Genomic DNA, 72,089 nt, shown 5'->3' with positions numbered 1-72,089 from the left:
ATGTAAAAGAAATGAATGACCAGAATTTATGTAAATTTGACACGTATTCGATTATATGATCATCCACAAAAGGCTATTTAAAGTATATATAAGACAAGACCATTGGAACAAGTAAACTTTTAATCATATTAAGAAGGGTCAATTTAGTATGCATATAACAAATCAATCAGTAGTAACAAATATATAGAGACACAAGCATATTAAGGTTAAAATGAAATTATCACATAAATAGGTAAATATTAGTTTAAAGTAATTACTACCAAAATCATACCATCACTGTATGCATGTTGAAGAATTAACATGTCTAATATCAAACATACTAATCAATTAAAATTATAGAATACCAAAGGAATTTTCAGAAGTATCTAAAATCTTTTAATTCTGGTGTAACACAAATTTGGTATAATGTTTAGAAGAAATGCAAAAATAACATAACTCAAAGATATAGTGCTATGAAATGAAAAGGGCGATGGAGGGATGCGTCCCTTAAAATCTTACATTCTTTTAAGTTCAAGATTCCTTAATTCAAGAAAATCACTACACAAAGTAATGATAAGAACCTTTAACATCATAAAGTGTAATTCATTCTTTGCAACACAAATGCTCGTCGATCACCCCATAAACAAAGTAGAATGGCGAGTCGTACAACATACAACAAAATGAAAAGGCAAGTCGTGCTAATAACGTGTTATGTGATAATATATGTAGAAAGGAAGTTAAGAGAGATAGAGAGAGAGATATCATATATTATTCATAGATACATCTGATTACACAAATGACTTTTATATAGGATTACAAGTGTTAGTTATAAGTAAAGCCAAAGGGTCTAGCTACTGAAAATGCAAATGTCTAGTTAGTGAAAAGTTAAAGGACATCCTCATAAATATATTATTTATCACATATTTAGATTTATAAATTAAAAGATTAGTCTTAATGTGATAAGTTACACACACATATATATACATTTATGTAACTCGATTTTTATTGGAGGTTAACAAGGATTGTTGTTGGAAGTATATGCCTGGGACATCATAATAAAGATGTTTTAGTCACTTTATTGTACTTGAGCGTTTCTAAATTATAAGCGAATTTCTGAGTTCAAGAAGAGACTGTGTCTATGTAAAAAAAATATTAAAATTTATGAAAATTTTTTGATGAAATTTACAAATTTTAAGATCAAATATTAGTATATCATTTCATTTTATTGAACATGTTATATCTGCCTTATAACAAGTCCATTTGTTGACTTTTTAAGAAAAATGCTTATTTGTCTCCAGGAGAGTGAAGTCCAAATATGTAGCAAAGTGTCTAATATGGGATGAATGTTAGAAGATTACGAGTATTTTTCTTCCCAACATCTTTAATTCATACTCCCTCCATTCTCTTTATATGTCATTTTCAAAAATTCACATATATTAAGAAATATTCCCTCCATCCCAAATTAGATGAGTTTTTTGGGGGAAAAATTTATCCCAAAATAGTTGAGCTTCTCTCTTTTCAATGCATATTTATCAACCATGTTCCATCCTTACCATCTCTTATTTATTATTCCAATGTATCACTAGCTAACATACAATAAGAACTCAACACAATAAATATGGGCAAAGATGAAAAAATAAACAACCATTTAATACTCTTTAATATGTGTGAAATGAGCAAAAGGCTCATTTAAATTGGGATGGAGGGAGTAGTTATTTAAATTAATTTTTTATTTGAATACCCCTAGCTAATGTATTGAAAATGGTAAATTTAATAAGAGTAGTGCTATGTACCCCAAATTCCGTTCCAAATTTTTTTCTCAAATGACGTGGAAGACATTTGACTTATTTAAATTAGGTGGTTAATGTGCATATAGAGGGTTCCATTATTAGTATGAGTTGTACCAATCATACATTGCAAACGAGATTTGGAAAAAAAAAATTGAGAACAAATTTTAGATATTTAGAATTTTTCATTTAACTAAGATTTAAACAAGTCAAGTTTTGAAAATATAAATCTCAAAAATAGATTTGAAAATTTGTCATTAAATTTGTTTTGAAAATATATATTGTTAGGCCGAATAAACTCACTATATAAGATAATATAGTGAACACAATCCAAGACAAACACAAGTATAAGAGAATAAATCAATAAACTCTTATTCACAAATCTCAGTAGCTTACAAATAATCTCTTAGTGATTTATATCTTATCACTAAGAGCTGCTAGGTTACACGAATGATATTCAATCGATAACTCATCTAGAGTAAACCCTAAGCTGTGTTTATATACACAGTTACATGATATCTACTGATTGATTTATGATTATCTGCTTCCTAAAATAATCTAATCAGTAGCTATCCTTCTGCTGTCCTGATCTGCACAATCTCTCTTGATCTTTATCTTCCTTATTTAGTCAGATATGCTCCTGAAAATCAGCCGCTCGTAAACTCTGATCATCGCTTAAACTCTGATCCAGCTGTCAGTCGTTAAACTCTGATTTCCAGCTAAACTCTGATATTTGCTTCTGCACACTAAACAAGTTAGATACCTGTGACATCATCAAATATGTAACAATCTCCCCCAACTTGTGCATTAGACAGAATGAACAAGTTCTATATATTTACTGATGATGTCAAAAACAATCAAGGACAAATGCATGAAGTAACTAATCTGCATAAATAAATTAACACTTACAGAGTAGGCAGAACTAATTACAACTTACAGAACATAGCAGAACTAATTATCCAATCAGTCTATATCCATAGCTCTCCTTAACAAACTTGGTAATCAGATCTTCTTCAATTTGTTTCAGAGTTTGTATCATTTGAGCTTTGACAGTCTTTAATTCTTCATCTTCATCTCCTGTCTGGTATATAGCTGATCTCAAGGCATTAGCCTTGCTTCTCTTCATTGCTTCTCCAAGCTGAATGACTCTAGGCCTGTCTGCTTCATTATTATAACCCAAGATTCTGGTGTCTGCAATAGTCTCCATCACAGAACTATTCTTTTCCATGCTAATTTCAGAACCATCATCTTGAGCTATTTGTGGAATATATTCATCATCAGACTTTATTCCATAGAATCTTCTCTTTTCACTAATTGTTTTCTTCATCAGATCTGACCACCTCTGAGTTGCTTCATTCTTGATCTCCAACATATAGTGAAAATGTTCCAGCTCTCTCAGAGATTTCAGCAATAAATCAGCTTCTGATATTCTATACACTCTGCCAGATTCTAGAAATATAGCAATCTTTTCTTTATCTTCTTGCCCATCATGAGTGTCCATCAGAATCTGTACTGACTCAACTTTGTCAAGATCCTTCTGTGTAACAGCTTCTCCTACTTTTTCAGTCAGAGGATAAGGATCTCTGAAAGTAGTTGCTGAGCCTGTTTGAATCTTTTCTTTTCTGTGACCAAGACCAGTTGTGTCATAAGCTTCTTTCCCTCTGGTACCATGAGTTCTTACTCTGGTGAGCATTGGGCTTTCCTTGTATAAATTTGTACCAAGACTCCCATATAAACTCTTTTTCTTCTGATCATCTTGAGTCTTCTCAGAATTTAACTTCAACCAAGAAGCTTTAGTATCTTCAATCTTTTCTTCAGTTATTGGAGCTTTAACTTGAGCATTGTCAGAGGTTAAAGTTGTCTCAGGAATTGATTTGGATTCACCTTTTCTTCTTCTGACCAATCCAACTTCCTTTTCTTCTGGTTGCTCAGATACATTTGCCATTACATGCACACTCTTGCTCAGTTTGACCATCCTCTTTGTATGATTCTCTGGTGCTAATGTAATTACTGATTTCTTTGGCATAGTAGGAACTGAAGGAACTATATCAACTGGTTTCTTACCTTTGTCTTTTGAGTCAGACCCAGGCAGAGTTTGAGTTTGAGATCTGGTTCTTGGTCTATTGATGTCAGTGTAATTCACCTCACTGATTACTATTCCCTTTTGTTTTGGAATCTTCTGTTTCTGAGAGGAATCAGCAATCTGTCTTTGCTCATCAGATTTTGTTTTGCTGATCTTCTTCTTCTCAGCAGCCAATCTTTCTTCTTCAAGTCTGATGGCCTCAATATCTACTCCTGGATTTTCTTTTTCAAAGATTTTTCTTGCCATGGCTTCATCAATTGCTTGCAAGGAAGGAGATTTATAGAAGAGAGTGGTTTCTTTGCCTCTGAAGTTCAGAGTTTGACAAAATTTCTGAGACTCAGAGTCTCCAGCTTCAATCAGCTTTTCAGCTTCAGCAACCAATTTTTCTTTCTTCTTTTCCACTTCAGAGTTCACAAGATCTATCTCTTTAGATATAGCATCTGAATCTCTGACTGCTTTGCTTATGCTCTGAGCTTGAGTTACAACAGTCAATTCCATAGATTTGTGTTTTTGAGACTCTCTGGGTGGTCTCTCAGAGCTTACTGCTTCTCTACTGTTCTTCTTTGTTTCTTTACTCTGCAGCAGCTTCAGCTTTTGTTGTTTGTTCATTTCCCCTTTTTCTTCCTCATCATCATCTGGCTTTTTTCTTTTTAATTGCTGATCAGGTTTGCATTTGTCTTTGGATGTTTTCTCCCCCTTTTTGACATCAGCAGAGGTGAGAACCTGTACCAGCTGTGCCACAGAAGCACTCAAATCTGCCAGAGTATAATTCATTGAAGCCTGAGTAGCTTCAATAGAGGTAAGTCTATCTTCAACAGAAGGTGATGTGGTTCTGCACATCCTGTGATTATAAGACAAGTGGCAAATTTTCCTTCTAGCAGGCTCAGAAAATGGAATTGGAGAGCTTGGAACTGCAGGAGCTATAAAAGGAGTGGATTCCCTAACTGGTGACAGTGCCTTAACTGGAGAATCAACCCTTTCTGGTGTAGTTTCTCTGACTGGCTCAGAGATTATGGGGGTTGATGTGACTTCTGTGCCTTCATCATCATCAATGTCTGCAAGAAAAAAACTCAGAGTATGTGACTCTAGAGCTTCAGTAGCTGCCTCAGAGTTTTCTGCCATTGGAATCTCCTGAGCAGGAGCTGCAACAATATCATCAGGTTGAACCAGAGAATATTGAATTAGCTGGAGGACCATTTCTATTTGTGCATCCTCTGATTGACCAGGTGCATCAGAGGGTTTTTCTGATATATCAGTATCAGCTGCGATTTTCTCTTCAACAGACTTGGTTCCTTCTGTCTGATCATTGTGATCAGAGGTTGACTCTGACATTTGTTGGTCAGCTGCAGCAGTATCAAGTGGCATTGCAGAAATAGGTTCAATCAAAAGTGGCTCTGCAGATTGATCAGAGAATGGAATCAAAGATTGTTCAGGATCCTCTGACTGTGGTGGTTCCACAGTCAGATCAGTAATAGAGGTTGGCTGTATTTTCTTTCTCAGTCTCTTTGCTGGTGGAGGAGGAGGAATGTCTTCTTCTGATTCAGAATCTGAAATTTTCTGTAGGAATCTTCTTTTTCTGGGAGGAGGAGAGGGTTTAGTTGGGGATTTGGTGGATCTGAGTATCCTTTTTGGTGAAGATTTTTCAACTGGTCCTTTTTGAGAAGAACCAGAGGTTGGTTTGGGATCAGAACTTGCTATTGGGTCATGAGCAGGAGATGGAGGCTGTGGGATATTCTCATCAGAGAATAAGGCTTCATACTTGTCTGGTAAAGCAATCTTCAGTTTATCCTGTACTGTCACAGGAATAACAAATACAGGTACAGTATTCTTCTTACTATCCTTCTTAATCAGATCAGTAAAAGCTCTTTTGGTGATCTTAAATGGGAGTTCATTTCCATTTTCAGGAAGGGGCACATCAGGGAAGCAGTAAGAAAATATGAGCTGACAAAATCTTGAATAATAGACAATATTCATATTTTCTTTTCTCCTGTCACCAATAAATCTCAATATAGATGTGGCAATATCAAATTTGAGATTGTGGATTAGAAAATACCAAATCTGCTGACTGAAGATGGGAATGGCATCAAAGTTGCTGCATTTGTTACCAAAAGCTCTGGTTATGCAGTCATAGAAGAAGCTCCACTCCTTGCAGAGGTGTGGACGCTTAAGTTCCCCCATTTTGTCTGTGCTTGCAGAATACCCAAGAAAGATCATCATGTCACGCAAGGTCTGAGTGGGTACTGAAGCATCATATTTCTTTTCTTCAGGAAGATGAAGAGCCTTCCTAATGGTTGTTGGTGAGATAGCATACTCTTGGCCTTCATAATTGCAGGTGAGAGATGGAGAACCATTTTCACCTCCATCATCGTAATTTGCTGATCTCCAGAGGGTGAGAACTTGAGAAGGAGAGATTAGCTCTGGCTGAGTCAGAGCATACATCAGCTCACTGTGAGCCAAGAAATCTTGAATAAGATGAAACTCCTTGGGTGCTTCATCGTTATCCAGAATGGCTGAGTAGTTGTTGGTGACAAACTTTGCTCCATTGAACTCGAAGGCAGTAGTCGACATGATTTCTGAAAAGAAAATGAGAGTTTGAGGTTATGCAGGTATGTTGTTTGACAAAATGTTTGAGAGAAAATGAGAAGAGGGTTTGAGAGAGAGAGAGTAAAAATCGTGTGTGAAAAGTGAAGAGTTAAAAATTCAAAATCGATATATATACGAGTGTATATACGAAAATCTGATTTCTGTGTTAGTGGGGCACGTGGCAGGTTCTGAACGGTAAAGAAAATGGTAGTGGAGCAGTAATAATGAGTGGCGTGTGAATCTGAACAAATGTGCACCATTTACCAATAAAACACAAATAATTACCGTGTTTTTCTCCACTCAGGAATACAAATGGATTTTCTACCGTTTGATAATTAAATCTAATATTATCTTGACCAAAATATTTATTTTAACTCGGACTTCGATCAGAAGCTGACCATTGACCAGAGTTTAAATAAATGACTTATAAAATGACAAATCAAAGAGTGATCATAGAATTTTGTAATGATGAGAGATAAATATTCAAGGTCTAAATGACACTTGCTCCTCAGAGTTTGCAAAAATTTATTGAACTCTAGTCAAAAATTACTCGAAGCCAAGAAAAAATTGTTAATCACAGAAGTGGAGTGAGGTGTGTGTTAACATGAATATTCTAATGTCACAGAGATTGTCAAATTTCTTAAATAATATTAGAAAGAATCAGATAATAAGAAAATGTTTTAATCATCTCATAAGCCGAGTTTCTCACAAATGGATCAGAGTATACCATTTCTTCTCTTTTGAACAACATTTGTCTTTTGAAAGGGAACTTCTCATGGTAAGTGAGTCATAACCTTTATCAGACTTTTGTTTGCTCAGAGTATTTCTCCAGTAATCAGAGAATGTGAAAAGTCCCCAAAAATTAACTTAATTTTCGATGCATTTGCTTAATACCAGCAGTGCACTTGGATCTTTCCTTTCACAAATTTTCTAAGATCTCAAAGGAGTACCTGAGATAATTTCTTTTGTTTTTCTTTTCTTTTGATTTTCTTTTCTGAGAAGAAATATCTTGAAGATCCATAACTGAGGTTTATTAACTCTTAGCTCACAAGAGGAGGAAAGCAGATTCTTTTCTGAGTACATATCTAATATTTAAGAAGTAAGACAGTCTAGGAAACAAAATTAACTCATGTGTTGTGTGTTAAGAATTTCCACAACTGTAATATCACAAAATTCAGACTTTAGAGAGGCTTATGACTAAATTCAGTTAAGTGCAACATATTCTTCACAGGAAGTATCTTTCACCATGAAAAATTCAAGTTCGTCAGAGTTTGTCGGGTCAGAGTTTAAGTATCAGAGTTTATCAAATCAGAGTATATTCACCAGAGTTTAGATCAGAGAATAACAGATACAGTTGGAGATCATGTTTATAAAAACAAATACTAACAGATATAGTATCATGCAATGTATCAGAGTTTAGAGAGGACCAGAGATCATCCCTAATTCGTTTACAAGCCTTGTGAATGTTGCTTCAGCCAGAGGTTTGGTGAAGACATCTGCCAACTGCTGATCTGTTGGAACAAAGTGAAGCTCTACTGTTCCTTCCATCACATGTTCTCTGATAAAATGATACCTTATGCTGATATGCTTGGTCATGGAGTGCTGTACTGGATTTCCTGTCATAGCAATAGCACTTTGGTTATCACAATAAATAGGAATTTGAGTCAGAGTTAACCCATAATCCAGTAGTTGATTCTTCATCCATAAAATCTGAGCACAGCAGCTTCCTGCAGCAATATACTCTGCTTCTGCAGTGGATGTGGAGATAGATTTTTGTTTCTTACTGAACCAAGAAACTAATCTTCCTCCTAGAAATTGACAGCTCCCACTTGTACTTTTTCTGTCTATTTTGCATCCTGCAAAATCTGCATCAGAGTAACCAATCAGTGTAAAGTCTGATTCTCTGGGATACCAGAGTCCCATCTCAACTGTTCCTTTGAGATATTTGAAAATCCTTTTGACTGCTATAAGATGTGGTTCTCTTGGATCTGCTTGAAATCTTGCACAGAGACATGTTGCAAACATGATATCAGGTCTACTAGCAGTCAGATATAGAAGTGAGCCTATCATACCTCTATAGTTAGTAATTTCTACTGGTGAACCAGTATCTTTATCTAACTTAGTGGCAGTTGCCATTGGAGTGGTAGCAGCTGAGCTATCCTGCATGCCAAATTTCTTTAGCAGGTTCCTGGTATATTTAGACTAATTAATGAAAATACCCTCATCAGTCTGTTTGACTTGAAGTCCCAAAAAATAGCTCATTTCTCCCATCATGCTCATCTGATATCTGGACTGCATAAGCTTTGAGAATCTCTCACAGAGTTTAGAATTAGTAGACCCAAAAATAATATCATCTACATAGACTTGAACTAATAGCAGATCATTGCCATGGTTGAGATAAAATAGAGTTTTATCAATTGTACCTCTGTTGAAACCACTGTCCAAAAGATATTGAGCCAGAGTTTCATACCATGCTCTTGGTGCTTGCTTTAGTCCATACAGTGCTTTATCCAATCTGTAGACATGATCTGGAAATTTTGTGTCCACAAACCCTGGAGGTTGTTCAACATATACCTCTTCTTCCAGCTCCCCATTGAGAAAAGCACTCTTTACATCCATCTGAAACACTTTGAATTTCTTGTGTGCTGCATAAGCCAAGAAAATTCTGATTGCTTCCAATCTGGCAACCGGGGCAAAGGTCTCATCATAGTCAATTCCTTCTTGTTGAGAATATCCCTTAGCTACCAGTCTGGCTTTATTTCTTGTAATTACACCATCACTGTCTGTTTTGTTCCTAAAAACCCACTTAGTACCAACAATTGATCTGTTCTTTGGTCTTGGTACAAGTGTCCAGACTTTATTTCTCTCAAATTCATTTAACTCCTCCTGCATTGCTGTTACCCAGTCTGCATCCTTTAAAGCTTCTTCCACTTTCTTTGGTTCTGTCTGAGATAAAAATGAATGGAATAAACACTCATTTGCTGTTGCAGTCCTGGTTTGTACTCCAGCATCTGGATCCCCAATAATCAGATCTGGTGTATGAGACTTTGTCCATTTTCTTTCATGTGGCAGTTGATTCCTGGAACTAGATCCTCCCCCATAATCCATGCCAGTATCATTGTGGTTCTCTGATTCCTCTCCCCCATTATTCATGCTATCTCCATGAGCATTCTGAGTTTCTGATGCTCCCCCTGAAGATGTGTTCTCCTGATTCTCTGATGCAGAGTGATCAGAGTTTGAGGAATCAGAATCAGAGTTTGTGTTTTCTGCCGTGTCTTCAACATTTTCATCCAGATTTTCATCTTGAAAGTGCTCCCCCTCAACATGTGCTTGAGGTTGGTGAGTAGAAGTGACATGCTCTGATATTGTCTCAGAGTCAGAGTTTATGGAATCAGAGAATGCATCTTCATCTTCAAATCTCAGTTGCTCATGATCTTCAAAATCTTCCATTCCAGTGATTTTCTTATCATCAAAGGACACATGAATAGATTCCATGATTACCCTTGTTCTCAGATTGTAAACTCTGAAAGCTTTTGTTGATAAAGGATAACCAACAAAAATTCCTTCATCAGCTTTTAAATCAAATTTGGTTAGCTGTTCAGGATGATTTTTCAGAACAAAACATTTACATCCAAAGATATGGAAGTATTTGAGATTTGGTTTTCTGCCTTTAACCATTTCAAATGGAGTTTTCCCATGTTTGTTAATCAGAGTTGCATTCTGTGTGAAACAGGCAGACTGCACAGCCTCAGCCCAGAAGTAGGTTGGTAACTTTGCTTCCTCCAACATGGTTCTAGCAGCTTCAATCAGAGTTCTGTTCTTTCTTTCAACAACACCATTTTGTTGAGGTGTTCCAGGTGCTGAAAATTCCTGTTTAATGCCATTTGCTTTACAGAACTCCTCCATTTTAAAATTCTTGAACTCAGTGCCATTATCACTTCTGATGATCTTTACTGCATCTTTAGAGATTTTGTTCAACTGTCTGACATGCTCAGTCAATAAAGATGGTGTCTCATCCTTGCTGTGTAGAAAATATACCCATGTATATCTGGTAAATTCATCAACAATAACCAGAGTATATCTCTTCTTTGCAATGGACATTATATTTACTGGTCCAAAAAGATCAACATGCAGCAGATGATATGGCTCAAGAATTGAGGACTCAGTTTTACTTTTGAAGGAAGACTTCCTCTGTTTTGCTTTCTGACAGGAATCACAGAGTCCATCTGGAGTAAAAACTGATTTTGGAAGTCCTTTCACAAGATCTTTCTTCACAAGCTCATTTATATTATTGAAGTTCAGGTGAGATAATTTCTTGTGCCAGTTCCAGCTTTCTTCAATACTGGCTCTGCCAAGTAGACAGATTGCAGAGCTTTCAGAGTTTAAAGATAGCTTAGCTTCATAGATGTTTCCATGTCTGTATCCTTTCAGAACAATTTTTCCAGTTCTTTTGCTAATGACCTCACAGTGTTCTTCTAGGAAATTGACATGATATCCTCTGTCACAGATTTGACTTATGCTCAGCAGATTGTGCTTAAGTCCTGAGACAAGAGCTACAGATTGAATGATGACATTTCCAAGATTGATATTGCCATATCCCAAAGTTTTCCCTATGTTGCCATCTCCATAAGAAACATTTGGGCCAGCCTTCTCCACAAAGTCTGATAGCAGGGCTTTATTTCCTGTCATATGTCCTGAGCATCCACTGTCCAGAACTAGGATGTTTTTCCTGTTGCCCTGCAATCACATACACAACTAATGATTAGTTTTAAGGACCCAGACTTGCTTGGATCCTTTGTTCTTGTTAAGTTTGTTAACACTAGCAGCGGAAGATTTATCAGAGTTTATATCAGAGTTTGTGCTAACAGACTTTTTAACTGATGCTGAACTAGGAGAATCAATCTTTTTCCTCAAAGAAGGTTTTAATTCATAATAATCATAATATAAACTATGGTATTCCTTACAAGTGTAAATGGAATGCCATAAACTACCACAATGAAAACAAGGATTCTCTGGTCTAAATCTAGTATTCCTAGTCTTAACTTCTGATTTTGGAGACATAGCATTTATGTCCTTATTTTTCCTGCAAAAAGAAGCAAGATGATTAGGATTACCACAATTATGACAAGTTTTCCTAGGAGCATTTGGAACAGGCAAGTAATTGTTGCTTTTGTTTATTCCAACCTTTCCATTCCTATTTTTCCTAGGTTCCTTAATCCTGTTTTCTTTCTTAACCTCCTTGAGTTTATGCTTAAGCTGTTTCTGAGTCATCAAACCAATATTAACCTGTTTAGGTGTATTAGTCTTTGATTTGTTCTGTGTCTTTGATTCTGCAACAAATCTTACTGCAACTACCTTAGGTTTTTCAATTTTAATGGTTTCTTGTTTATATGACTCAACTTCATTTTTATCAGAGTAACCTAACCCTTTCTTCCAGTTTCCACTTTCTAATATATTCTGAGTAGTCTTACCTGAGTTAGTCCAAGTTCTGATTATCTCTCTTTCCTTAACAAGTTCTGTTTCAAGAGAAGCATTTTTCTTTAAGAGTTCATTTTTAATAAAGATAGAGTCATCTCTTTCCTTCTGAACTTCTAGCATCAGAACTAGTTCCTTTTCAAGATAATCATTCCTTTTCTTGACATCTAAGTTCTCAGATTTTAGTCTTTCATTTTCTAAAGTCTGATCTCTATAACTAACATGCAGAGTTTTAAGAAACAATCTTAACTCAGTTATATCTTCAGTATCAAAGGCAAGAGTGGAATGAGGTACCTTAGTTTCAACAGTCTCAGTGTTGTTGTCCATGTTAGCCATCAAGGCATAGTTGACTTCATCCTCTGATTCTGATGTGTCTGCCCAGCTTCCTTTCTTTGTGATAAAGGCCTGTTCCTTTTCTTTCTTAGCTTTCTTGCACTCAGTTGCAAAGTGACCTTTCTCTCCACAATTGAAGCCGGTGTACTTAGACTTATCAGATTTTCCAGATTTTTCTTCTTTGCCTTCATTCTTTTTGAAGACCTTTCTGTCAGAGTTTCTGTCTTTGGTTGAGAACTTCTTTCCTTTGTTGAAGTTCTTGTAAGCCATCTTCTTGAAGCTTTTTACCATTAGTGCTGCCAGCTGCATCATCTCAGTATCATTGTCATCAGAGTCTGAAGGCATATCAGAGTCTGAGTCAACATCAGAGTTTGATGACTCAGTATCAGACTTTTTGACATGAGCTTTTCCCTTGCTTTTCACAGTTGATTCTTCTTGAACTTTTAGAGCAACTGGTTTGGGTTTCCCACCATGTCGTTTGCTCCTTTGTTCCATTTCAAGTTCATGAGTTTTCAACCTTCCAAAAATTTCATCCAGAGACATCTCTTCAAGATCATGATTGTCTCTTATAGTGGTTACTTTCAAATCCCACTTTTCAGGAAGAGCAAGCAGAAATTTGAGATTTGAATCTTCCAAATCATATTCTTTGTCCACAAGAGACAAGTCATTCAGCAGCTTGACAAACCTATCATAAAGATCAGTCAGTGATTCACCAGACTTGGAATCAAAGTGTTCATACTCTTGAGTAAGTATGGTTCTTCTGTTCTTTTTGATGGCTTTGGTTCCTTGACATCTGACTTCCAAAGCATCCCATATCTCCTTTGCAGTTTTGCATCCAATTACTCTATTGGACATAGCATTGTCCAGAGCACTATGCAACAGATGCTTCACCTTTGCATCTTTACTGATAGATGAGATGTCCTCTGGAGTATAGTCCTTCTTCTCTTTAGGAATCATCTTCTGGGGTTCATCTCCCACTGCAACAGAGAGCTTTGTTGGCATGTGTGGACCATCATAAATTCTATCCAGATATTCTGGATCTGTTGATTCCAGAAACATGATCATTCTTACTTTCCAGACAGAATATTCAGATGCCCTGAGGACCGGAACCCTAAGAGACTCATATCTACTGTTTTGTGATTTCTCAGACATGATTGTGTGATTAAGATCTCACTGTAGGTATATCAACAAACCTCGCTCTGATACCACTTGTTAGGCCGAATAAACTCACTATATAAGATAATATAGTGAACACAATCCAAGACAAACACAAGTATAAGAGAATAAATCAATAAACTCTTATTCACAAATCTCAGTAGCTTACAAATAATCTCTTAGTGATTTATATCTTATCACTAAGAGCTGCTAGGTTACACGAATGATATTCAATCGATAACTCATCTAGAGTAAACCCTAAGCTGTGTTTATATACACAGTTACATGATATCTACTGATTGATTTATGATTATCTGCTTCCTAAAATAATCTAATCAGTAGCTATCCTTCTGCTGTCCTGATCTGCACAATCTCTCTTGATCTTTATCTTCCTTATTTAGTCAGATATGCTCCTGAAAATCAGCCGCTCGTAAACTCTGATCATCGCTTAAACTCTGATCCAGCTTTCAGTCGTTAAACTCTGATTTCCAGCTAAACTCTGATATTTGCTTCTGCACACTAAACAAGTTAGATACCTGTGACATCATCAAATATGTAACATATATATTATATAGATATGTAGATAAGGACAAAATTTATTTTAAAAATAAACAAAAAGGACAGCATGAGTCATATTTTTACGAACAAGTTGTTCGCGCCTTGAATTGAAGCATAAAACTTGAAATAGTAAATTTGCATAATCACCATGTTCCTAGTGTTCTGTCGATCAGTATATAACAAATGCAGCTCGATAATATATACCTAAAACAAATTCCAAAAAAAAATGTATCTCAATGTCAAGAATTGTATTATGTTGTAAAATCGTACAATATACTATACCGCAAACTCAAGAAATAGAGTGCCTCTGTTAGGAAGATAAGTTGTACACTGTCTAGACTGATAAAAGAAATTGTAAATGAGTAGTGTGTTTGAATTATAAAGTCGTTATCTCTCCTCATTTGATGTGTTTATATTATTTCTTTTAAAGGTTAAATCTCAAAGTGCTCACTGAACTGAAGGGCTGGTATCAATTTAGTCATCAAATTTAACGGGGTATTGTTTGAATCACTAAAATCAAAATAAATATCAAATAGATACTTCAAAATATGCTCGATAACTAAAAATTATTTTTATGAAGTTATATACATTTTTCTTGAATGCTACTATGATCAAATGAAAAGTCATGAACTCGAGTATTATACTTCATCCATCCCAATTTAGATGAGCCTTTTACTAATTTCACACACATTAAGTAAAAATTAAATGCTTGGTCTTTTCTCCATCTCTGTCTATATTTATTGCGTTGAATTTCTATAATATTAGCTAGTTGTCACATTGGAAATGCTAAATAAGAAAGGGTAAGAGTGGAAGATTGTTGATAAATTTGTTTTGAAAAGAGAGAAGCTCAACTATTTTGGGATAAAAATATTTCTCAAAAGGGTCATCTAATTTTGGATGGAGGGAGTAGATAATATAGTGAGATTTTTAAAATTTTATCTACTAATTATTTTTATTTAAATAAAATAATAACTACAAAATTAAAAATAAAATAGTATTTAAATTTAAAATAATCTTACTATATTATCTAAAATACTAGAGTTCATGACTTTTCATTTGATCATAGCAGAATTCAAGAAAAATGTATACAACTTCAAAAAATTAATTTTTAGTTCTCGAGCACTTTTTTGAGTTATTAATTTGATATTTATTTTGATTTTAGTGATTGAAACGATACCCGTTAAGTTTGATGACTAATATGATACCAGCCTTTCACTTCAGTGAGTACTTTGAAAAAGTGCTTTTTCTTTGACGATTATCTTTAACGATTTTGGATTGTTGGCTAAATTGGACTTCTAAGATGTTATGTAAAATTTTCTAATTCTATAAGACATTTGATTTCAATCATACTGACTATATTATTTAACTATATTTTTAAAATTTGTATATTATTTTAAATATAATATAATTTTATTTTAATATGATAAGAAATAAGGTGAAATCTTGCTTACATGTCTATGTCGTACAGATTATCGAAATATAACCAACATCATGAGGTTGGTTTAATTTATAGACAATAACAATTTCCAATGAAATTGAATTTTTCTACACAAATATTTATAATTTTTATTATTAATATATAATGATTATTTTTAATTAAGAATTTTACGAAGTTGGAGTAGCTCTCAAAAAACCAGACCAGATGAGTATATGCAAATACGAGTTTGTATTTGATGATCTTTATCACTTCAAGCTTTAGAGCATATAAGCATAAGTTTATATTTGAGTGTTTCTCATTTCTTTCTTATATGTTTATATAATATGTTGAGAAAAATAATCTTGAAGATTCTTGAAAATTATTTCTCTTAACTAACATATATTTTATTGATGATATATAAATTTAAAATTACAAATTATTAAACCGATAAATTTTTGACGCAAAATATCATGTGGGATTTAAATTTAAAATAATAATCAAAATCCTAGGATGATAATAGTTTTTAAAAAATATCTAGGATGATAAGAAATTATTTACAAATCAAAGAGAAAAATACAAGTACTTAGTGTTGGGTTCCGTCCCGAATTCTTAAATACGTTAAAAATCCTAAGTTGATAATGTATTTTATTTAAGGTAATTGAGATAATCCTATTTTGGTAGAAATGTTGATTATGAAAGGTATCTATTTAAAATTAGAAAATATGGCAATGATCATAAATAAGATATTAAGTAAATTATAAATAAATATTTGTGATGCCTACGAATATAGTTATTTGTATGAGTTTTATGTTTTACAAAAGTTAAAGAGTTGTGTGAGAGATACAAAAGAGAAGGATTTTGTAATCAAGTTAATGTATTTGTATACAAGAGTGTCAACCCAAATTCCACATCGTAATAATAAAGAAGATTTGTCTTGAATATAACCGGCTAAATAACTTTATTAGTATGAGGCCTTTTGGGAAGAGTTTAAAAACAAATCCGTGCGGATTTCGTCATGGTCCAGAGCGAACAATATCATACCAATGTGGAGTTAATGGGTGTTGTGTGACCGAAAAAGTAGCATTAGAGCCGATGGTTAAGAAGTTGATTCTTGGATTGCGTACTGTAGTTATAAACAAGTGACATTAGAGCTGATGGTTAAGAAGCTGATCCTAAGATTACAGGCCATAGTTGTGTGATACGGGAGACTCTTCATAACTATGATTGGAGTTCCGGGGCGGCTTGTGTCTAATGTCATCCTGACTAAGGTGGTCGGGCGGCTTGTGCCGCAAAATAAGCAACATAAATGAGTAATGACGGTATAAGGATCACAAGATTAGAGATTATTGGTTCGAAGGGAGATTGTTAAATGAGTGTGAACTACATTATAAAGTAGTCGAACAACTGTATTAATATGAGACCGTCTGTGACAACCAAAAATAAATCAATACGAGTGATAAGGATTGGAAAAATTATTTTAATTGCCCAATCCAAGAAGGCCCGGGTGGTTATCTAGTTACCAGAAATCTAGCATCGGCCCATTAGAGGCCCGAATCTCACATATGGAATACTAGGAGAAACCGAATTAGGTTGGGACCCAATTAAGGGTCCAGCTACGAATTTAAATCCTGTAATGCGACTAACTCTCGTGGATAAACGTCCAACAACCCGAGATAAACGTCAACACTCGAAGATAAGAGTTCTGTCTTATCTCTTGCTCCCAAGCATACTTCGATAATAAGTCTGGTACACGGAATCATACTTCCACCCGACTTCTGACTCCGAAGTGCCAATATAAAGGGCTCAACCCCTCCAAACTAGAACTACGTTTTGGACTTGATTCTTCCCCAAGCAGAAGAAACGTAGGCATCTCGCACCGAGACTAGTCCAAAGCACGAATCGCTCACACCCCTCGTTTTTAGATCCACAACATTTGGCGCCGTCAGTGGGAAAAAGACGACAACCATGACGAACCCAAGAATATGTTCAGAAGTACATGTTCCACTCAGCCAGACGACCACCGGAGTCCCGACCGGAACGTTCCCCATCATCGCCTCCATCCCACTCGGGACTACCGCTGCTCAAACCACCGCTGCCCTGATTTTTGGCACGCTGCCCCCAAAGACTCAGGTTATTGCAACCGTTACCGACAACGGCACCGATTACTCAATTGTCATGACCACTACTCGTGGAGGTACGGGTAATGATGGCGTACACATAACTGATTACGACTCCTCCGACTCGGAGCAGGAACATGATACCCCTCCTCGAAAGAGAAGAGATACCGACCATACTCGAAACCGCCGAAGCCGCTTCAGGAAAGACAATAATGAACCCCGGGGGCCGACGAACCAAACTTATGAGGAACGAATCCGCGCCTACGAAGAGGAAATTGCACGATTAAAGAGAGACCAGGCAAGGTTGCCGCCCCTAGAACCGTGGGATGAAAACCCTCGTCGGTCAAGCATGAATCAGATCCACTTGTTGCCAGCTGGCGATCCTGATAACCCCGTTCCACCCTTTACCGAAAAAATTATGGGTGCAAGAATCTCCAGAAAATTCAAGCTCCCAACCATCAAAGCCTATGATGGCACGGGTGATCCTGTTAACCACGTCCGGACCTTTATGAACGCTCTATTGCTCCAACCAGTCACGGAGGCAATTAAGTGCCGTGCTTTTCCTGAGACCTTGAGCGGGATGGCGCAACACTGGTATAGTCGCTTACCTCCAAATTCTATTTCTTGTTTTGCTGACTTGAGCAAGGCCATCATAGGGCAATTTGTTGGAAGCAAAACACACTCCAAAAGCTCCGCCTCGTTAATGAATTTACACCAGGCTAAGAACGAATCGCTCCAAGAGTATATGAATCATTTTACCAAGGAAGCCTTAAAGGTCCCAGACCTAGATCCAAAGGTAGCTATGATTGCACTCCAACAAGGTACTACCGATGACAACTTCCGTCGATCTTTAGCCAAGAGGGCCCCTGATAATATGAATGATTTTCAAGAGAGAGCCGGGAAGTATATTAAGGCGGAGGAAAGCTTGAGAAAATCTCAGAACAATCAGGGACTGAGTACTAACTTCAAGAAGCGCGGGAGTGACACCAAGTATAACGCTGAGAATAAATACTCCAAGAAGGACGACGGTGAAAAGTCACCTGCTAAAAAGAAACTAGGGCCGAGGTTCACTGAGTATGCTAAGCTTAATGCCCCGAGGAGTCAAATCCTGATGGAGATTGAGAAGGATGAAAGTGTTAGATGGCTGAAGTCTATAAGAACCGACTCGAAGAAACGGAACAAAGATTTATATTGTCGATTCCATAAAGACACCGGACATAAGACCGATGATTGCCGGCAGTTGAAGGATGAAATTGAGTTCTTGATCCAAAGAGGCAAGTTGTCCAAATTTACCAGAGATGGAGACAAGAATCATAGGGATAATGACAATCGTGGAAGAGACAACGACGATAAAAGAACTTAGCCTCGAGGGCCTGTGATTAATGTAATCTTCGGAGGACCTACAGCTGCTGGTACTTCCAGCTGTAATTCGAGGAAGGCTTATGCAAGAGAAGTAATGAGTATAGTTGGAGAACCCCCGAAGCGGGAAAAAATTGATTATGCTATGGCATTCGATAATGTTGACCTTGAGAAGGTGAAGTTCCCCCGTGATGATCCTTTAGTAATTACACCAGTGATTGGAAACTCGTCTGTAAAAAGAGTACTCGTTGATAGTGGAGCCTCGGTGGATATATGTTCTATGATGCATATGAGAAGATGGGTTACGCTGATTCTCAACTAACACCCTCTGATATTCCTATATATGGTTTCAATAATGCGGAAACGAAGATCGAAGGCATGATCCAAGTCCCAGTAACCATGGGCACCGAGCCTAGACAGGCCACATGTATATTGAACTTCCTGGTTGTTAAAGCCTCATCAACCTATAATGCCATCCTTGGGAGGACTGGGATACACGCTTTTAAAGAAATTTCATCCACTTATCACTTGAAGATCAAGTTCCCAACTAGGAATGGAGTGGGAGAAGAAGTAGGAGATCAGAAGATGGCCCGAAGCTGTTATGTCGGAGCATTGAAATCCGGAGGAGCTAGGGGGCAAGTGTTACCCATAGAAGATCTTGATGTCCGAGAAGAAGAAGAAGAAAGGAGAGGCAAGCCTGCCGAGGATTTAGTTCCCATCCCCCTGTACACTGAAGAGCCTGAAAAAGTTACATATGTCGGAGCATTACTCCAAGAAGAATTGAAGAACAAACTTGTGAAGTTCTTGAGGAACAATCGTGATGTTTTTGCTTGGACAGCAGCCGATATGCCAGGTATCGATCCCTTATTTATGACCAATAAGTTGAATATAAACCTCTAGTGGAAATCCATTAAGTAGAAGAAAAGGAACTTCGCCCATGAAAGGCAGGAAGCCATTAAACAGGAGGTTGATAAGTTGTTGGAAGCAGGTTTTATTGAAAAAATTCAATTTTCAGAGTGGTTAGCCAACCCTGTCATGGTCAAGAAATCTAATGAAAAGTGGAGGATGTGTGTGGACTTCACTGACTTGAATGATGCTTACCCAAAGGATTGTTTCCCTCTTCCAAGGATAGACACGCTAATAGATGTCACTGCTGGTCATGAGATGCTGAGCTTCATGGATGGCTTCAGTGGATATAATCAGATCCGGATGGACAAGGATGACGTACCCAAAGTATCATTCGTTACTGACTTCGGTGTATTCTGTTATTTAGTTATGGCGTTTGGACTTAAGAATGCAGGAGCCACGTACCAACGTCTGGCAAATAAGATGTTCAAGCATCTATAGGTAAGACTATGGAAGTGTATGTAGATGATATGTTGGTGAAGAGCTTGAATAAAGCGGATCACCTAGAACATTTGAAAGGGGCTATTGAAGTCCTGAGATCGGATAAGATGATGTTAAACCCAGCCAAGTCTGCCTTTGGGGTTGGCTCCGGGAAGTTTCTGGGTCTAATGGTCTCCAAACGAGGTATTGAGGCCAACCCCGATAAGATAAAAGTTATCCTAGATATGGAACCACCCAAAAGTGTAAGGGACGTTCAGAAGTTGACAGGAAGGATTGCAGCCCTCGGAAGGTTTGTATCTAAGTCAGGAGATAAGTGTATACCCTTCTTCAAAGCATTAAAGGTCAAAAATTTTGAATGGACGGATGAGAGCGAGGTGGCCTTTGAAGAATTGAAAAAAATATATGGTAGAGCCACCTCTTTTATCAAAACCAGTAGAAGGTGAGATCTTATATGTGTACTTATCCGTATCCGAGCAAGCATTGAATGCTGTACTCGTTCGAGAGGAATTAAAAAATCAGAAACCAGTATATTATGTGAGCAAGGTTTTACATGGAGTAGAGCTCAATTACTCGGTGATCGAAAAGTTTGCTTTGGCCATGATTACAGCCTCGAGAAAGTTAAGACCTTACTTTCAGTCTCATAACATAGAAGTCTTGACAGACCAACCTCTTCGTAATGTTATCCATAGCCCGAAGGCTAGCGGAAGATTAATCAAGTGGTCAATTGAGCTCGGGGAATTTTATATTCGATACAAGCCACGAACGGCGATTAAGGCTCAAGCTTTACCTGACTTCCTCGTTTAATGTACTATTAGCAACCAGGAAGTCGGGGGGCAGGAGGACAAGGTGGAAGAACCTACTAAGGAGGAGAAACCTAAAGAATATTGGCTACTATTTTTTGACGGGGCTTCAAAAACAAAAGGTAGTGGTGCAGGACTAGTGCTCCAAAGCCCTGATGGCTTTACTGTGGAATACGCTATCAAGCCAGACTTCCCGACTACTAACAACGAAGCTGAGTATGAAGCGCTGATTGCTGGACGTGGTTTGGCTAGAACCTTGAGGGTGAAAAACTTGAAGGTCCGCGGTGACTCGAAACTTGTAGTCTTCCAAGTGAATGGTGAGTTTAAAGCTCGTGAAGACACTATGTTGAAATATCTAAGGATTGTAAAGACTCAAATGGTACTATTCGAGGAATGTATAGTAGAGTATGTGCCAAGAGAAGAGAACACTAAGGCTGATGCCTTGTCACAATTTGCATCCTCTGATGATGAGGTTTGCTCAGGAAGCGTTTACTATCAGGTTATGAGAACCCCAAGTATCGAAGCAAAGTTAGTTGCTCCAATCGACACAGGGGCCACCTGGATGGATGAGATTAAGTTGTATCTGGAAAACGGTCACCTGCCACTAAATGCCGATGAAGCACGAAAATTACAGGTAAGGGCCCTTAAGTATGTACTCATTGAGGGAATCTCATACAAAAAGTCATTTGTGATCCCTTACTTGAGATGTTTGAGGCCGGATGAGGCTCAGGAAGCCCTTAGAGAAGTTCATGAAGGTGTGTGTGGACAACACCTTGGAGGAAGGGCATTGGCTCATAAAGTCACCCGCCTTGGATTTTATTGGCCAGATATGCTGAAACATGCTCAAGACTATGTGAAAAAATATGACCGATGCCAAAGGTTTGCACCAATTGTACGCAACCACCTGAAATGTTGACATCCATTAATACTCCGATCCCTTTTGCAATGTGAGGAATGGACATTCTTGGACCGTTTCCACTTGCTAGTGCGCAAAGAAAGTTCATGTTAGTAGCAATTGACTACTTTACTAAGTGGATTGAGGCCAAACCCATGACCAAGATAACCACCAAGCAAGTTGCTCAGTTTGTGTGGGAGAACATTATCTGCAAGTATGGAATACCTCGAGTCATGGTAACAGACAATGGGACTCAGCTCAATACTGCTGAATTTAAAAGTTATTGCGAAGATTACTCGATCGAGCTACGCTTTACCTCAGTTGCCCATCCTCAAGCTAATGGACAGGCTAAAGTGGCTAACAGGATAATCTTCGATGGATTGAAAAAGAGGGTTGAAAAAGCCCAAGGGTGATGGGCCGACGAGTTACTCCCAATACTTTGGGCATATCGAACAACTTGTAAGGTTTCAATTGGAGCAACCCCTTTCCAGTTAGCTTATGGAACCGAGGCAGTAGTGCCACTTGAAATCACGCACACTTCCTCTAGGGTCTAGCTGTATGAGCCAGAAGCCAATGAAGAAGGTATGAGACTTGCCCTTGATATGATTGATGAAATCTGTGATGAAGCTCATGCTAAGATTGTGGAAAACCAGAAGCGAGCTTCTTACTATTACAACCTACGGGTTAAAGAGCGATACTTTCGAGAAGGAGACCTGGTACTTAGAAAGATTGAAGCTTCTAGGGTAGACCCCAAAGGCAAGATGGCTCCAAATTAGGAAGGTCCCTATCAAGTTAAGGCCGTTGCGGGCCATGGCTCATACAAGCTCCAAACCCTCGAAGGAATTGAAGTGTCCAGGAGTTGGCATGCGACCAACTTAAAGATATATTATATTTGATATCTACTCTATGATAGTAGAAGTTAGTAGTTATCACAGAAATAAGGTCATGTTGACCACTGTCATGTAGTTGATTTCGAAAGTAGTTTATCTCTTTTACTATGATATTAATAAAATTCCCGAGGATTCTTCACCTTGATTTTCTCAAGTATTATTAATTTACTTATGTTTTCCCGAGTAAACCATGACAAGTGAAAGTCAACAAACCCCGAAGGGTTGACCCAATCATTAGATAATGAGTTGAAAATCCTAAGTTATGGATTTATGAGCAAAGGCAAAAATCCTAAGTAAAAATTACTCTGGATTGATTTCAACTCATGAGTCAAGGGTTAAAACCCCGAAGGGTGAATTATTCCTAGACTTGGTGTCACAAGTTTTAGTCTACTTATCTATTCTTTAAAGATTGATTTAGAAATCCTAAGTGGCGGGCAAACAAAGTAAATAACTCACAAATAAACGAAGCTGAGAATTAACTTAAATAAATAAGTTGATAAAAGTTAACCCCGAAGGGTACAAACATTCGAATAAATAATTAAAAAATAAGCCACGCAGGGCTAAAAAGGGCCTAATCTAGGGAAGCCCATCGTCGAAGATGTCCTCCTCCTCTTGTTTCTTGCCTTGGAGTTGGGCCTCATCCTCGCCATCTGGGGCTTCCTCATCTTGGGCCCCCTTTTCTTTGTCTTGGGCTTTCTCCCCGAGATCCCCTTCATCCTTGTTGGGCGCCTCGATCATCAAGTTCTGAGATGGGTTCTCCCCATCTTGGGTGTTAGACGGAAACGAGTTCGTCAGTTCCTCGACGGCCATCGGAGAAGGAGTATTCTTTCCGGGGAGCCGAGGAACTGGAAATGGTTCCAGGCTAACACCGTCGATTTGAGAGCTGAGTTCGTCGATAATCCTCTCCCAACACGACTTAGAGGTCTCGGGGAAGCTCAAGTCATACTCCTCCGCAAGGAGGTCTTCGAACTCCTGCAACGCCTTGAAATCGGCGATCGCCTCCCGGAGCACCCTCTCTAATTCCGCCTCCAAAGCGCGGACCTTCTCCTGCTCCGCCTCCATTTTCCTGAACCGCTCGAAATTGGCGGCCGAGGATTCGAAGTAACGATCGCGGTCACGTTCCGCTATCGTCTTCTCCACCCTCACCGCATTCAAGTTATGAATGGCGGCTTGCAGGTAAGTGTTCATCTGCACGATAAAACAAAATCGTCAAGAAAAATTCTAAGTGAAATAAAGACTAGCATGAAAAAATCCTAAGTAAAAGAAATAGCTTATAGAAAATATTGGGCCTTACCGTAGCCACGGCTTGGGCCCCTAGCATCTCGATCTGAAGATCTTCTGAGGATTCCACCAAGTGGGCCCTATCCCGGGGGTGACCATGTTTTTGAACCACTCAGCCGCGGCCCGTGCATCGCCAACTATGGTGTCCTTATTTAAAAGGCCCCATTGGACCACATACGGGCTTGGATCCTCATCCACCGTTGTGGGCCTTGGAGTTAAAAAGGCCGGGATCTTCTCCACGACCTCTGGCTCCCCCTCTTTTCAGGGCCGTTTGACCCGTGGGATTTCGGCCGCCACGACCTTTGACGCGGCCTTTTCCCTCTTCTGAAAGATTGTTCCCAATCTTTCTTGGGCTGCAAACGGAAAACCAAGAACAAATTAGAACACATAACAAAAATAAATAAATAAAAGGCCTAGGAAGTGAAAGGAAAAAGGGAATACCCTCTGGGCCTAAATCGCTCAGCACGTGCTCTTAGAGCGAGGCCTCAGAAACAAACAAGGAACGGTGGTGAAGGCAATCTCCAGTTAAAATTGTGATAGCGGCCTCCTCCTCCACCCCTAATTTAAGGGACCTTACAGGCCCATCCTCGGCCTTGCTAAAGTCCGAGTAGAAATAATCGGCCCAATTCCCGTCGTCCAAGTACAAATAGAACCATTGCTTCTTCCAATGGGTAAAGGAGTCGGGGACCGTACCCGAAACAAATATACTACGGGCCAAGCTCCTATATTGGATCTTGACCCAACCCTCATCGTTGGGCGCATTCACAAATTTAAATAAATATCTAAAGACCGAAATGCTGGGCTCGATACAATGTTTCCTACATTGGACCAAGAAACAGTAGATAAACTTCCAGCCATTGGGCTGGAGTTGAGTTGGACAAACGCGGGCCTCATCCAAAAGTCTAAATAGAAATGGGGGAGGGGGTAACCTAAAGCCCGCATAAAAGGTTTCCTTGTAAATTCTTATGGCCCCAGGTTTTGGGTAGCAGGCTCGATCATTTGGGCCTAGGGCCACAGCCCTATAAGGCCTGTTAATGCCAAAAAGATAAGCAATGGCATCAAAGTTCTTCTGATCATACCTAGAAGGATATTTGTATGCATCTAAATGAAGTAAATTTGGAAATGCTTGGCCGAATTTACTTAGCAAATCCCTAAGACAAACTACACTAGCATGAACGAGGGATTTTTTACCTCTATTAGCACGCGAGCGAGCCATAGTTGGTTGAGAAAGCTGGGATTGTTGAGATGATGAAGAATCCGCCATTGATCTTCAACGGGTGAAGGAACAAAACCCAGAAATTGATGAACACAGATGAAGATTGGTCGGAACCTGGAGAAACTTTTGAAGATCGCCCGGAAACTGGACTAGATCTTGAAGATCGGCCGAAAACCTGGAAAATCTTTGAAGATGATCGGAAAAACGCCTGAAGACTCGCCGAAAAACTCGAGGAAACTAGAGAGTGTTTGAAAGGATTTGGGCTCTTAAACTAGGAAGCTTTTATGTGAAATGAGAAACGAAGTCTCAAGTCACACATTATATTGAAAACTCTCAACCGGTTCACTTGCCGGTAAACCCTCGAATTCACGGGCTACGCACGCCAAGGATACATTGACTTAATCCACCTTATAGGCTATAGATAGCCACGCCTAGAAGACATGTCTCCTAGGCGTGGTATGATTCTTGCCTCCTTGGCGTTGTTATGCACGCCAAGGACACAACAACTTGATCAGCCATGACTGACCTAATTCAACCACGCCTAGGAGACATGTCTCCTCGGCGTGGTGGGTTACACGCCTCCTTGGCGTGGCAAAGCACGCCAAGGGAGCATCGACCAAAACCATCCATGACTAGCTTAATCCAACCACGCCCAGGAGACATGTCTCCTTGGCGTGGTAGGTTACACGACTCTTTGGCGTGGCAAAGCACGCCAAGGAAGCCCCTCCCAGTTGAAGGATGATTTTGCTAATTAAAGAATTATTTAATTCTTTAAAAATGGTATAAAAATCCCCAAAAATTAAGAAACTATATGGGAAAATCCTGAAAATTCAAAAAAAATCAGGAAAGTTAAGATTTAATTTCAAAAAATTATTTTGAAAATTATCTAAAGGCTCGAAAATTCTAGAAAATTGGAATTTAATCACAAAAATTCCGATAAAATAGAATTAAGCCTACGAAAAATGCGGGGATACCCGACAACAACCATCTTGACGAGAAATTCAATAAAATGCACGATGTATGATATGAAAGTCACAAGAAGTGTTCGATAAAGGTCGGACAGCCGTATGAAAACCTCTATAAACTTTCGATAAATTACCACGAAATTTGTTGAAAGTTGGGGGGTAAATGATAAGGATTGGAATAATTATTTTAATGGCCCAATCCAAGAAGGCCCGGGTGGTTATCTAGTTACCAGAAATCTAGCATTGGCCCACTAGAGGCCCGAATCTCACATATGGATTACTAGGAGAAACCTAATTAGGTTGGGGCCCAATTAAGGGTCCAGCTATGAATTTAAATCCTGCAATGCAACTAACTCTCATGGATAAACGTCCAAGAACCCGAGATAAACGTCAACATTCGAAGATAAGAGTTCTGTCTTATCTCTTGCTCCGAAGCATACTCCGATAAGAAGTCTAGTACACAAAATCATACTTCCACCCGACTTTTGACTCCGAAGTGCCTATATAAAGGGCTCAACCCCTCCAAACTAGAACTACGTTTTCGACTTGATTCTTCTCCAAGCAGAAGATACGTAGGCATCTCGCACCGAGACCAGTCCAAAGCACGAATCGCTCACACCCCTCGTTTTTAGATCCACAACAACGAGTTTGGTCAGTTTGGTCACGGCACTGCAAAAAAATAAAATCATATTGACGTCGAGTTAATTAGTGTTGGACGACCTATATTTAGGTGCCACATAAATCAAATACGAAAAATAATCACAAGTATACAAGTACCGTGACATGATAAGATAAATATTGAAATTTTAATTTGTAAAAGCACAGAAGAATCAATTTTATTTGTTATTATCAAGATTAAGAGATTATCCTATATCGTCGCAGTTCCTAGGTTCGATCATGACTCATCTCGAGAATTTATTAGAACAGATACTCGTTTACAAGGTTATAAGTCATATTTGTCAAAAAAAAAAACATATGGATATGATAACCGTCACTTATAAATTTTTCCGAGAATTATTCGGGAGTTTAAACATTTTCCTAAAGTATCCTGAGGATTTCATGTTTTGATTGTCAAAATTCTATCGTCAAATTTTTGACATGACGGTATATTTGGTGAAAACGTAGTATCTACTTTTTTCTCAAACACTTTTATCACTTATAAGTCTTAACTAGCTCCTGACTTTTATTTTACTTTTTTATTTTAAACAAAAAGCACTTATTTTAAACTCACTCAAACGATCTCGACATTATCTACAAGCTTCATGTTTGATCGGGAAATAATGAGTTTGGCTTATGTGTTCAGAATTTGATCGAGTTTTGACCAATTTTTTCAACCAAGATTTTAATACATCAGTTTTGTTATGAATTTTAAAATATAATATTTGATTTTGATTTTGTGTGAATTCTTGTAAATATATCAGAGAATTAATATAGATTTTCTAGGATTTAGGCACAATGTTTCAAAATTTCATTGATTTTTAGCAGAAATTCAAAAAAGTTAAAATATAGTAAACAATCCCAAAAATCCACCATTATATGAAGTCCGAAAAAATCCATCAGTATTTGAATATTATCACTTTTTAATGGATTTTAAATGATCCCAAATATATATCATCGGATATTAAAATATAATTTAAAATCCTGTTTGAATATCACCAAATATTGTAGCATGATTTAAAATTCTAATTGAATACCCCAATATTCTGTTATATTTTTTAAAACCCAATTGAATAGACCTCATTATTTTAATTAGTCGAAATCCTCTTATCAACTCGAGTCGGACTTTGGAGATGACTAATTATCACAGTCTTGAGTTTGTGTTCACTTGGATAAAATGAGACATGAAATAATAAAATTAAATTTGATCACTAAAAATGTTCATATTTTTCATTTTTTAAATTATTTTATGTCAATTATTTGAACTAGAAATATAATTTACATATTTCGAAAAGAACGTACATTCCACTTCAACATCATATTTCTCAACAATCTTCATGATATAAAAAAGGGGTAAAAGCGAGTTGAATAGGTACGACAAACAACATGATCATATTCGGCTCGAATTCATAATTACTCGTTCAGATTCGGTCTGAATTCAAACTAGAATTATATAAGTTTGTTCAGGAATATCAATATTCATATTTGGCTCGGCTCAAATGGTTATCAAATCACTCATATTTGTATATTCGTATTTGAATTCGTAGAAGATAAAAAAAAATAGGGATTATTCGGATAATTATTTACTAAAATTATATTGATATAAATATTATTTATATGATATATATTTTCCACAATAATATATATGATTTAAATTCGATTCGGGTATTTTCATTAAATTTGTATATTTGAGTACTTAGTTCAGTTGAATTATTATAAATAATATATCTGGTTATCAAAATGGCAGGATCTAACTGGGTATTCATTCAAATTGTAAAACGGGATTCGAATTCACTCATTTTTTTATACGAATATGAATTATATTCGTTTTTAACAATTTGAATCTAGGTTCAAAACGGAATTACTCAGATTATTTTTCAGCCTTAACAAAAAATCTAGACTCGCTTATATTTTGTCATTATTTTGTCATTATTTTGTCATTATTTTCATATTTCTTCAAAAAAAAAAAATTATATGATTTTTCATTTCATTATTTTCTCGATTCATTTGAATAAAACTACATCTTTTCATGAAGAACCTTGAGATCTACTCAGGCAACCTGGACGATAAGATTTGCATGCTATTACGTGAGTTCGTGGTTTATCCGGTACACACCAAAATATAGCAGCTGCGGGTTCGTACGTTAAAAAAAAAAAAAAAAAACATCTTTTATAATGACACAAACGATTTCCCGAGATATAGGCATATAGCTCAAAGTTATAAAAATTACCGATCTAAACAAAATATATGATTAATTCTTAAAAAGATTTTATCAATTTACCAATTATATTTTAATTTTAATAAAAATCATTGATTTGAAAAAATATTCGATAAATATTGAATCATTAATTTAACAAATTAGTTCAGATTAATACTAAATTTTACCAAAAACCCGAAGAAGATAAAAGATTTAAAAAAGAAAGTACATTAACGTCTTGCCTAATCAGTTACTTGCTTCATGACTCGAAACCTACCGCACCAACCATGAAAGAAAAACATCCAACACAACTAAAACATTGGCGCCTACTTCTAAACCGGGTTCACTCTGAACCGGTTTTCTCCTACCCTAATTTCTTCTAAACTACCCGCTCAACACTAATTAAACCGGAACCGCAAACCCATCATCCCCGTCCTTCTTTCGCCGCATTTCCATCACTTTCCGGTGATTGTTGGAGTGAATTTCGCTCGAAAATGTGGGGCTGCAAGCTGGTCTGTACTCAGGCAAGAGCCGACCGGACTTGAACCGGACCCCACAAGCGTTACAAAGCGTTTTGGGCCCGAGGGGACCGGTTCTCCACTGAGGGGTCTTCTGAACCAGACAATGGCTGCACCGTCGCGGCTGCGCTTCAGTGGCTTGCTTCTTTTTGGCCGGCGGCTTGCCAAACACAGACTCGGCTGACTGAGCCAAGTCGTTGTAGAACGCCCAGGGGTTCGAAGGAGACGCCATCGACGTCGTAAGAGACGACGACGATGTAGATGATGACGACGAGTCAGTGAGCGAGTTTGCACCGAGTGACCAGACCCGGACCCCGGTTCGAGTTCTCTTGCTTCTTGCCTTGGTATGAACCGTTGTGAAAATTGTAGTTGGTTTCGGAGTTATTTCCGGTTCAGAGCACTTCACGACCGGTTTAGATGATATTGGTGCGGGTGGAACTGTTAATGAGTAACCGGCAGCAGTGTCATCCACAAAGTGTGATAGCCACTCAAGGTCCGCCACGTCATCCGTCTGAAATCATAAATATCGATATTAAATATCACTCTCATTTAATACTCGTTCACGAAATGAAAATTAATGTATTAAATACTGTTTGTTTAGTTACAAATATCTTAACGCATTTAAAACAATGTTTGTGCGAAGATTTTTATAATTTGATACTTATTTTTTAAATTTTTTAAATATTTTACTTGGTTTATTTAAAAAAAAAAAGGTTAGCAATTTGAAACCCCCACAGATAAAGCATTTCTTAACAGCACGCAATTCAAGGAGCGAAAAACATAAACTCACCGGAAAACAAAGGTCGCTGCCGGCAGCAACAGAACCGGGCGACGGTTCAACTTTAACCTCCGGTTCACCCACCGGTTCATTTTCCAACAAAAGCGTTTCATCTTGCTCATTGTTTTGTTGTTCTTCATCAAACAGAGGCGCTTCGGAGAAATCGAGGAGATTATCGACAAAGAAATCATCGACAGTCTGTCCATTAGCCCAGAAATCATCTGACAACGTTGGCGCCGCCGTGGTCTCAGCAGAACTGTTCTTCAAAGCCTTTTGAACACACTCCATTGTAAACCTAAACAGAACAAATTCAAAAAAATAATTAATAAATATATTACAGGGGTGAATAATATGTAAGTGAAAGGAGAGAGATGAATTAACCTGTGAGAGAGAATTGAAAGAGAAATACGGTGGAGAAAAGAGGGAATGAACGAGGAAAATATAAAGAGGGTGGTGCGTTGGGTGAAGCATTCAATGTAATTAAGTGCGTATATGTTGTCCCGTTTCTTATCTTTTCCTACTGTTTTCTGTTGTGCCTAGATTATCTTTTTCCTCGCTTTGTTTCTTTTTCATGCTTGATTAACTTTATTCAGATTTATTTCGATTATTTTCAGAAATAAAATCAAGATTTAGATCTCAATAATATGGTAGAGATATTTATGAGATTTGGATTTTTTTTCAGGATTGCAGATACATGTATTATGTGACCATAATCCTGTGGACTTTTTTTATATCTTAAAATAGATTAGGGATATGTGTACACATTATCTTTATACTTTAGTGTAGATAAAGTTTGATATGTTAGTGATTAATGCATTATTTGAAAGATTTTTTGACTAGTGATTTTGGATTTAGATATTGGGTGGGTTGGATATTATTTATTAAGGATATTATGATTTTAAATTTGAATAGGTTATTATGTTTCGATGCAAGATAAGAGTTTTAGGGGCTATTTGGATTTTGGGTGAGTTTAAAAAAGCGACTTTTTACTTAAAATATATAAGTGGAGTAAAAGTGAGAAGTAAATTAAGACTTATAAGTTATTAAAGTGTTTGAAAAAGAAGTAAAAATCCTGAAAAGAAATTAACATTAAAAATTTTTATAAATGCTTCCGATTCTTTCTTTTTTTTTTGATAAACCCGAAATAATATTAAAAACATAGGCTAAAAGGCCTTACAAATGGGTCTGGAAAATAAGAAGCTAAGATCTTTTTTATTTGTTAGCCAAACATGCTCCAAATTAAAGATTTGACTTTTTATATCCTGTTTTTATTTAGTTAAATGTGGTTTTTTTGAGTTCTTATTATGGCTTGTTTGGCTATCATGCTTCCTCCTTCGTGTCGCTTGACAAAAAAGTAAAATTGCTTATTTTGAATTTTTGAAGTGAGAAGCTAACAGGGGTATATTCGATTGAGATTTTAATGGATTGATTTTAGTCTATTGATTTTAATGGAATATATGTGATTTTGATTTTGCGTAGATTTTTGATCAAATGTCGCAGAATTGATAGGATTTAAGTATAATGTTTGAAAATCTCATGGATTTTTGTGGGATTTCAAAAAACTTAAAATACACTGAAGAATGTCACAAAATCCATCGTTTTATGAAATCCAAAAAAATCCATCAGTATTTGAATACCATCAGATTTTAATAGATTTTAAACAATCCCAATTGAATACCATCGGATTTAAAGTATAATTTAAAATTCTAATTAAATACCACCAGATTTTGTAGCATAATTTAAAATCTCAATTGAATACCTCAAGATTTTAATGAATTTTAAACAATCTCAATTGAATATCCTTGGATTTCATGAATGAAAAAAATGATTTAAAATCCCAATTTAATACGCCCCTGTAAATGTGAGGAATACTAACCTTTTTGGATATTTTTTAGTGATTTGTATTTTATTATCAAACTTTTAATTTTATAATGTGTAATAAATTTATTCATTAATAAAAAAATTTGTATTATAATAATATAATTATATATTTATATATTATATATATATTTAAATTCGCAAACACTCAAATGAAATATGGATAAACAAATCCAAACACATTTAACAACTTATAAACTAAATTGACTTATCACTTATAATCCACATTTACACATATTATAATAATCTACTCATATGTTTAATAATAATGTATGATAAATATACATCATTCTCATAAACTATAAACATTTGTAATTATGTTTCGAGATAGTATTTTTAATTTATCTTGCTTGTAAAAGCAAAATTCCAATTGATTATTTACACTCACCGTTTGCACGCATTTTGAGATTTTTATAAAATATAGTTTCATAATATTGTTCTAGTTTTTTTTAATAAGATTTAAACCTTAAATTAGTTCAATAAAAATAAATTTTGGAAAAAATAATAAAATTACATTTTATAATAATCTAAAAATACGTGTAAAAAATAATGAAAAGAACTTGCCCGAACACTTTTTAAAATAACCAGCTCTGAAATAGCGGTAACAAAGACAAAGAAATCTGGATTCTCTCTTTTGACTACTCGTGAGTCGTGATTCACCGACTGCCTAGATTGGCGGTGCTATTAAAGGTTTGCATAAGCGGCATTTCAAGTTTTAACAACTTTCCCGCTCTGCTTGTTCCATATCACAAGGCCATCTTGTATTTGAATGATTAAAATATTTAAAAAAACAGGCTCCAAAGTCCAAACTGCATTATGAACATCAATAGAAGTATAGAACGGAAGTGTTTCGTATAAACGAAATCGAGGGAGTACATTTTAGAAAGAGTTCTACTACTTTAATCACAAAATTGAAGTTTATGAAAAAATTCTTCAAAATTTTAAAATTCATCAATCTGTTTTAAAGAAACTAGTACCCCTCCTGTCCCACATGCTTTAAACTCTAAATCAAACAAAACTAAATATAAAATGATTAATATTTTATTTTTCATTTTATTGAGAATTTGTCAAAAATATTTTTATTTTTTAGTCATAAATATTGCTACATAAATCCATTATTTCACACAAACTTGGAATTATATTACATTGAAGAGAGAAGAAAAAAGTTGTAAAGAAAACGAGATATTTCCCTGCAGAAAAATTTAAATAAAATGATAAAGTTACTTATCAATCAGTGATGTTAGATTAATTAAAAATAATACTGAGCAGTTGTTATTGTTTAACCACCTTAGAAAATATGGGACACTACAACAATACTACTATAATGAATATGGGACATGGCATGCCTTGAAGCAAAAGCGTGAATACAACTACACAAGTACTCAGTAATGAGTTGCATTTGGGCCCGGCTTTTGTCCCCCAATCACCCGTCTTCTTTCAACTCAAATGATTCCTTCGTTTTCCCCAAACCTATTTGCATCGAGGATGATAGTGTGGTGCTTATGACCAGGTATGTTTAAAAAATTTGAAATCCGATCTGATCTGATCCGGAAAAAAATTTGAAAAATCTGATCCGAAAAAAACTCGGTATGGCTCGGTCCGGTCCGAGGGCCTAAAACAGACCTAGTATTTTCAAAAAAATTCGGATAAAATCCGGATTTTTGAAAATTCCGGACTTATTATAACTAAAACCGGGCCTAGTAATTTTGGAAAAATCCGGCCCGGCCCAGCCCAGCCCGATTTTTAAAAAAGCCCGGCCCGATCTGATTTTAAAAAAATCTGGATTTTTTTGGCCCGGTCTGGATCTTGCCTGAACAAATCTTTTGTGCATCTCTACTTATGATCAAGGATACCTTTATAAAAAAATGTAATATATTTTAAAAAAATGTAATTATCATGTAAAGGGGTTAATTTTTTATTTTTTATAATAAATTTTTCTTATATTTACAAAAATATTAACCATATAATTGGAATTATTAATTTTAAATACTATAAAAAGAAATTAAACTAATAACTTTATTCACAAAAATAAAGGTTTAATAATGAATAAAAACTCTCTTGAAAATGTGCACTATAAAATCTAAGTGTTAATATTAGTTACTCCTTCCGTCCACTGAGTTGTACTCATGGCAGTAATCTTATAAGGCATGTAATTAGGGCTGTAATTCGGGCCGAGCCAAGCCGGTCAAGTATTAAACGAGTTCGGGTTCGGGTTTTTTTAAACGAGCCGAGCCGCTCGTTTATGTTAAACGAGCCCAACTTCTTGATCGGAGTTGACTCAGTTATTATACGAGCCGAGTCGAGTATACTCGTGAGTTACACGAGCTGGTATTTGGCGAGCCAGGTCGGGTACCCGTTTATAATACAACTGGGCCAGTATCATTTAGAAGCCCAAGCATATATTTTTAAGCCCAACAGACAAGAGACAACAGGTCTGTTACATGTATCATGTAATTAAATCCCTAAACACTAAACAGTCTAAACTACATACGAAGACTACTTTCCTCTTTCGAAGCGACTCGCGATTGACTTCCACCAACACCGACACTGTTGATTTCAGCTAAGCGCCTGAGTCTCTTTGACTACAGAAAATCAAAGGGGTACCAACTGATTTCCATTTCCTTTTACATCGATTCGCATACTTATATATTATATTTATATATACATGTTTTTTGTGTGTATAAATTATATAATCAATAATCAACTGATTGTCATGTGTCTGTATTGAATATACTATATTGTCTTTGGCAAATAGTCAGGTAGGCAGGAAAGCCTAATTTAGTAATGCATATGTAAAATATTTGCAAAAATATATATTTTTTAAACGAGTTCGGGTTCGAGTCGAGCCGAGCCGTTTTTTCGAGTTCGAGTCGAGTTCTAATCGAGAATCGAGTATACCCGGCTCCACTAGTATAAATAAACGGGCAGATTTCTCTTGTCGAGCTCGACTCGTATATATCGTCAAGCCGAGTCGGGTACACTTAAACGAGTTCGGGTTCGGGTAGCTCACGAGCAGCTCGGCCCGAATTATAGCCCTACATATAGTCAATATTACTACACACATTCATAGATCTTTTCATTATGGGAGTTTTGTGTAGATTACCATTCACATTGACAGCATTGATAGGAGATATAGTAGATTTCTTACACACATGAATAAGATGATGAGAACAGCCACCGTTATTACATAACTTCCTAGGAGCGCTCTTTACCTTGATTGATTCTTATCATTCATGTTCTTTGACTTTATATTCACTGTATCGACAGCACATTCAGAAGTTGTTGTCGGATTACCCTTGACAGCATCTTTTGTTTCTACTGTCTTGACAGCAGATACAAAAGTTACTGTCTTAGGTTTCCTCGAGACAGTTTCTTTAAAAGTATCTGCCTCAGCTTTATTGACAGCATTTTCTAAACGTGTTGTCTAACCGTGTGAAGGAATAACTTGTTAGATATAATTGATGATTACTAATGTTCTTAAAGTTTGTTTTAGAACAGGAGTGATCAGAGTTTAAGCTGGAAGCTGATCAGAGTTTAATAAAGTCTGATCAGAGTTTACATAGTCAAGACTCGTCAGAGTTTACACGTGGAAAGAGCTCAGAAGCGGATATACTTCAAGGAAGGATAGAAGCGGAGGAGTGATTTGCTGACTATGGAAACCAAACAGAAAACAGTAGCAATCTTTGATTGATAGAATACATAGCTGATTTATAGGATATCAAATCAGAGATTGATTTTGTAACTGTGTATATATAGACACAGATTAGGGTTACTCTATACGAGTTGAGTTATCGAGTATATTTTACAGAACCCTAGCAGCTCTTAGTGATAATATATAAATCACTGAGAGAGTTTTTGTAACCGATTAAGCTTTGTGAATAAGAGTTTACTGCTTTCAATCTCTTATATTGTTATTCTGTGTGATTGATTGTGTTCATTATATAAACTAATATAGTAAGTTAATAGGACCTAACAAGTGGTATCAGAGCCAGGTCTGTTAAGATAACTACAGTGAGATCTTAATCACAATCATGTCTGAAAAATCACAAGCTTCGTCTTTTAGAGTTCCAGTCCTTAAGGCATCTGAATATCCAGTCTGGAAAGAGAGAATGATTATATTTCTAGACTCTGTCGATCCAGAATACCTTGACAGGATCTATGATGGACCACATATGCCCACCAAGCTCTCTGTTGGGCTTGGAGATGAACCTCAGAAGATGGTTCCGAAAGACAAGAAAGATTATACCCCTGAGGACATCTTGTCAATTGGTAAAGACTCAAAGGTGAAACACCTTCTGCACAGTGCCCTTGATAATGCAATGTCTAATAGGGTGATTGGGTGCAAAACTGCTAAACAAATCTGGGATGCTCTGGAAACCAGATGTCAGGGAACTCAAGCCATCAAGAAGAACAGAAAAACCATCCTTACACAGGAGTATGAGCACTTTGACTCAAAATCTGGTGAGTCCTTGACAGATCTGTATGACAGATTTGTCAAACTGTTGAATGACTTATCTCTGGTGAACAAGGAATATGATCTTGAAGACTCAAACCTCAAATTCCTTCTAGCTCTTCCTGAAAAATGGGATTTGAAAGTCACTACAATAAGCGACAATCTTGATCTTGGAGAAATGTCTCTTGATGATGTTTTTGGAAGACTGAAGACTCATGAACTTGAGATGGAGCAGAGGAGCAAACGTCATGGAGGCAAATCAAAGTCTGTTGCTCTAAAAGTTCAAGAGGAAGCTGCTAAGAGCAAAGGAAAAGCTCATGTCACAAAGTCTGACATTGAGTCATCAAACTCTGATGACTCAAACTCTGATGTTCCCTCAGACTCTGAAGACAGTGATGATGAGATGATGCAGTTAGCAGCATTGATGGTGAAAAGCTTCAAGAAGTTGGCTTACAAAAGTTTCTCAAGGAAAGACAGAAACTCTGACAGAGTTAATGATAAGAAGAACTTCAGGAAGAATGAGGGCAAGGAAGGAAAAGCTGGAAAAGCTGACAAGTATACCTGTTTCAACTGTGGTGAAAAGGGTCACTTTGCATCTGAATGCAAGAAAGCCAAGAAAGAAAAGGAAAAAGCCTTTATCACCAAGAAAGGAAACTGGACAGATACATCTGATTCAGAGGAAGAAGTCAATTATGCTCTGATGGCAAACACTGACAACAACTCTGAATCTACTACTAAGGTACCTCATTCTACTCTTGCCTTTGATACTGAAGATATAACTGAGTTAAGATTGTTCCTTAAAACTTTGCATATCAGCTTTAGAGATCAGACTTTAGAGAATGAAAGATTAAAATCTGAAACTCTAAGTGTAAAGAAAAGGAATGATTATCTAGAAAAAGAATTAGTTCAGATGTTAGAAGTTCAGAAAGACAGAGATGATGCTGTCATTGTCAAAGATGAACTATTAAAGAGGTATGCATCTCTTCAATCAGAACTTGCTAAGGAAAGGGATATTATTAAGACATGGACTAATTCAGGCAAAACTACTCAGGATATCTTAGGTAGTGGAAACTGGAAGAAGGGACTAGGTTACACTGATAACTCAGAAGCTGAGTCATCAAAAACAGAGTTTGTTAAAACTGAAAAACCTAAGGTTAAACCTGTTAAATTTGTTGCTGAATCCTCTAAGTCTAAACAGAGTAGACCAGAATCAGAGATTAACAACAATTTAAAATCTGATAAGCCCAAACAGGTTAACATAGGACTGATGACTCAGAAACAGCTTAAGCATAAGCTTAAAGAGGTAAAGCCTGATAACAAAGACAAGGAGCCTAGGAAAAATAGAAATGGCAAGGTTGGAATAGACAAGAGTAATAACTACATGCCTATTCCAAATGCACCTAGGAAGACATGCCATAACTGTGGAAATACTAATCATCTTGCTAATTTTTGCAGGAAGAACAAGGACATTAACTCCTTACCTACAAAGTCTGGAGTTAGAAAAAGTAGTATTAGATATAAACCACAAGATCCATGTTTTCATTGTGGTAGTTTATGGCATTCTATTTATACTTGCAAAGAATATCATAGTTTGTATTATGATTATTATCAATTGAAACCTTCTTTGAAAAAGGTTAATAAAAACTCTGCAAGTACAAAATCTGTTTCTAGTACAAACTCTGTTCCAAAGTCTGTTAGCTCAAACTCTGATAATAATAATTCCGCTGCAAAAGCTAACAAACTTAATAAGGCCAAGGGATCCAAGCAAGTCTGGGTCCTTAAAACTAACAATTAGTGGTCTTTGTGATTGCAGGGCAACAGGAAGAATATCCTAGTCTTGGACAGTGGATGTTCAGGACACATGACTGGAAATAAGGCCCTGCTGTCAGAGTTTGTGGAGAAAGCTGGCCCAAGTGTTTCTTATGGAGATGGCAACATAGGAAGGACTCTGGGATATGGCAACATCAATCTTGGAAATGTCATCATCTCAAATGTAGCTCTTGTTCAAGGGCTAAAACACAATTTACTCTCTGTCAGTCAGATCTGTGACAGAGGATATCATGTTGATTTCTATGAAGAACAAAGTGAGATAGTAAGCAAGTCAACAGGCAAGGTGGCAGTGATTGCTCACAGACATGGAAACATTTATGAAATCAACTTGCCTACAAACTCTGAAGGAAAAGCAATTTGCTTATCTACAAGAATCTCTGCAGAAGAAAGTTGGAAGTGGCACAAGAAGCTCTCACATCTCAATTCCAACTCCATAAATAAGCTTATAAAGAAAAAGCTTGTGAGAGGACTCCCTGAATCACTACTCACTTCAGATGGTCTATGTGATTCATGTCAAAAGGCCAAGCAGAGAAAGACATCCTTCAAGAGTAAGACTGAATTCTCAATAAAGAAGCCATATCATCTTCTACATGTTGATCTATTTGGACCAGTTAATGTACCATCCATTGCAAGGAAGAAATATGCTCTTGTCATTGTTGATGAGTATACTAGATACACTTGGGTATATTTTCTTCACTCTAAAGATGAAACAGCTTTGCATCTGATGGATCATGTGAAGCAACTGGACCATGGATCTGAAGACAAAGTAAAGATCATTAGAAGTGATAATGGAACTGAGTTCAGAAATTCAACAATGGAAGAGTTCTGCAAAGAAAGAGGTGTAGTGCAACAATTTTCTGCACCTGGAACACCACAGCAAAATGGTGTAGTTGAAAGGAAAAACAGGACTCTAATAGAAGCTGCCAGAACTATGCTTGATGAGGCTAAATTACCTACTTATTTCTGGGCAGAAGCTGTTCAAACAGCTTGTTTCACTCAAAATGCAACACTGATTAATAAGCATGGCAAGACCCCATATGAGATGGTGAAGAAAAAGAAGCCAAATCTGAAGTACTTTCATGTATTTGGGTGCAAATGCTTTGTATTGAAGACTCATCCAGAACAGCTTACCAAGTTTGATTTAAAAGCTGATGAAGGCATTTTTGTAGGTTATCCTCTGACAACAAAGGCCTTCAGAGTCTATAATCTAAGAACCAAGGTGATCATGGAATCCATACATGTGTCATTTGATGACAAGAGAATTATAGGTTTAGCAGATATGGATGATCATGAAGAACTGCATTTTGAAAATGAAGAAATATTCTCTGATTCGACAAACTCTGATGAACAGTCAAACTCTGACTGTGAGCAAAATACAACAAACTCTGGTGAAAATTTACAAGTTCATGATGATGAAGCATATGTTGAGGGGGAGCATCAGAATGTTTCAGACTCTACCCAAGACTCAAACTCATCAGAGAATGCTGACTCAAACTCATCAGAGAATACTGATTCAAACTCTGATAGCACAAATTCAGGGGGAGCTACAGAGAAAGATCAACAGAATCAAGAGAGCATGGATCAGGGGGGAGGATCCAATGATGAAAGTAGCCAAATTCCACATGCTAGGAAGTGGACAAAATCTCATACACCTGATTTGATAATTGGAAATCCAGAAGCAGGTGTGCAAACAAGGACAGCTACAGCAAATGAGTGTTTACATCATTGCTTTCTGTCACAAACAGAACCTAAAAAGGTGGAGGAAGCTCTTCAAGATGCTGACTAGATTCAAGCAATGCAAGAAGAGCTAAATGAGTTTGAGAGAAATAAAGTCTGGATCCTAGTACCAAGACCTAAAGATAGATCCATAGTTGGTACAAAATGGGTTTTCAGAAACAAAACTGATAGTGAAGGTGTCATTACAAGGAATAAAGCAAGACTTGTGGCAAAAGGGTATTCACAACAGGAAGGTATTGATTATGATGAGACATTTGCTCCAGTTGCAAGATTGGAGGCAATTAGAATCTTTCTGGCCTATGCTGCGCACAAGAAATTCAAGGTATTCCAGATGGATGTCAAGAGTGCTTTTCTTAATGGGAAACTGGATGAAGAGGTATATGTTGAACAACCTCCAGGATTTGTGGATCCAAAGCATCCAGACTATGTCTACAGATTGGACAAAGCTCTCTATGGACTAAAGCAGGCTCCAAGGGCATGGTATGAAACTCTAGCTCAATTTCTTATTGAAAGTGGATTCACTAGAGGTACCATAGACAAAACCTTGTTTTATTTGAATCATGGTAATGATCTGCTTTTAGTTCAAATCTATGTTGATGATATCATTTTTGGTTCCACTAATGCTAAACTCTGTCAAAGATTTGCCAAGCTCATGCAGTCTAGGTACCAAATGAGCATGATGGGGGAACTCAGTTATTTTATGGGTTTACAAGTTAAACAGACTGAAGATGGGATTTTTATCAATCAAGCCAAGTATACCAGAAATCTCTTGAAGAAATTTGGTATGCAAGACAGTTCAGCTGCAACTACTCCTATGGCAACAGCAACCAAGCTAGACAAAGATACTGGTGCATCAGTGGATATCACAAACTATAGAGGAATGATTGGATCTTTGCTTTATCTGACTGCAAGTAGACCAGACATAATGTATGCCACATGCCTATGTGCAAGATTTCAGGCAGATCCAAGAGAGCCTCATCTGGTTGCAGTAAAAAGGATATTCAGATATCTCAAGGGAACCACATCATTGGGATTATGGTATCCTAGAGAATCAGATTTTAGTCTAATTGGATACTCTGATGCAGATTTTGCAGGTTGCAAAATTGACAGGAAAAGCACAAGTGGGAGTTGTCAATTTCTGGGTGGAAGACTTGTTTCTTGGTACAGCAAGAAGCAAAAGTCAATATCAACATCAACAGTAGAGTCAGAGTATATAGCTGCAGGCAGCTGCTGTGCTCAAATTCTTTGGATGAAGAATCAATTGTTGGACTATGGGTTATCCTTTTCTAAAAATTCCTATTTATTGTGATAACCAAAGTGCTATTGCTATGACAGGAAACCCAGTTCAACATTCTCTGACAAAGCACATCAGTATAAGATATCATTTTATAAGGGAGCATGTGCTGGAAGGAACCATTGAACTTCACTTTGTTCCCACTGAACAGCAGCTAGCAGACATATTCACCAAACCACTATGTGAAGCAATCTTTACTAGGCTGGTGAATGAGCCAGGAATGATATCAGGAACTGAGTAAACATAATGGTCAGATCTTTCAAGTTTAAATTGTCAAATTACCATATGTATTGCTCACAAATTTGCCATGATATACTCTGTTTGTTATACTCTGATTGTCATTCTCTGATGATATACTCTGTTTGTTATACTCTGATTGTCATTCTCTGATGATATACTCTGTTTGTTATACTCTGATTGTCATTCTCTGACGATATTCTCTGATGTTTGTAAACTCTGAATCTTGATAAATGATCTCATTTTATTTCTTTGAGACAAATAACCTGTGAAGATACTATGAAGCATGATCTGAATTAGTAATCATGAATCTCAGTTAAGTTCTTCAATCTTGATCTCAATTTTGTGCAACTGTATTACACAAGAAGCATGTTAATATAATTGAGACTCTTTTACTTCACATATCTTAATTATAAGTGAGACTGATTAATTTGAATTTTCTCTCATTAAATTAGAGATGCACAGTGGTTATAAACTCTGATGACTTTATATCTAAGCCAATACACCCCATGTAAAGCATAATGTAACGTAACTGTAATTACGATAACTCAACACAACAAAAGACAGGAAACAATACGTAAGTATTATACAGGAATCTACAGGTTGGAGATTCGATACGAACAGACAAAGACAATCCAGATATCTGAGACAAGCATCCGTCCACTGAAAGAAGTTCATTAATATGTTCAAGCCTCAGTGAAGAATAAAGTTCAATGTGTCTGCTATCAAGATTGCCTGAAGATCAAGTATCAAAGACCAGAAGATTCCAGTACATTTTAATTTGATTATTAATAATCAAATTTATCGAAGCAACATCTAACCCGGAATGACTGATCAAGTATATTATCAAGCAAAGAATTCAAGGGATTATTTCAGTTCGAGTCGTTCGTGAACCAGACCAGTGCACAGGACGTCAGGACGTACGAAAGCATTCAGTGGATTCGATCAACGAATTAATTGATCAAGTCAATCGAGCTCTCCAGAATATGCTGCCAAGGAACTCACTATTATATATATATATATGTTAATTGTGAATTACCTGAATTTAATTAATTCAGGTAATTAATAAACAATTAATAATATATATATATAATAATGCAATTTTGTCTAAGTGCTCAACACTTACACAGGGGAACACAAGGAGTATTGGGCGCCATATTTGACTAAGTCAAAGGCTGAAGGTATTTGTGTCAAGAAGTTTTCTAAGTAAAATTACTACACAGTGGATACAGTGGAACTTCAAAGGCGCAACCTTTGACCAAAGTCAAAGGCGCAACCTTTGACTGGTCAACAGTTGCGACAATTCACTTACTTGGATTTATACTCTAAGTAACATACTGATGCCCTGTGAGGCGCAACTTTTGACTCGAAGTCAAAGTTGGCGCCACACATATACTCTCCCAGGCGCAACCTTGGTTACTTGGATTTTCTCCAAGTACTATAACTACAGTGGCTGCTATGAAGACATTGTGAGGCGCAAGAATTGACTGTCGCATGGTTTAACTTTCTATATACATATATATATGTTCAAAGCGCAACTTTGTTATATATATATATATATGTATATAGAACCTGCGCTTCCTTCATGCATACATTTGAGTTAGAATTATTTTGATTAATCGAATCCGTCCAGGACGAACTCAAGTCGTCCAGGACGAACTCGTTAACCATGGTTAGTTGTTGGAAAGCCTATAAATAGAGGTTGATAGTTTCATTTGAAACTAACTACACACTTTGTAAGTGCACACACTATACACATTCTCGAGAGTTAAATTAGAAGATCATATTTATCGAGAGTTTGTAATAGAGTGATTGTAGTCTCTGCAGCCGACACTTGTGTTGGAATCTGTAGCACCCGAGGATTATTTCTAATACAAGAATATTCCCCGACTTGCTGGAGTTATTTATTTACGATTGATTTAACATGGACTGAAACAGATTATCCGCAATTAAATTAAATCGAAGAAATTGGTACGACGTATTCAACCCCCCCCTTCTACGTCTGATTGGACCTAACAATTGGTATCAGAGCCAGGCTGATCGATATACAGATCTGAGATCCGTAACCAATCTGAAAAGCTAGCTGTCCGTACAATCGTAATTTTATCTGATAACAATGTCGACACACAAGTTAGGAATCAAAGTACCTCCATTTGACAAGGATGACTACAACAACTGGAAGATGAAGATGTTGCTGTACATCAGAGTTGCTAATCCCATGTTCATTGGGATTCTGGAAAATGGTCCATTTGTGCCTATGAAGATTATTCCTGAATCTGTTGAAAATGGTGTTCGTATTCCACAGAAGTCTGTTCCCAAAGAGAAAAGTGAATACACTGACACTGATAAGGAATATGTTGCACAGGATCATAATCTGCAACTCATAATTGTTGAATCAATGACCAAGACAATGACACATCTGATACTAAGTCTGAAAACTTCAAAGCAGATGTGGGACACTATTGAGGCATTGATGGAGGGATCTGAAGAAGTCAGGGAAAACAGATACGATATGCTAATTGCCAGATATGAAGCATTTCAGGCAATACCTGGAGAGAACATTTCTCAAATCTACGAGAGGTTCATGTTGTTGTTGAATGAACTCACCCTGCATGGAAAGACTTATCCACAGAAAGAGATAAACAGAAAGTTCTCATTTGTGATGCCACCCCATCTAGTTGTAAAGACAGAGACCATCCGGGAAAGAAGCGACTTCAGGACTATGACTTTGGAAAAGCTGTTTGGAAAACTGAAGACGTTTGAGATGGAACTTGAACAGAGAAAGATCATATATGGTGGTGGATCAACAGAATCCAAGAGTATGGCCTTACAGAAGACCACTGCACTGATTGCTGATCAACCATACTTTGGTTATCAACAATTAGTTGAATATGGTATCAATGATCACACTGTTGCTCAGAGTGATTGTTCATCCATCAAAGCTGACTATCCTTCTACCATTACTGAGATTGTAGAAGCTGAAGTTGATGAAGTTTCTGAAGAACCGGAGGATGAGTTCTACACTCAAGAAGAGCTGGAGCAGCTGGAAGATAAGTCAATGGCTTATATGGCTGCAAGGTTCAAGCATATCAAGTTCAGGAAGAACCCCCGGTACAAGAAAACTTCAGGGAACAAGTTTCAGGGTAAAGGAGGATACTCAGGCTCAGGGTCAAAAACTACTGGCAGTTTCAAACCAAACATGTATGACAAGAGCAAGGTCAGATGCTACAACTGCAATGACTTAGGGCACTTTGCAACAGAGTGCAGGAAACCCAAAGCAGCTCCTGTCAGAAGCAACTCATATGAGAAGAAGAATTCTTATGAGGATCTGAAGAAAGAGAATGAGAAGCTGAAAGCTAAGTTGGAAGCAATGGTGGCCAAGCACAAAGGAAAGGCTTACATTGCTGAGGGAAAAAGCTGGGATGACACAGATTCTGATGATGAACCTGTCCAGAGCAATTATGCATTTGCATTAATGGCTGACACTGTCGAGGAATCTCCATCTCAGGTATCTCCTGAAATTTCTGTTGATGACATGACTACTGCTGATTATAAAAAGACTATAAATGAACTAGGTCAAGAGATGTATAACTTGCACACTAGTTTGTTAGCTTCAGAATCAGATAACAGTAGTCTCTCTCTAAAAATAGCTAAACTTGAAGAAAAAGTAGATGAATTGGCTTTAGAGAAACTCATGTACACTAACCTTAAAGATAGAATTGCTTATCTAGAGAATAAGGAGAAGTGTAGTACAGAAATTGAGGAGTCCCTTAGGTCTCAGGTTGCTGACCTAGAAACTAAGCTTAGGGCCTATCAGAATTCTGCCTTTCTACAGAAAGAGATCTTGGATAGTCAAAGGGTTGATAAGAAGGTTGCTATTGGCCTTGACTATAGTTCTTTGGAAAGAGCTAAAAGAAAGAAGAGAAAAGAGAATGAAGGCATATTTGTTTCAGCAGGAACTGAGAATGCTCCTGAAGGAACAAATATACCTAAAATTCTGAAGAACACCAAGACCCCTATCTTTAGAATGGCTCAAACAGAACCTCTGATAGAAGAAGACCTTGTCATCAAGGAAGAGTTGAAAAATGAGGAAGTTGTTAAGCCTCAAGTAAAACAGGAATCACAAGATGTACCTTCTAATCCCCATGTCAGAGATGACTCAGATAAAACTGGATTAGGAAGTACTAGTTCCAACAAAAAGAAGAACAACAGGAATGGCAAGTTAGATCCTAAGAACACCAACTCTAGGAATTCTAATGCTAGAAAGGTTTGTAATAATTGCAATTCTACTAATCATCTTACTCATGCATGTAAAGTGATTAAAGTAGATAATTCTGTTTCTAGCATGCCTAATACTGTTAACATGAATGCTGTTCATTTGCCATGTGGTAGAGTAGGTTGCATGTTATGTGCTATGAATATGATGTCTGCATGCTTTACCATGTTGAATGCATCTGTTTTTGCACCATCTACCATAAATATGAATATGCCTGCACCTTCTGTTGCCCCTGTGGCAAAGACTGCTAGTCCTTCTAAGAAGAAGGAAACTCCCAACTCCAAGTCTAAAAGCACTTCTGCTAAGACTAAAAAGGAGAAGAGTCCAGTCACCCCTGAACAAGCACATGTTAAACCAGTTTCTGTTGATAATCCTGTTTCTACTAAATCACCTGGACCCAAGAACGTCTGGGTACCAAAGAAAGTTTAATCCATTTGTGAATGCAGGGCACAGGAAGGAAAAGAAAAGTTGTGTGGGTTCTTGATAGTGGTTGTTCAAGACACATGACTGGTGAAAAGTCCCTGCTCACAGATGTGGTGATGAGAACCGGCCCAATTGTAATCTTTGGAGATGACAGCAAAGGTTTTACAACGGGATATGGTAAGCTGAAAGTTGGAAATGTCATAATTGAAGATATCTCTCTGGTGGAAGGACTCAAGCATAATTTACTAAGTATCAGTCAGTTCTGTGACAAAGGATACGACGTAATCTTTCAGAAGGAAGTTTGCTTAATCCAGAACCGGAAGAACAAGGATCTTACACTCCGTGGTGTAAGAAAATCAAGTTTGTTTATAGCCGACATAGACTCAGCAAGTAAGGGGGAGGTCAAGTGTTTCTACACCAAGGCCTCTGCTGATGATAGTTGGTTATGGCATCGGAAGCTCTCACACTTGAACTTTAAGACTATGAATTCTTTAGTCAAAAGGGAACTTGTGAGAGGATTGCCACAGAAAGAATTCTGTCAAGAAGGACTCTGTGATGCATGTGAAAAAGGGAAGTCAAAGAAAGCATCACACAGGAGCAAAGGCATGTCTGACATTGGTTCACCCCTTCAACTGATTCATATGGATCTGTTTGGACCAGTCAACATTCCTTCTATATCAAGGAAAAGATATGCTCTTGTGATCGTCGATGACTACTCAAAATACACATGGGTATTATTCTTACATTCGAAGGATGAAGCAGCACTCGTCATCATTGATCATATCAAGAAGATTGAAAAGGAAGCAGATCTGCCAGTAAGGGCAATCAGATCAGATAATGGAACAGAATTTCGTAATGCTGTTCTTAATGACTTCTGTACTGATAAGGGCATCTCTCGTCAGTATTCAGCTCCAAGGACTCCACAACAAAATGGTGTCGTGGAAAGGAAGAACAGAACCTTGATTGAAGCTGCAAGGACAATGATTAGTCAATCAAGACTTCCAATCTATTTCTGGGCTGAAGCTGTGAGTACTGCTTGCTACACTCAAAATCGTACCCTGATTAACAAGGATTTGGATAAGACTCCTTATGAAGTAATGGCCAACAGAAAACCATCACTGAGTTACTTTCATGTGTTTGGTGCAAAATGCTTTGTGTTAAAAGAAGAGCATTTGGGAAAGTTTGATGCCAAAGCTGAAGAAGGCATATTTCTGGGTTATTCTTTGGAGTCTAAGGCCTACAGGGTTTATCTGATCAATGACGACAAGCTGATTGAAAGCATCAATGTAAGATTTGATGATACCAGACTCCCAAGTCTTCAAAAGGAAAATGAATCTGATTCTCTGGAATTTGAGAATTTAGAAGACATCTACTTAGGAGAAGATGAACCTGAAGCTGATATAAGAGATCCTAATGCAAATGAAGAGAATGCTGATCCTGAACCATCTGGAGGAAGTATTGGCAACAATACAAATGATCATCATGGTCACAGTGGTCAAAGTGGAGGATCATCAAATAGGATATACATCAGCTCAGGGGGAGTAAGTCAAAGTGGATCTACTAGTCATCACACTCAACACAACTATGATTTTGGTGAATCATCAAGATTGAATCTGCCAAGACAAAGGGTATGGAGTAGAGATCATCCTGTTGAACAAATCATTGGTGATCCAGACACAGGAGTGCAGACTAGAAGAGCAACTCAGAATGAATGCAACTTTGCTGGATTCTTGTCTCAGACAGAACCAAAGAAAGTTGAAGAGGCTCTAAATGATCCAGATTGGGTATCTGCAATGCAGGAAGAACTCAATCAATTCGAAAGGCAGAAAGTTTGGAAGCTAGTGCCAAGACCTAAAGGAAAATCTATAGTTGACACTAGATGGGTTTTTAGAAACAAACTGGATGAAGATGGTATTGTTACGAGGAATAAGGCAAGACTGGTTGCAAAGGGTTATTCACAACAAGAAGGAATTGATTATGATGAAACCTACGCTCCAGTTGCTAGGCTTGAAGCAATCAGGATGTTCTTAGCATTTGCAGCACACTCCAACTTCAAAGTATATCAGATGGATGTGAAAAGTGCATTCCTGAATGGTGATCTGGAAGAGGAAGTCTATGTTGAACAACCCCCTGGGTTTGAAGACAAAGAATTTGAAGACTTCGTATACTTTCTCTTCAAAGCACTCTATGGCCTGAAGCAAGCCCCTCGAACCTGGTATGACACTCTTTCCAAGTTCTTACTTGAAAATGGTTTCACCAGAGGTATCATCGATAAAACTCTTTTCCATAAAAAGCATAAGGATGATATAATTCTTGTACAAGTATATGTCGATGACATTATATTTGGTTCTACTAATGATCTTTTGTGCGAGAGATTTGCTAAGTTAATGCAGAGCAAGTATGAGATGAGCATGATGGGAGAATTGTCCTTCTTCCTAGGACTTCAAGTCATTCAGAAGCCTGACGGTATTTTTATCTGCCAATCTAAATACATCAAGGATCTTCTGAAGAAATATGGAATGGAAGAAGCATCTACTGCCAAAACCCCTATGCCAACTGCTGTCAAACTTGATCAGGACAAATCTGGTAAGTCAGTTGACATCACTAAGTATCGAGGTATGATTGGCTCTCTCTTATACTTAACTGCTAGTAGACCAGATATCATGTTCGCAACTTGTTTATGTGCTAGATTCCAGGCTGATCCTAAAGAGTCACATCTTATAGCTGTTAAGCGTATTTTTAGGTATCTTAAGGGAACCCCCAATCTAGGGATTTGGTACCCTAAAGATACAGGTTTTAATCTAGTTGGCTATACAGATTCCGACTTTGCAGGATGTAAGATTGATAGGAAAAGTACTTCAGGAAGCTGTCAGTTTCTTGGACGAAGGTTGGTGTCATGGTATAGCAAGAAGCAACACTCCGTGTCTACGTCTACAGCGGAAGCTGAATACATAGCTGCTGGAAGTTGCTGTGCTCAAATCTTGTGGATGAGGAGTCAACTACAAGATTATGGACTCATGTTGGATAAAATTCCGATTCTGTGTGATAACACGAGTGCCATTGCCATTGCCAACAATCCTGTTCAACACTCCCGGACAAAGCATATTGATATCAGGTATCATTTCCTTCGCGAGCATGTCATGAATGGAACAGTAGAGTTACACTTCGTACCTACTGATCAACAAATTGCAGACATCTTCACTAAACCACTAGACGAATCCACTTTCTCTAGACTGGTTGGTGAACTTGGGATGTTAAATATGTCTAATTAATTAGACAAGAAATAACTGCAATTTGTTCGTAAGTTCACAAGTTTTAAAATGTACATATTTTCAGGACTTGTGAATTTACAAAGTGCATCCAGTATTTTACATATTAATCTGACAATTAGTTTTAATTATTTGCCATAATTTATATGATTTGCATGATTTATGTGATTATGTGATTAATTGCTAAGTGGTAGATATTTAGAATCAATTTTCTTGAATTATTTAAGTGCTTATATTCAATTAATGAATATTAGTGTTCATTTAATTCATATTTTAATTATATTTGATTAATGGATTTGGAGCAATTCAAATTATTTTAAGTTAACCATTAATTGAATTGTAATTAAAATACTTGCAGCATAATTGACTAAATAGTGGTTGACTAATTTTAATTTAGTTCAACTTTATTTAGTTTAATTGTGATTTATTCAAGTTGTTTGTTAAATTATTTTGTTTCGAACAAAATAATTCAGTCAAACAAATTTGAATTGTGGGTGTGTACTGAACCCAAGCGCAAGGTTTGACTAAGTCAAAACTTGCGCCCAGGGTCAGTTATAGGTCTTAGCTGTTGCCCTTGAATTATTTTTCCAAGTACACGAGACTTGTTGCAACTGAGCGCAACATTTGACTAAAGTCAAATGTTGCGCCCCTGATATACTGTATACTCAACTTCTCGACTTAAGTTTTTGCCTAAGTCACGAGTTCGCGCCTCTATACTGTTATGTATAGAGGGCATTATGGTAATATCAGTTGTTGCGCCTTTGTTTTCCGTCTGTGTATACAATGGAGGGCAAGTTGGTCTTTAACCAACTTGCGCCTCGAGTTATCTCTGTGTATATATGCAGACACTTAGTCTTTTCTTTTATTTATCTCGCATATACACAGCCTATACACACATACGCAAACCCTCTGCTACTTTTGAAAACCATCGAGAACTCGAAGCTTTTAATCACTCTAAACTCAGACGAAACTCCGTCCATTTGGATTTCTAAGACCAGATTTAGGATCCCCTTTACAAGCTCTTTAGTTTCATGTAAATCTTGTTACGATCCACCGTTATTTTTCGAAGAGATTTTTCGAGACCTTAGAACTTCTAGGCTTGTTTTGTTCGAGTTTTTAGTGTCGAAAATTTGCGAAACCGATCCCATAATCCTTAGAATTTCAAGAAGTACAACATACTTGTATTTTACCAAACTCTAAAATTCTTGGAATTAGGGTTTTTCGGAGCGTTATTATTTAATTATTTTCGTGACATAAGTTGAAATTTGTTCATTATATTCGTGAAACGAAATTTATAATCATTTTTAATTCCAATTAAAAATGGCTGCAAATTTTGAGATTCCGAAAACAAATTTCACAATTGTTGAGAATAATAATTTAATTACGCAAGCGAATTATCGACGTTGGGTAAGATATATGTCTGAATATTCATTTGCTAGATTTGCTATGACCGAGTCAGTATATCTTAACAAATCTCTTCTGCGAGATTTCTTGTCTTCTATTTCTGTTGTGAATACAGGACAGGTACTTGGTATTACTTGTCAAATTCAGGGACGAACACTATCAATTACTGAAAATACCCTGAATACTGCTCTGCAACTTCCAACAGAGGACTTTGAAGCTGTTCCAGATAGGGCTGAAAGGACAAATTTTTTCTTTGCTATTCACTGCCAGAGGGAGAATGGTGATCTTCCAGGGAAGATGTATGTCAAGCATCTACCTCGAGAATGGAATTTCTTCTTTAATTCCATCTCTCATGTATTTGCACCAAAAACTGGAGGGTTCCATGGGATTACCATCTTCAACCAAGAGATTGGAATTGCAATAGCTCAGAATACAAGAATAAATCTAGGACACATGATCATGGGAGCTTTTCAGGACTCCCTAAGGAAAAACAGAAACATACTACTCTATCCTAGGTTTTTCCAGATTGTGCTCAACCAGTTGCTGACTCCTGCTGAAAGGGCTGTCTATCCTAATATAGACAATGTCATATGCTCCTTCATGACCACAAGGGTGATATCTATGCTGGAGAGTCACCAGAACTACACTAACAATGAGGATGTGGTTCTTCCGGAGGCAATGCAAGAATTCTTAAACAACCAGAACTTGCCTCCACCACACATTCAAAATGTTGCTGATCCTGTGGTTCAGGAAGAGGAGGTCTCTGAAACACAAAGTGCAGAAGTTCCTGAGTCATCTCATCAAGCTGACATTCCTGAGACTCAAACTTCTCAAATTCAAGAAGAGGTGATAGTGGAAGATGCACAGACATCCTCAGATGACAATGCTCAATCTGAAGGAGAGGATTCACTGCAAGACAACTCCACTGATTCAGAAGATGAAGTGAATACTCCTATTCAAACCACTGCAGCTGATGTAATGGTGGATGTTGATGAACTTTTCTCTAACACTTACAATCCACTGCTACAGTCAGGTATTCCTTCTGACTCTGATAACTTGTCCTTTGATGCACCTGATTGGGTTCATAATCTTTTGGATTCCAATCAGCTTTCACCACCTCTCACACGTGCCAGTGAATTTGAAATCCCCCAAATTCATAACCAAGGCACCACTTCCCAAACACTTGAAGCAGAAATATCTCAACCCCTCAGCCAACCACTTCAAATAATTGAGAGCGAGGGAGAAAGTGCCTTAGCTGCACCACATAAGAAGATTGTTTCTGAAACTGCAGCTCTGTCTCCTAGTCAAGAAAGGAGAATAGAACCTGAGACAACTGCAGATATGTCTATTTCTTCACCACCTCAGCCAAATACTATTCCAATGCACAGTGAGGTTGCACACACAGTTGAAGAATTGACGGTTGCGAACACTTTGTCGTCCATGTCAGGGATAGACACTGTTGTTTCTGATCCTTTTCAGGGTCAATTGCCTTCACAGGCTTCTGGGGGAAACTTGGATGAATTGCCACATTCTACATCCTTGTCTACCCCCCTGGGAGGAACATTCCCAGATCCTTCACAGGACTCTTCACCTCTCGAAGGTGAACGGCAATCTGTTTCTGAGCCCTTCGTATCAGGAAGTGTGCCAGTTATAGAGGACTTGTCACAAAGTCATTCGCCGTCAAAGGCAGTTGTGGGAAACCAGGGTCCTTCGCCAATTCAAGGATCAAATCCTTCGAGCCCTGTGTCTACCCACCCTGAGATTCCAACTCAGGATCCAACTAAGGACTCACTACCTTCGAGTAGTTGGCAACTTGTTTCTTATGACTCAGATTCATCTGACGAGGAAACTGAGGACGAAGGCTCACGAACCTTCATTGCACCTTCTGTGACCTCTCTAGAAGAGGCTAAGAAGATTTCTTCTGCAGGTACATCTAAGGATGCTGGAATGTCTTTGAGTGAGAGGGAAACACCAACAGAACTTGATATACAGAAACCCTCTGACCCACTGAGTGCTCTAGCTTTGAGTGAAACGAGAGAAACACCTACAGAACGCACTAGTGAGAACCCAACTGCCCAACCTACACCACTTCCAACTGTATCTGTGACAGAATTTGAAGCTCTGAAATTCAAAGTTCAACATCTTGAAGCTGAAAATCTTGTTCTACGGGAGGAGTTGGTGGAGATTAAGTCTACTATGGAGCAAAGGTTGGCTGCCCTGGAGGCTAAATTGCTGGCATCTCAACCCTCCAGAGAGGATTACTCAACTGAGGGGGAGAGAGCAGCAGAAAAAGCTAAAGGAAAAAGGGTGATAACAGGGGTGTCTGAAGAACTGATTGATTCTGCTCTTAGGCATCAATTCAGTTACACTCATGATGAATACATCCCTGAGTTTGTGGATGACAGGGTGATTAGGATGGTTGGTGCTGAGAATGAAGATCTTGAAGAAGGAGAAATCCCAGATGCTGAAGTCTTTGCTGATGAACTTGCATATCACAATGACATCTTTCCTGCTGAAGAATTTGAAATTGCAAATCCACAAGACATTGCTAATGTTGCTAGGGATTATGCTGAGCAAAAGAGAGCAAGGGAGAAGTTAGAAAACCAAAGACGGATTCGACGGGAAAGGAGACTTGCCAACTTACATAAAGATGGAGCTGAATGGGATGTTGCTAGATCTGTGTTTGACTTTCCAGAGGTCACTCAAGATAATGATGATGACGAAGTAAAAGATATCTTTGACTCCTTCAGGAACAACTACAAAGATTTACATGATTATCACGAGGTGTTGAATGATATCATTTCTACTGTGTCTGTTGCTGTTCTTCCCAGAAGAGGATGGATGGTTAACATATCATTTGAGCTACAAAGAGAAGGCCATGGACTCAAGCATGTGTCAAGTCAGTTTCTCAGAGATCTTTCTTTAACTGAGCTGTTTGTGGTAAGAAACAAGATCATCTCTACCGGCAGAAAGCATAATGAAGTATTCAGAGATATGGTGGAAGAATGGATCACTGATATTGGAGTTGAAATTCATGACAAGCCCTCAGTTATTAAGTACTTCAAGGATGGTATGATTCAGAGTATTGGACTCACTGATGAAGCACTATCAACATACAATCCTCGTATACTGAAATATCTGGAAGCTCAAGTCAGGGAGAAGTGCTCAAGGACTAGCAAGGGAAGACTAACTGCTGAACTGCTATATGCCTATCGTCTGAACTTTGCTGCTCTGAGAGAATTAGACTTATCAGCCATCAATCGTCAACCACCATATCCACTGCCTCCACTAGACCCTGAAGTTCCTGAAAATCCAAATGCACCTGTTGTTACTTACAATCCTACATCTGTAATATTCAAGAAGAAGAAAGACTCTGAAGTCACTGCTATACCACTCACAGAGATTGGGAAACTCAATTCCAAAAGAATCACTCGTGCAGTTGCAGCTGTTAAGTGGTCAGTGGTAAAGGAAGACAAGAGTGTGCTCAAAGATTTGGTTGATCTTCTGGAGATAAGAAAAGCTGTAGAGACTGTCCACAACACTTCTAGAGTTCGTGCTCATCCATCAAGGATCATTATGAAAATTGAAGGAATGGAGATGAATGTCACTTTCAAGAAGTTGAAGAAGATGGTTCACCTGCAAACTTTAGAGAAGATGAAGAAAAATCTAGAGCAACCTCCACCTGAGAATACACTGGAGCAAGTGGCACTGAGTACCATTACAGCAAGGATTGAAGAGATTGAAAACAAGCTTACTCAGAAGAGAGTAGAAGAAGCTGCAAAGAGAAAAGCTGAGCAGAAGCTGATTAATGCAAGAGCCAAGAAACCAAGGAAAGATTAGTTCAGGCTAGAGGAACAAATGGCTACTTGTATTTACTTTTGAATTCTGGAAATTGTAAGATATAATCCAGACTGTACTTAGTATTATTTCCTGTTTAAATTAGTATGCTTTTTCATTGTGTCAGTTGAGTTATCCTCTTAAAGGATTTGCTTGTCGAACTCTAACAATCAAATAGGGGGAGATTGTAAAGCATAATGTAACGTAACTGTAATTACGATAACTCAACACAACAAAAGACAGGAAACAATACGTAAGTATTATACAGGAATCTACAGGTTGGAGATTCGATACGAACAGACAAAGACAATCCAGATATCTGAGACAAGCATCCGTCCACTGAAAGAAGTTCATTAATATGTTCAAGCCTCAGTGAAGAATAAAGTTCAATGTGTCTGCTATCAAGATTGCCTGAAGATCAAGTATCAAAGACCAGAAGATTCCAGTACATTTTAATTTGATTATTAATAATCAAATTTATCGAAGCAACATCTAACCCGGAATGACTGATCAAGTATATTATCAAGCAAAGAATTCAAGGGATTATTTCAGTTCGAGTCGTTCGTGAACCAGACCAGTGCACAGGACGTCAGGACGTACGAAAGCATTCAGTGGATTCGATCAACGAATTAATTGATCAAGTCAATCGAGCTCTCCAGAATATGCTGCCAAGGAACTCACTATTATATATATATATATGTTAATTGTGAATTACCTGAATTTAATTAATTCAGGTAATTAATAAACAATTAATAATATATATATATAATAATGCAATTTTGTCTAAGTGCTCAACACTTACACAGGGGAACACAAGGAGTATTGGGCGCCATATTTGACTAAGTCAAAGGCTGAAGGTATTTGTGTCAAGAAGTTTTCTAAGTAAAATTACTACACAGTGGATACAGTGGAACTTCAAAGGCGCAACCTTTGACCAAAGTCAAAGGCGCAACCTTTGACTGGTCAACAGTTGCGACAATTCACTTACTTGGATTTATACTCTAAGTAACATACTGATGCCCTGTGAGGCGCAACTTTTGACTCGAAGTCAAAGTTGGCGCCACACATATACTCTCCCAGGCGCAACCTTGGTTACTTGGATTTTCTCCAAGTACTATAACTACAGTGGCTGCTATGAAGACATTGTGAGGCGCAAGAATTGACTGTCGCATGGTTTAACTTTCTATATACATATATATATATGTTCAAAGCGCAACTTTGTTATATATATATATATATGTATATAGAACCTGCGCTTCCTTCATGCATACATTTGAGTTAGAATTATTTTGATTAATCGAATCCGTCCAGGACGAACTCAAGTCGTCCAGGACGAACTCGTTAACCATGGTTAGTTGTTGGAAAGCCTATAAATAGAGGTTGATAGTTTCATTTGAAACTAACTACACACTTTGTAAGTGCACACACTATACACATTCTCGAGAGTTAAATTAGAAGATCATATTTATCGAGAGTTTGTAATAGAGTGATTGTAGTCTCTGCAGCCGACACTTGTGTTGGAATCTGTAGCACCCGAGGATTATTTCTAATACAAGAATATTCCCCGACTTGCTGGAGTTATTTATTTACGATTGATTTAACATGGACTGAAACAGATTATCCGCAATTAAATTAAATCGAAGAAATTGGTACGACGTATTCAACCCCCCCCTTCTACGTCTGATTGGACCTAACACCCCAGATGATAAGCATGGTACTCCTTTGAGATCTTAGATGTCTATATGACCGTGACTGGGAAGACCCAAACATTTGCTGGTATTAAGTAATTGCTAAGATTTTATAATCTATGGTGACCAGTCACAATTAGGGATGGGCATTCACCCCGCCCCGTTCGACCCCGATCCGATCCCCGCCCCGTTCGGGTCGGGGATTCGGGGAATTTTTCGGGGGCGGGGCGGGGATCGGGGAAAGTTCTATAAAAAATTCGGGGATCGGGGCGGGGTCGGGGATTGGTGTCTCCCCGCCCCGATCCCCGACCCCGATTATATATATGTATAAATAATAATATATTTATGTATATATATTATACTAAATATATTATTTAAAATAGATAAGCTTTACAATATAATTAAAATTAAAATATAATATTTATTTTTATTGATTGATTATAAATATATTATAATATAATATATTTAATAATATTAAATTGTCGTTTAATTATATTATAAATCAATTGTAATATGATTTGATGTTGAAATATAAGATAATATTATTTTATTAGTATATTAGGAGTTAGTAGTTTGTTTTTTTATTAAAAAGTATATTATATATTATAAATTATTATGTTTTTATTAAAAATGAAATTCCCCGACTCCCCGCGGGGATCCCCGTTCCCCATTCGGGGCGGGGATCGGGGAGAAAAATAATCCCCGTTCGGGGTTCGGGGCGGGGTCGGGGAGGGGTCATGAATTCGGGGATCGGGGTCGGGGATAGCACTCCCCGCCCCCGAAGTGCCCCCGTGCCCATCCCTAGTCACAATCTCTGATTACTGGAGAAATACTGATGCAATATTATATTTAAAGGTCGTGCCTCATTTGCCCTGAGAAGCGTCCTTATATATAATATATATATATATATATATATATATATATATATATATATATATAGGGGGTATTTAATTGCATAATTCTTCATCAGAGTATGTCACTTCTCTATGTTTTGAGAGTTTGAACAGATTATATTTGTCTTCCTTATTCTTAGGAAATTATGAAATTCTTTAGTCTCTGATTTAATATGTTAAATCACACACATTATTTCACAAGCACATTATTGAGCTATGGATTTTATGACAAAATCTGATTTTTGATGAATTTTCTAAACATTATGTCTTATTCTGAGGTACTTAGAAATTTATTTTCTTTGTTTTAAATCTCAGAGTTTAAAATTTGAGGGATTTGATCTTGATTTTTTTAAATCTTGTACATCTCAGGAGTTTAAATATTCAGAGAATGTGAAGAGAGTGTTCCAAACGGCTGTATTGTTAGTGGGCTTACATGTAAAACTTTTTAATAGGAGAACGTGTAATCAGCATTTATAACTGCACAAGTTTTACTGCGCTCATGATTACTATTTTCTTTTCTCCATGCCACTAACACTCATCTACCAGTTAAAATCTGACAGGTGTACAGCTGAACAAAAGTCCAAGCGTGTACAGCTAAACAAAATCTGAAGAGTTTATCAAATCAGATTTTATTGCTTGTTATTCACTTATACACTTCATCTTTACACACACTCTCTCAACAAACTCTTAAGCTTTTCTCTCTGCAACTCAAATCTTATCTTACACACTTTCTCAAACACCTTTCTTCCTTTACAAACTTTGTTCTAATGGCGACTTCAGCGTTTACTCATGCAGGTGTGGAATTTGTTCCCAACAACCACGCTGCCATTCTTAACACAGCAGATGCTCCAAGGGATTATCATCCAATCCAGCAATTCCTGACACAGAGTGCCCTGGCTACTGCTCTTACCGCTCCTGCCAGACTCTCTGGAAGCCAAATCATCACTTTTTGGAGGACAGGGCAATATGATAATGGTGGTGCAGATGGATCACCATCTATTGTGTTCGAATATGAAAGGGAGGAGTATGCTGTTACTCCAGCCACAGTTCGTCAAGCATTCAACATGCCAGAGAATGCAGCTTACATCACAAATGGAGATACCAATCTCAGGGGCATGATGCATGCTCTGGGCTACAGTGAATCGCTTGATAAATTGGGACAATTAAAGCGTCCAGGACTAAGAAGGGAATGGAGCTTCTTCTTTGACTGTATCACGAGGGCTTTCCAGAAGAAAAGCACCAACTGGGATGCTATACCCATGGATATGCTACAAATTGGGTATTCTCTGATCTACTCTACTAATTTTGATTTTGGTAGATTAGTTCTTAGAAATATTGGTGAAAGAATGCATGAAAATAGACAAATCATATATTTCTCAAGATTTTGTCAATTACTGTTTAATGCCACTGTTGGTGAGGTGGATTTTGCTGTTGATGATGAGATCAAGCCCTTTAGGCTTCATAAAAGGGTGTTCAAGGACCTCATCTCAAAAGATGAGAAGTATCCAATCCAGAGGCCTCTCCTAATTCCAGCTCCAGTTAGAGCTAGGATGGATTTGCCCCCAGTCCAACAACAACAACCCCAACAACAACAACCTCAACCTTCCAGACCTCCCACAGCAAGCAGATCTTCTGCATCCAAGTCAACAAGGGGTACAAAGTCTGATGCAGCCCCTTCCACTATGAAGACCAGAACCTCTGTTGCTACACAAGTTCTGAAGACAAAGTCTGATGTGCCAACAAACTCTGATACAGTTCTTACTGTAAACTCTGATACAGTCTCTAAGACTTTAAAAACTGAAGCTGCTTCTCCACCAAAGCAGAAAAGAAGGAGACTTGTTGCAGCTTATGACTATGATGATCTGGAACCCTCTCATGCAACAAACTCTGAACCTCCTCAGGCTAGCCCTCAGTCAAGAAAAGTTAGATTTAAAGCAAGGGCAAACAAGCCTAAGAAGGCAAAGGTACCCGTTACTGAGATCACTGATTTCACTATTGAGGAAGAGCAAGCACCATCTACTACACTTCCTGATTCTTCTCAAGCTCTGATGGTGCATCCTCTTCAAGCTGTTCCACTCTCTACTGCTACAGCATCTTCTACTTCATCTGAAGTAGATGAGGAAATAATCTGCAAGGAACCAGTTACAACTGAAGCTGGGACAACATTGTCTGATCCTCACACTCCAATCTCTGATCATGGACCCTCCACTCCAATTCCTCAATCTCCATTGAAATTTCCTGAGGGTGCCATAATTCATGATACAGCTCCAGAAAATTACAAGTCAGATGCTGTAATTGCAGACTCTGACAAGGTAGTATTGGAAGCATTGCAGTCACTTACTAAGGCTGATGAAGAGCCCAGCAAATTAAAATCTGCAGATCAAGAGAATGTTGTTCCAGATCCTGTTGAAGATGATGTTGATCCTGCATCTGATGATGATGAGGATGATGAAAATGAAGATGATGAAAATGAGGATGAAGTCCCCATGTCTCTTTAACAACAGAAGTGGGAGTCTACTAGTCAATACAATGCCAGACTGCAGACTCTGAAGACAAACTCTGAGCCTCTTCCCAGGGATCTTCAGGTTGATCCACCTAATGAAGTATGGGATAAACTCTGGCTGAGTCACCAGCATTCTCTGGAGCCAGTAAAGGCTGAAGAATTTCTATCCTTGGCAAAGAATAAAATTACAAACTCTGATGTCATGTCAAGCCTCAAAGCCACAGTTCTATACCTGAAGACATTTCATACTGCTCATGCTCAGACATCTAAGTCAGTAGATGGTCTTAGAACAGCGGTAGCTAACTTGTCTGAAACTCAGAATATGGACAAGAAAAGGCATTTACTACCTCTGAAGGAAGACATGAAGAAGCTGGTGTCTGCAAATCAATCTCTGGAACTGAGGATGTCAAACATTGAGTCCACTCAAGAGACAATGTCTAAACAGCTTGAAGCCATCCAATCTTCTCTTTCTCTGATAACCTCAGTACTGATTCCTGATGAGGATGATGTCAAAAAGGGGGAGAGAGTAGCAAAAGTCAAATGCAAGTCTACTTCTCAAACTCTGAAAAGAAAGAAAAATGATGATGATGATGATGTGGATGACTTCACAAAGAACAAGTGATTTCAAGCTGCAATTGGTGGAAGAGTTTCAAACTCTGACAGTGCAAAACAGTCTAAGCAAAGCTCAAAGTCTGCTCCAGCTCCAACACACAATGTCACATCTGGATCAAAGCAAAGACCAGTGGCTGGATCAGATAAAGCAATGACTGATGAAGAATATGCTAGACTGATATTTGAACAAGAAAATCCAGAAGCTAAATTGGATTTGGAGTTGATTGCTGCAGAGGAAGCTGAACTGAAGAAAGAATATGTTGAAGCTATAAACTCAGGACAAATTCAGAAACCTGCAAAATCAACTGCCAGACCAAAGGAAAAAGGAATAATGATCAAGGAAACTACTATTGCTGATCAGAGTTTACCAATCAAAAAGGTATACTCTGAAGATGAATATACAAGCAAAGGCAAAAGCATAGTAGATGATCGCCTTGAGAAAGGCTGGATTCAGAAGAAGCCTACAACCTCTGACAGAGATCAAGTTGTAAAAGGAAAGAAATCAGAAGCTGCAATCTCTGACAAAGCTCATATTGCAGAATCACAAGAAGAAAAATTAACCTTTGACACAGCTCAAGTTAATGAGGAAGCAAAGAAATATACAACCTCTGACAAGGCTCAAGTTGTGTTTAAACCAACTATCACTCCTTTATCAGGATTTGTAAAGCCTAGTTTGATGACTGAGATAAAATTTGACAAGGGTTCAATTCAACCAATCTCTCATCAAAAAGCAGGAAGAAATAAAGGAGGGTTAGGATCAAAATATGAAGTATTTGAGCAGAGCATAGCATCAATGCCTAATGATCCCTCATCCCTCTGTGCACCAAAGACTGGAGCTTTGCAAGAAAGAATGGACAAGCTTGATTCAGTTCAACTGGTGAAGAATGACAGAGGTGATAATGTTCTCATATACTTTATGTCTGATGGAACAGTGTTTAGAGTTATTGAAGCTGATCTTTATGCTAAACACTGGGAAGAGTTGAGATATGTTCAGTACATATTTCAAGTGAAGAACAAATCATGTCAGCACATCGCAAATCTGATCAAGGATCAAATCAAGAGAAAGATGGGTATAACAGGAAACAAGAATGCTGGACCTTTTATTCCTAAGTACTTCAATGATCAAGGTCAGCTAGTTGAGATGAAGAAGAATTCAGCAAAAATAGAAACAGTAGCTGGAATCAGTGCTCTTACATTCAATGAAGAGTCTGATAAAGCTTACTACATCAGGCTGGATAAAGACATGAGAAGAAACAAGATCTATGATCTTAGAGCTGCAATCTATCAAACTGGAGTTTCAGATCCAGAACTAAGAGAGATCAAGAGACAGATGATCACAGCACTTGCAGAAGCTGAAAGAGAACTCCTCAAGGAATATTTAAAGACAGCTCATGGTGTCTATGAAGCTAAGGAGTAAAGTATCTGTAAGTTTAAAAAGTTTTCTGTTATGGTTATATAGCTAAACTCTGTTGCATTTGACTTATTTGTTTTGACATCATCAATTATCTGTTAACTTGCACATAACATATTTATGCACAAGTTGGGGGAGATTGTTAGATATAATTGATGATTACTAATGTTCTTAAAGTTTGTTTTAGAACAGGATTGATCAGAGTTTAAGCTGGAAGCTGATCAGAGTTTAATAAAGTCTGATCAGAGTTTACATAGTCAAGACTCGTCAGAGTTTACACGTGGAAAGAGCTCAGAAGCGGATATACTTCAAGGAAGGATAGAAGCGGAGGAGTGATTTGCTGACTATGGAAACCAAACAGAAAACAGTAGCAATCTTTGATTGATAGAATACATAGCTGATTTATAGGATATCAAATCAGAGATTGATTTTGTAACTGTGTATATATAGACACAGATTAGGGTTACTCTATACGAGTTGAGTTATCGAGTATATTTTACAGAACCCTAGTAGCTCTTAGTGATAATATATAAATCACTGAGAGAGTTTTTGTAACCGATTAAGCTTTGTGAATAAGAGTTTACTGCTTTCAATCTCTTATATTGTTATTCTGTGTGATTGATTGTGTTCATTATATAAACTAATATAGTAAGTTAATAGGACCTAACATAACTATCACGGGACTTTTGACAGTTTTGTTATCCTCAATAATGTTACTCTCACACACTTCATCCTCATCATTCAGTTCTTGTCTGATGAGTAAAGCTTCCTCATCGAACTCAGCTTCCACAACCTTGAATTTAAGTTTATGAACCTTTTTGAGAATGTGTGGTTTGACAGTATCATTACCAACACAGTCAGATACAGTTTTCTACAAGGTCCCATAATCATAACAGATTTCTAACATTTTTCTTCTTCATCCACTACCTCCTCTATTTTTGGAGTAAGTACTTTACCTTGCTGGAAAAGTTGGTTAGGTTCACCTTGTTAACTGTTTCTTGGGTCATGAGTTATGAAAACATTTGACAGGTTAACCATGTTCTTCTGTCCAGACTGTATGGCTCTCCTTTGGAAGTACTCCAACTCATATGATTTCAGGACACCATATAAAGTTTCGAAGGAGATATTGCTTAAGCTTTCTTCATTCTCTAATGGCTGTCAGTTTGAATTCCAAATGATGTGGCAGAGTACTGAGCAAGAAGTTCATATTGACCTCCTTTCTATCATAAAATTTCCCATGAATTTATAGCTCACCCAAAAGTTTGCTAAATCTTTCAAACATGACTGTCAGTTCCTCTCTTGGTTTAGCCATAAAAGCTTTATATTGAGAGACTAGTATTTGCTTTTGGTTCTCTCTCACTAATTCACTTCCTTCACACAACAGCTCAATCTTTTTACACATTTCAAAAGCTAAACTACTGGTGATGACATTACCACACATAACTTTGTCATTTGTGAGAGAGTCCAACAGAATGAGTTGTAGATGATCATCTAGAACACCTTTTCCTTCTCAGTGTCAGTCCACTTAGTAGGCTTCTTTGCTATCTAGTGAGTAGAATGATTTTTCCACCTTCCATGAATGTTGGAACTTCTTTCTGTGGGATGAATGGGTCATTCCCTAACAAACCAGGATAGAGCTAGTTTTAGGCTTTGACAAACAACATGATCTTTCTTTTCCAAACGTAGTAGTTCTATATATCGAACACAAGTATGTTGAAACTACTTGACTTCTGCATAATTGAAAGGCATATGTTCAGCCTATTTGTATTTAAAGAGGTACAACTCAACTCAGATAAGAAAGCTCAGTAAATAGCAAGTCATTGGAATCCGTACGAAGAACGTCAAATGATTTATGGGAATTATATGTCAGATAAATTCCAGGATGCTGCTGCACACCACTGAAAGAAGTTCATTAATATGTTCAAGCCTCAGTGCACAAATAATATTTTGTGGCACGTCCAGGAGTTCAGAAGATATAAAGTTTCTATACTTTATTTTATCAGAAGATTCCATTTAATGAAGAAGTACTTACAAGACGAAGACTCGACGAACAAATCAATTTCTTAATATTTATTTGACAAAGAATATTTGATTTAACTAGATACAGATGAACCAGACAGTACATCTGTGTATCAATTATTCAAATTAAATATTTGAAGTCAAGCAGATTTGATGGTTCATTTGTTCGACAGATCAAGACGAAGTTATAAATGGTTAAAGAAGACGGGAAGCAGTTCTACTGAAGAATGGGTGATTAAATATTTAATAGCTTATTATTTCACTTCATAAATAATTATATTAATTATGTAATTTATTTATTAAGTTAATTCACTCTCGAATTAATTTAATTTATGAATTTATATGATTAACTTAATTAAGTGGATAATTTTCTATTTTAAATATATCTCAAATTACATTTCAATCACCTACACTTAAGCAACAAGACAATCTGATTTGTCTTGTTAATTTGTAAAGGATTCAGCAAGACAATCTCTTTAGATTGTCTTACCGAATGTTATGAAACTTACAAGACAATCTCAATTGTCTTACTAGGTTCCTGAATCATCTGCCAAGACAATCTTCTGTGATTGTCTGACCGAGTGCTCTTTGCCAAGACAATATCTTTGTCTTACCGAAGGAGATGACATCTGCCAAGACAATCTTAATTTGTCTGGCCGAATGCATTCTGCCAAGACAATCCAAGATTGTCTGACCGAATGGTTTCAGCAAGACAATTGCAATTGTCCTACCGAAGGTTAATTGTCTTGCTAGCTATTAAATTGTCTTTCTGCTGTGTTTTGTGCTTGCAAGGCAATCTAAAATTGTCTTGCCCTTGCCACTTTGTCTTTGCTACTCACAATTGTCTTGTCTTTCAATTGTCTTACAAGTACAAATGCTTTGCCTATAAATATGGCTTAGTATTCTTCATTTCAAGTGTTCATCACTTTGTAAATCAAAGCATTTGTAAAGCTTTCAAGTTGTTCGTAACTTGCTTGATCGTTATATCCACAATTTTCTGTGCTTTGATAACCCGGTTGTTTTAATCACTAAATCTAGAATATACCCTGTCGAATTTATTCTACGAACTTTAGTGGACATTAAAACTGAACCATTTTAATTATATAACGACTTCAAACATTGTTATATTAATTAATCATAAATCTGATTAGCAAGTTATATTCAATCAGATTCACTTCCGCGATTATTTTGTATCGATTGTATTCAACCCCCCCCTTCTACAATCGTATCTGGACCTAACAATTGGCATCAGAGCGGTTGATACCATTTTCCGTATCAGATCCTATACACACACTGTAACGTCCAAATATTTTTTATTCGAATTAATTTTATTCCAAAAATTAATTTTGATTTAAAATATTTTTCTTTCAAAAATCCAAATCTCATCCAAACACTATTCACTTCAAATCCTTAAACATGAGTACACAAAAGATCAGTAGCATTAAAATCCCACCGTTCAGCAAGGAACACTTTGGCCTATGGAAGAGGCACATGTTCCTATTCCTCCGCACTGCGAACAGAAAATACATCGGGATTTTGGACAAAGGTGTTACTACTCCGATGAATGTCATATTAGCACACGAAGAGGATGGTGTGTTAATACCTCATCAGATCATTCCGAAAGAACTTTCTGAGTACACAGATGAAGAGAGTGAACAGATGAATTTAGATGATGCTCTTCAACTAATTTTGGTTGAATCTCTAGATCCAGTGATGTACAATGCTGTTGTAAATTGTACGAACGCCAAGCAAATCTGGGATACGTTAGAGATTATCAATGAAGGCTCAGAGGAAGTTAGGGAAAACAAGAAAGAGATACTGATGGCTCAGTATGAACAGTTTGGTTCCCATCCCAGTGAAGGGATTTCAGAAGTGTTTATCAGACTTAATAATTTGATAAATAATTTAAATCTGAATGGGAAGTTCTATGACAAGAAAGAGGTCAACATGAAGTTTCTCTTAACACTTCCTGAACATCTGGAACACAGAATCACTGCCATCAGGGAAAGCAGAGATCTGAATGAGATTTCTCTGGAAAGACTCAGCGGAGTTTTGAAAACTTATGAACTGGAGCAAGTTCAGAGTAAACAGAGATATGGCTGGGGTAAAACACAGAACCATTCGAGAGCTCTAGTTGTTGAGTCACCTGTACTGGAAGAAAAGAAGAAGGATGTTGTTGTTCCTTCTAAGACTACTCAGGAATTTGTTGTACCTGAGATGGGTCAGACTGCTTCTTCCAGTGGTGACGAAGAGTTCTATACAATGGAAGAGCTTGAACAGTTAGAAGATCAATCTCTATCCCTGTTTGCCAAGAAGTTTGGAAACATGAGATTCCGGAAGAACCCTTCCTATAAATACAAACCTACTGTTAGTAAGTTTCAGAAGGGAGACTATTTATCTTCAACAAGCAAAGGAGGATACAAGACTGGGATGGTGGACAGAAGTAAATTTAAATGTTTCAACTGTGGTGAACCTGGACACTTTGCAACTGAGTGCAAGCAGCCCAAGGTTCAAGGAAAGAGAAAGGATTCGTATGATGAGCTGAAGCAGAAGTATGATGCCTTAGTAAGAAAGCATCATGGTACTTCTGGAAGTCAAAGCTTCAAGAGCAAATCATATCTAGCAGAAGGGAAAAGCTGGGATGATACAAATAGTGATGAAGAAGAGCAGATTGGGAATGTTGCTCTCATGGCTAATGCTGGATCATCTTCACCTCCTCCTGCTGGAAGCTTTCAGGTAGATCCTACATGCCCTAAACTGTTTATGCAATTAGGACTTGAAAGAGATGATGCTATTAAAAAGATGAAAGCTGCCAATCTTAAAATTGATACTTTAGTCTTAGAAATTCATGCTTATAAGATGAATGAGATGAAAGTATTAAAACCTAAAATAGAACAATTGACTATGGATTTAGGATTACAATGTGCTAAAGTCAAAGTTCTAGAGAAAGGTGAGATTGCTTTAAGACTTCAGCTAGACGAAGAGAAAGTGAAATGTAAAGCCTTTAAGGATGCCTCCTTGATAGTCAAAGAACTTAATGATAAACAAGAGATCAAGAGAACTGTTGGAATAGGCTTTGACTATAATAAATCTGTAGGTAAGGCTAGTAACATTACTCCTTTTAAGAAGAGTGCTGAGGAGAGAGGGATTCCTTTTGTTTTAAAAGATTCCCCTAAACCATTGTTTAAAATCTCAGAGGCTGAACCTCTTTTAGAGACTCCTGTTGTCATTAGATATGAACTAAAACAGGAAGACCTTAAAATGAAAAAGAGTAATGAGATGAGAGATGAGATTCTGACAAACCTGAAACCAATCAAAGTGAAAGGCAATGTTAGGTTGCCTAAAGCTGGTTTAGGTGTCAACTCTGAAAGAACTAAGTTCAACAAGCCTAATAACTTTGTGAATAGTAAGAACAGAAACAATAGATGCCATTCTACTGAGAATTTTAAAACTGTTAACAATGGTAGAGTAGAATCTATTGATGTTCCTGTTATTATGACTGATACTCCTGTTGTTCCTGCGTTTGATGCATGTCATAAATCTTGTAGTGTTGATAATTGTATGACTTGTGCTTTCAATTTGATGTTTGCTTATTTTAAAAATTTGCATGCTAAAAATGAAAACACATCACCTAGACAACACACAAACAACAAGCATGCTAGATCAAAGACTGCTAGTCCTACTCGTGTTAGGAAGGAGACTTATGTTCCAAAGCCTAAAACTAAGGTTTATAAGGCTGTTGTTAAGGAAGTAAGTTCAGTCAAGTCTGAACCAAGTATCAGTCCAAGAGGCTCTGTTGTTACACCTGATAGAAATCAGTTCTTTAAGTTTGCTGGACCCAATCAAGTGTGGGTCCCAAGGAATGCTTAATCAAGTTGTCTTTTGCAGGGTGCCAGTGGAATTGTTCGTGTTACCTGGGTGCTTGACAGTGGAGCATCAATGCACATGACTGGCAATAGATCCCTGCTGTAAGACATAAGAGAAGGAGCTGGCCCAACAGTGAGCTTTGCTGATAATAGCAAAGGTCGTACTGTGGGATATGGCAAGTACAAAATTGGAAGGATCATCATAGAAGATATTGCAATAGTTGAAGGACTACAACATAATCTCCTAAGTGTCAGTCAATTCTGTGACAAAGGATATTATGTTCATTTTGAAAAGGAGATATGTATCATTAAACATATCAAGGATAAACGTCCTTCACTATGTGGCATAAGGAAAGGCAATATATTCGTAGCTGATTTGTCTTCAGGACCAGGAAACGAAGTTCACTGTTTCTACGCCAAAGCGTCTGCTGAAGATAGTTGGTTATGGCATAAGAAGCTCTCACACCTCAACTTCAAAACCATGAACTCTCTAGTCAAGAGAGATCTAGTGAGAGGCTTGCCTTCCCTGGAATTCTCAACTGATGATCTTTGTGAAGCTTGTCAGAAAGGAAAAGCGAAGAGAGCATCTCACAAAGGCAAAACCATCAATACCATTACAGATCCACTTCATTTGCTACATATGGATTTGTTTGGCCCAGTGAATGTTGCATCTATTGATGGAGGAAGATATGCCTTGGTTATTGTGGATGACTTCTCAAAATTTACTTGGGTTTACTTCCTGGCTTCTAAGGATGAAACTCCCCTGACAGTAATTGATCATATCAAGTTGGTTGAGTTGGAAAAAGGTGTTCCTGTAAAAGCTGTATGATCAGATAATGGAACTGAGTTCAAGAATCAAACTCTAATCAACTTTTTCTCTGAAAAAGGAATTAGAAGGCAGTATTCAGCACCAAGGACTCCTCAGCAGAATGGAGTCGTCGAAAGAAAGAATCGTACACTGATCGAAGCTGCAAGGACTATGATTGCTGAAGCAAAGCTTCCACTGTACTTTTGGGCTGAAGCTGTGTCTACTGCCTGCTATACCCAGAATAGAACTTTGATCAACAAGGATCATATGAAAACTCCATTTCATCTGTATAACAACAAGAAACCTTATGTCAAACATCTTCATGTCTTTGGAGCCAAGTGTTATGTTCTCAAGGATGGTGAAGAGAACTTGAACAAGTTTGAGCCAAAGGCATCTGAAGCAATTTTTGTTGGTTATACAAATAATGCTTATAGAGTTTTTGTAATTGATACTCTGTCAGTGAAAGTTAGTGTCAATGTTACATTTGATGACACTAAACTTCCAAGTCTACAATCTGCTGATCCATCTGAGTCTCTGAAGTTTGACAACTATCCAGACTCTGATTCAGATGATGATATACCACCTGAGATTGCAACAGGAGATGACAACAATGATAATGATCCAGGCAATGGTGGAGGAAATGGCAATAATGCTGGAGATTCCACTGATGCCAGTGGTGGATCATCAAGTCAACCTGGCAACAACTCAGGGGGAGCTGATGGATCAACTAGTCACACATGTCAGTTTAATGATAATACTGCTGAATCATCAAGGACACATCTTCCAAGGGAAAGGATTTGGAGCAGAGATCATCCCTTTGATTTAATTATTGGTGATCCTGATGTTGGTGTCAGGACTAGAAGTGCTACGACAAATGAATGCCTATTCTCTGGGTTTCTATCTCAACTAGAACCAAAGAAAATAGAAGAAGCACTTGCTGATCCTGATTGGGTTCTTGCCATGCAAGAAGAACTCAATCAATTTGAGAGACAAGAAGTCTGGGCCCTGGTTCCAAGACCAAAAGGAAAATCTACAATTGGAGCTAGATGGGTCTTCCGTAACAAGTTAGATGGTGATGGCATTGTTGTGAGGAACAAAGCCAGACTGGTTGCAAAAGGTTATTCACAAGAAGAAGGAATTGATTATGATGAAACCTATGCTCCAATTGCTCGTCTTGAAGCCATCAGAATATTTCTTGCATTTGCTGCACACTCCAACTTCAAGGTATATCAAATGGATGTGAAAAGTGCATTTCTGAATGGAAAGCTAGAAGAAGAAGTATATCTGGAACAGCCCCCTGGCTTTGAAAATCCAGAGTTTGCTGATTTTGTATACTTCCTATTCAAAGCTGTCTATGGACTCAAGCAATCACCAAGAACATGGTATGACACACTCTCTGAATTTTTAATTGAAAACAATTTTACTAGAGGTGTCATAGACAAAACTCTCTCTTACAAATTGCATGATAAGGATATGATATTTGTACAAATATATGTTGATGATATTATATTTGGTTCTACTAACGATAACTTGTGCAAGAGATTTGCTAAGTTAATGCAGAGTAATTATGAGATGAGTATGATGGGTGAGCTGTCCTACTTCCTTGGTCTTCAAGTAAGCCAAAAGGATGATGGAATATTCATTTGCCAATCCAAGTATGTCAGAGATCTTCTTCGAAAGTTCAATCTAGAAGACTCTTCACCGGCAAAGACACCCATGGCCACTGCCACAAAGCTTGACCAGGATAAATCTGGTAAGAAAGTTGATATCACAAGCTATCGAGGTATGATTGGCTCTTTACTTTATCTTACTGCAAGTAGACCAGATATCATGTTCGCAACATGTTTATGTGCTAGGTTCCAAGCTGATCCTAAAGAATCACATCTTATAGCCGTCAAAAGAATCTTTAGATATCTTAAGGGTACACCTGGTTTAGGTATTTGGTACCCTAAGAATACTGGTTTTGACTTAACCGGCTATACAGATTCTGATTATGCAGGATGCAGGATTGATAGGAAGAGTACGTCTGGAAGCTGTCAATTTCTAGGACGTCGGTTGGTTTCCTGGTATAGCAAGAAGCAGCACTCCGTGTCTACTTCTACTGCTGAAGCTGAGTATATAGCTGCTGGAAGCTGCTGTGCTCAGATCTTGTGGATCAAGAACCAACTGAATGATTATGGTGTTGTAGTAAACAAAATTCCTATATTTTGTGATAATACAAGTGCCATAGCCATTTCCAACAATCCGGTTCAACATTCAAGAACCAAGCACATTGATATCAGGTATCATTTCATACGAGAACATGTCATGAATTGTACAGTGGTGTTACATTTTGTACCCACGACTGAGCAAATTGCTGACATCTTCACTAAACCACTGGATGAATCCACTTTCTCTAAGCTGGTTTGTGAATTAGGGATGTTAAATATGACATAGTTCTCTTGTATATATTTTTCATATGCATTATATGTTTTTGTATATTTTTGTGAATTTTCTCTATAATTATATCTATATTATTAGATTTTATATGATGTTCTGTATGTTATCTGATAATATTTTGAGTAATTATGCATGTTTGTATATTAGTCTGCAATTTTCTAAGTGCTCATACACTCCCCTGTAATATTCCCTAAGCATTTAGATAATTATTTGTAATTATTTTGTATTTTTCAAAATTAATTAAGCATAAATATTTGATTCTAAGTTAATTCATCTTTTTGAATTAAAGTTAAAATCATAAGTATTTATATGTAATTAAAGTTGAAATTTACAAAATATTTGTGTGATTTATAGTATTATTTTTATTATAGATTTTTGATTTTAATTGCAAAAAGTTTTATCTTTTAAATTAATCAAAAATCATATTATTTTTATTATTATTTGTTTTTCTGTTAGACAATTGCATTGTCTACTGATTGGCTCGGCAAGACAATTTAATTGTCTTGCTGAACCGGTTTTTCAGTAAAGTTTCAAACAACTCGGCAAGACAATTAGATTGTCTTACCGAGCATGCATTGTAACCGCCTGTTGTATCAGTAAGACAATTGAAATTGTCTTACTGACACTTGATTTGTCTGCTTCGTTAAATCTCGGCAAGACAATCTTAAATTGTCTTACCGAGACTTTATTTGCGTTTGTCTTGTCCTGCTTGTATAAATCCCCGTAAGACAATTGAGCAAGACAATTCATATTGTCTTGCCCAAAGCTTCATCTTCTCCACCTGATATACACACACTCGATTGTATACACACACCGATTCAC

General features: G+C 37.3%; 4 protein-coding genes across 4 annotated transcripts; 3 read left to right on the top strand and 1 right to left on the bottom strand.

The window, feature by feature from the left end:
• The first annotated feature begins 17,335 nt into the window (after positions 1 to 17,335).
• On the top strand, positions 17,336 to 18,850 carry LOC108221392 (uncharacterized). Its single transcript, XM_017395274.1, has one exon. It carries the CDS (start codon positions 17,336 to 17,338, stop codon positions 18,848 to 18,850), a length of 1,515 nt encoding a protein of 504 aa, XP_017250763.1.
• Positions 18,851 to 19,143: 293 nt separating this feature from the next.
• Positions 19,144 to 20,193, top strand: LOC108221391 (uncharacterized). The gene is made up of 2 exons (XM_064093845.1): positions 19,144 to 19,699; positions 19,862 to 20,193. The coding sequence occupies exons 1-2, from the start codon at positions 19,144 to 19,146 to the stop codon at positions 20,191 to 20,193; spliced, it is 888 nt and encodes a 295-aa protein (XP_063949915.1).
• A 9,113-nt stretch (positions 20,194 to 29,306) lies between these two features.
• Positions 29,307 to 30,913, bottom strand: LOC108220560 (GATA transcription factor 6). The gene is made up of 3 exons (XM_017394361.2): positions 30,772 to 30,913; positions 30,403 to 30,685; positions 29,307 to 30,123 (listed from the first exon to the last, which is right to left on the bottom strand). Exons 2-3 carry the CDS (start codon positions 30,676 to 30,678, stop codon positions 29,497 to 29,499), a joined length of 903 nt encoding a protein of 300 aa, XP_017249850.1. The 5' UTR covers positions 30,679 to 30,685; positions 30,772 to 30,913; the 3' UTR covers positions 29,307 to 29,496.
• Positions 30,914 to 60,870: 29,957 nt separating this feature from the next.
• LOC135152618 (uncharacterized) lies at positions 60,871 to 62,689 on the top strand. Its single transcript, XM_064093065.1, has 2 exons — positions 60,871 to 62,148; positions 62,328 to 62,689. The coding sequence occupies exon 1, from the start codon at positions 60,876 to 60,878 to the stop codon at positions 62,139 to 62,141; it is 1,266 nt and encodes a 421-aa protein (XP_063949135.1). The 5' UTR covers positions 60,871 to 60,875; the 3' UTR covers positions 62,142 to 62,148; positions 62,328 to 62,689.
• Positions 62,690 to 72,089: the final 9,400 nt, after the last annotated feature.

The sequence above is a fragment of the Daucus carota genome, chromosome 5, assembly GCF_001625215.2.
Source record: "Daucus carota subsp. sativus chromosome 5, DH1 v3.0, whole genome shotgun sequence".
NCBI lineage: Eukaryota > Viridiplantae > Streptophyta > Magnoliopsida > Apiales > Apiaceae > Daucus > Daucus carota.
This window is presented reverse-complemented; position numbering and strand designations above follow the sequence as displayed.

Excerpts from the sequence above, each read along its gene's own strand:
- LOC135152618 (XM_064093065.1), top strand. The coding sequence starts at position 60,876 with ATGACTGATGAAGAATATGCTAGACTGATATTTGAACAAGAAAATCCA.
- LOC108221391 (XM_064093845.1), top strand. The coding sequence starts at position 19,144 with ATGGGTTACGCTGATTCTCAACTAACACCCTCTGATATTCCTATATAT. Across the intron at positions 19,700-19,861 it reads GACAGCAGCCGATATGCCAG|AGTGGTTAGCCAACCCTGTC; the intron begins GTATCGATCCCT and ends TTCAATTTTCAG.
- LOC108221392 (XM_017395274.1), top strand. The coding sequence starts at position 17,336 with ATGACGAACCCAAGAATATGTTCAGAAGTACATGTTCCACTCAGCCAG.
- LOC108220560 (XM_017394361.2), bottom strand. The coding sequence starts at position 30,678 with ATGGAGTGTGTTCAAAAGGCTTTGAAGAACAGTTCTGCTGAGACCACG. Across the intron at positions 30,124-30,402 it reads GCAGCGACCTTTGTTTTCCG|ACGGATGACGTGGCGGACCT; the intron begins GTGAGTTTATGT and ends TTATGATTTCAG.